The sequence below is a fragment of the Mytilus trossulus genome, chromosome 3 (assembly GCF_036588685.1).
Source record: "Mytilus trossulus isolate FHL-02 chromosome 3, PNRI_Mtr1.1.1.hap1, whole genome shotgun sequence".
NCBI classification, from domain to species: domain Eukaryota; kingdom Metazoa; phylum Mollusca; class Bivalvia; order Mytilida; family Mytilidae; genus Mytilus; species Mytilus trossulus.
The window spans coordinates 14,933,151-15,005,239 of NC_086375.1; the positions used below are offsets into that span (position 1 = coordinate 14,933,151).

At 30.8% G+C, this 72,089-nt stretch overlaps 2 protein-coding genes across 15 annotated transcripts; one reads left to right on the forward strand and one right to left on the reverse strand.

Moving 5' to 3' along the window:
- Positions 1-3,353: 3,353 nt before the first annotated feature.
- On the reverse strand, positions 3,354-13,914 carry LOC134710226 (eukaryotic translation initiation factor 5-like). The gene is made up of 12 exons (XM_063570479.1): positions 13,770-13,914; positions 13,526-13,659; positions 12,199-12,424; positions 11,408-11,489; positions 10,738-10,910; positions 9,254-9,370; positions 8,340-8,504; positions 7,330-7,494; positions 6,596-6,760; positions 5,843-6,007; positions 5,397-5,534; positions 3,354-4,713 (listed from the first exon to the last, which is right to left on the reverse strand). The coding sequence occupies exons 3-12, from the start codon at positions 12,271-12,273 to the stop codon at positions 4,621-4,623; spliced, it is 1,338 nt and encodes a 445-aa protein (XP_063426549.1). The 5' UTR covers positions 12,274-12,424; positions 13,526-13,659; positions 13,770-13,914; the 3' UTR covers positions 3,354-4,620.
- Positions 13,915-21,130: 7,216 nt separating this feature from the next.
- Positions 21,131-59,300, forward strand: LOC134710227 (kinesin light chain-like). 14 transcript variants are annotated; one of them, XM_063570485.1, is made up of 20 exons: positions 21,131-21,418; positions 24,179-24,243; positions 32,124-32,367; positions 34,097-34,330; positions 35,412-35,453; positions 36,537-36,627; positions 37,049-37,277; positions 38,570-38,657; positions 40,809-40,910; positions 41,810-41,893; positions 43,194-43,283; positions 44,780-44,879; positions 45,420-45,469; positions 46,532-46,599; positions 47,216-47,324; positions 49,664-49,813; positions 50,805-50,914; positions 52,496-52,537; positions 55,039-55,099; positions 55,823-59,300. In XM_063570485.1, exons 2-20 carry the CDS (start codon positions 24,197-24,199, stop codon positions 55,898-55,900), a joined length of 2,019 nt encoding a protein of 672 aa, XP_063426555.1. In that variant the 5' UTR covers positions 21,131-21,418; positions 24,179-24,196; the 3' UTR covers positions 55,901-59,300. The 14 variants fall into 14 exon arrangements, with proteins under 14 accessions (XP_063426555.1, XP_063426559.1, XP_063426553.1 ...); XM_063570489.1 differs by lacking the exon at positions 24,179-24,243; XM_063570483.1 differs by lacking the exons at positions 21,131-21,418; positions 24,179-24,243; positions 38,570-38,657; positions 43,194-43,283 and adding exons at positions 28,024-28,161; positions 38,190-38,277; positions 42,515-42,604.
- Positions 59,301-72,089: the final 12,789 nt, after the last annotated feature.

Here is a 72,089-nt window from a genome sequence, read left to right on the forward strand (position 1 = left end):
AAAGTCTCAATTTTCAATAGAAACATTCCAAGCAGATGTACACGAGTTACATATTTCAATTTTGGCTTTGTATGACAGATATTTTAAGTTCAACTACTTTGACTAAGTTAACAGATAAACATTACAATAACATACAGAAAAAGGGTCGCCGACACCATCTCGAAAACCTTGACAAGAAAGTGTTTGTCACGGTTTTTGTCAACGAACTGTACAGTGATTATTTCAAAACGCACAACGAACGCGACACATTTGGTGGAACGAACAATACAGTCAGAGAAAATTTATTTTGTATGATATTGCGTTTATTCTAAGTTGTAGGGCACATTTGAAGGCACGTAGTAATTCAATGTATTGTTATTTAGTATTGCTTAAGGTATTAATACTCAAAGGTGTATGCACGAAAAGATGTTCAGCATTGTTTACATCGTAAACCGTATGAAATTGCACCATGTCTGTGCGTTTTGCATCTAGCACGACTAGCAGTTTAATCAAACGTTTTATACAATATCTAAAACTTACAACAACTGTATAATTGAATAAAGATACTAGTAAACATGCTCATTGACATATTTATATATACTCAAATAAGTTCTAGAGAGGCATTCAAAGTTATTGTCATCCCAAATGTTGTTCTGATTATCGCTTCGAACGCGTCAACGTCCGGATTCATTTGTATCGGGGTTATAAGGGGTGGACTACGGCAGGTATATAATTAAATCTCTAATTCTATGGAAATTTATCCCTTTCCGAACCCATTGTATAAAAAAATTTAATCAACGTGTGGTTGCTGGTGATCTCAAAAGATCATTGGATGATTTTAAGGTTCATGACCTTTTTAGCTAACTGGATGAATCAAAATTTGATAACAGGTGTTAATGAAATTGACAACTTCGTGCAATGTGAAAGGCACTCGAAGGGGATTTTCGGTTAACAAAAAAAGAAAATGTCTTTTTAATCATTAGAGAAACAGATTCTTACATAGTTACTCGTGGATTATCGGATTTATCCAATCTCGATAGTTAAATTATAAATTTTAAAATTGATAATTTAACTATCTCGATTGGATAAATCCGATAATCCACTGGTATCAATGTAAGAATCTATATTTATCATAACAAAAAAAAGCATTTTTCAGTCTCATTAGAATATGTTAATTACAATTAATCCCAAACTTAAGAAGTAAGTATATAAAGTCAAAATGTGTCCGATCTGCCTATTTCTGTACATCAAAAGTCAATACGATCGTTTTAAAGTCAATTTCGTCTACCTCACAAAATCTTGTTAGGCACTTTAATAGTTATCAAAGGTACCAGGATTATAATTTAGTACGCCAGACGCGCGTTTCGTCTACATAAGACTCATCAGTGACGCTCATATCAAAATAGTTATAAACCAAACAAATACAAAGTTGAAGAACAGTGAGGATCCAAAATTCCAAAAAGTTGTGCCAAATACGGCTAAGGTAATCAATGCCTGGGATAAGAAAATCCTTAGTTTTTTCGAAAAATTAAGTTTTGTAAACAGGAAATTTATAAAAATGACCACATAATTGATATTCATGTCAACACCGAAGTGCTGACTACTGGGCTGGTGATACCCTCGGGGACGAAACGTCCACCAGTAGAGGCATCGACCCGTGTACAAAAAAAAATCTTAATTTCTGCTTGGAAAAAAAATCTGTTTTGTATTGAGGCCATACACAACATTCTGAAAGGTCATTTTGAAAATATTAAGCGGTCAAAAACAAGTTGAAGCAGTTTACTCCTTGCAGCCAGTTCTTATACAATACCATCAATGTACCCTTTTCACATAGTTTAGAAACCAAGTGACAATACAATTTTAAAGCCCCCTCCCCCACACACACTTTTATTGTGCTCCTCTTCTTGCCGACTTGTTTCTTTATTATTATGAGGCTGACTAAGTCACTTCATACTGGTACTTCTTAGGAAGTAAGATAAGAAGCTGGCAATATCATTTAACTCTACTTTTCGCTATATAGATGATGTTCTTTCACTAAATAATTCAAATTTTTTTGACTATGTCGGATGCATCTATCCCATTGAACTTGAGATAAAGGATACAACAGGTACAGTTAAGTCAACCTCATGTCTTGACTTACATCTAGAAATTGACATGAGGGTGGATTCAAAAAAAAACTTTACCACAAAAGAGATGATTTCAGCTTTCCTATTGTGAACTTTCCATTTTTAAGTAGCAACATTCCAGCAGCACCTGCATACAGTATATATATCTCCCAATTGATACGATTTCCCGTGCTGGCATTTCCTATCATGATTTTCTTGATAGAGGGTTGTTGCTCACAAGGAAGCTATTAAATCAAGAATTCCAAATGGTGAAGTTGAAATCATCTCTTCATAATTTTGCGCACGCCATAACGAGTTGGTCGACCGTTATGGAATAACCGTTTCTCAAAAATGATATCGGATAGGTTCCTTATGTCGGAACTACAGTTCCCTTCTATTTCATAAATGTGACCTTCTGAATTAGACTATTTACCGGATTTATTATCTCATAAGCAACACGACAGGTGCCACATGTGGAGTAGGATCTGCTTACCCTTCCCGAGCTACGGAGATCACCCCGAGTTTTTGGTGGGGTTCGTGCATTCTTTAGTTTTCTATGATGTGTTATGTGTACTATTGTTAGTCTGTTTTGTCCTTTTCATTTTTAGCCATGGCGTTATCAGTTTATTGTCAATTTATGAGTTTGACTGTCCCTCTGGTATCTACGCCCTTTTTTAGTATAACAAAAATTATTGGGTGCATTTATTATTGCGATTTGGTCATTTTACAATGGGATTTTAATTTTTGTGATATTGACAAATTCTTAATGATTCATGTAACAAATTTCAAAATGTGAGTTTAAATTATTGCGATTATAACCGTCGCATTTTCCCATTAATAGAAACATTAATAATTTCTGAATTTACAGTTAAAGGGATAAAATTTTGAAATTCATCCCCAAAATGATAATAGTGTCAAGTTTAAGTTTTTTAAACTGGCTATATAAATTGGTTTCAGACATTTTGGGGTAATAAGTTAAATAAAGGACACCAAGTTGTGAGAAAATCTAATGCTGTAATTAACTTAATTGTTTACATGTATGCAGAACTCCCTTCCATTGTAAATTGTAAATGCTAAGGCAAACATTATGGCTCGTTTCTTTTTAATGTACTCCTCTCGTTAAGGTATGAGTGTCTGGCTTTATGTATTGGATGTAGCTTTAGGCTCCAGTAAATTTATTCACTTTTTTGGCTTGAAATTTAATGTTGAAGACCACTTTGTAAAAGGCTTGTGTATCTGTTAATGGTATAATACAACACATGAGAAATATTCAATCAACAAGTTTATTTTGTTAGTACAACAGATCACAGACATTTAACAAATTATGTTTGAATCAATCTGTCCATTTACCAAATAATAACGGATATATCATGTAAACTGGAATGTACAAAATAACTATGTGATCAGATAAAATTTCTAATTAAATCAGTGAAAAAAAACTTTTATTAAATTTTGAAATTGATAGAAAATAAAGAAAGAACAGAAAAGAGAAGAGAAGCTAAAACCATGCAAGTGTTCATTCCAGTTTCTCAATTTTTGGTATCACCACTTTTTATGCAGATGTACAGTGGTTTTAATGTTGTTCAAATTCAAGCATAATTATATATTCCCACCATTAAAAATAACAATTTAAAACCATAACATCTTAGGTCTTAGTTGTTTCTATTTACAATAATGGATACACTGACAAAAAAACATCATCTCAGTAATGGTAATTTTGACATTTAAACCAGGTTTCAATATACCATTGAAAATTTATGATTTTAGTTAAATCTTTATTTAACTTGAACAAGTCATTCTTATATCAAGATTGAGAAATTTCTACTGCCTCAAATTAATTGTCATATGTTTTATTAAGCTTTGTAACCAAGCTAGATAAAACATGTAAATGAATTATGAACAATATCTTCTCAACTTGCTTGATGCAATCTTTTCAAGGGAATTAACAGCACAACAGTACAATCTATTGATCTGTATTGTTAATTTCAATGGTATTTAAAAACAAGTTGTATTTTGACATTGATGATGTATAAAATTGTCAAATGCTTTGTAATATACAGACATGAGCACACAGAACTGACAATCAGATTAAAAATATTCTGAAACATCCGATTATAAAAATTCATCATTAGCAATGCAGCACAAAAGCAAGATATGAGAAAAAGATCTAAAATAGTCAATCCTGGCATACTTGACTGTCAAAGTGTATGATTTTAGAATTGATTTTTTCAATGTTGATTTTTGTCTATTTTAAAAACTAAATCTGAAAAACATGCTTCAGACAAGAGACTAGTAAAGCAATGAAGAATTCAGCAACTGTAGCAACTATTTCGGCTGTACGAGACCTATTTAATGTAGCACTTAACAATAACAAAGAAATAATATATCTTTCAGGTTTATCAAGACCAATATACAATTTTTGATTTGTTGAATACATGTTTATCTACACAAGAAAATATCCTACAAGAGTTTGGGTTATAAGATATCTAAAGTTGTTTCCCTTTACAATTTGCAAGTCATCACACAGTTGTGTTCCTTAAATAGCATCAATATCAAAGTCGTCTTCTTCTTGTTCAACTTTCTTTTCTTCTTTCACTTCTCCAACTTTACCAGAATGAGAATACACAACCTGTAACATACAAGATTTAACATATTAACTCTTAATTTGAAATGTAATATTAACAATTAAATGCATTTTACAGTACATAATAAGGACAACAGGATTAACAATAATATTGGACAGTACAACCACCACAAACAATTGGTGCAATAAACAACTTTTCAAAATTTATTTTTCAGACTAACCAGTGCTGTTTAAAAAGATAGTCAAAGGTCTGCTTAGATTTTATTTTAAAATGTATACAGTCAAAGGTCTGCTTAGATTTTATTTTAAAATGTATACAGTCAAAGGTCTGCTTAGATTTTATTTTAAAATGTATACAGTCAAAGGTCTGCTTAGATTTTATTTTAAAATGTATACAGTCAAAGGTCTGCTTAGATTTTATTTTAAAATGTATACAGTCAAAGGTCTGCTTAGATTTTATTTTAAAATGTGTATACAATCTACATATATTGGTATCCTTTTTTTTATATTTTTGAATTTTGAATAGTAGTCACCTAATACAAGTTGGTATAAATGGTAAGGATAAGATTGTGGGGGTCCTCACATTTAGTGGCAATCCGCAGTGAATCATAACAGTAGTATTTTCAAAATTAATCAAATTATTATTTTTGCCTAACTGGATCTGATGGAGTACAAAAAATCACTTAATACTCCTAATCTTGTTTGTTTTTGCCTTTACTATTTTTTACCTCTACATTTTCATCATCCTCATCCTCTTCGTCACTATCACTTTCCTCTTCCTCTGCCTCTTTCAACCACCTGATGAATGGCTGAGACTTGTTGTGGATTTCTTCTGCTAACTTTTTGTCAACATATTTTTTAGAAACCTGAAACATTTACATTTTTCATTTAATACCGTTTGCATATATATCTTGTGTAAATCTAGAAACTGATTCCATTTTCCTATGCTATTGGTTGTAATTTCAACTCACATTGAAGGCTTAAAATCTTTCTTTGGAAAACATGTCTATCTTTTCAATATAAATTCAAATAATAATGTTAAATATTAATACAAAATAAAAAAGATGTGGTATGATTGCCAATGATAACTCTCAACAAGAGATCAAATTGACACAAAAATTATAGGTCACCGTACGGCCTTCAACAATAAGAAAATAAATGCAAAACAATATACCTTTTCACCCCAATCAATAAGGACCTTCTCATCAAGAATGTCAAAATCATACAATGTCTTCAGTATATGTGGCATCTTGGGTAACAAATCATCTTTGTGGACACCAACTAACTGTTCTAATCCTCCCAGCAGGTACTTCTGGGCTTTGTCATTCTCGTAACAAAACTGAAAAAATACACACAAATAACTATTTTAGTATTTAAATAGCAATGGATCATATTTTGTCATTTCTTGTCCTGGTTCTAATATAATCATTATATCTACCACTGAACATCATTTTTCCTTGAACAATTATTATTTAAATCAATATTAATATAGTCATAGTGTCTTCTATCCAGTACAGACTTGTTCATTTATCACATATCAAGATACTAACTCTGCATGGCTCTAACTTATATTTTGATAAGGAATGGCCTAGAGATTTGTACATGAAGGCAATATAAAAACTTTTACATATGAAAAGCATATACATTTAATGGCTTCTTTGCACTATCTAAATTTTTGTTCTGTTTTATTGTCTTAATCATTCAACGATTTTTTTCTCTCATGTTAATGTGACTAACCCAGTGATTCACTGAACCATCACTCAGCACAGTCCATGTTTAGTTTAAACATATTTATTTATAGTGGATTGTGAAACAAGTTTTACAACTTATATTAATCCCTTTCCACAGTCCATGGATATTAAAATAAAAGTTTCATTTAACAAAATTCTACAAGACTCCACTGTATATATTGAAACATTTTACATACCTTGAGAAACAAAAGTTTATACTGTTTCAGTTGAAGAATAATTTTGTTATTCAATAGAAGTTCAACAAGAACCATGGTACCCTTATCTTTAACTTCTAGTCTCTCTGCTTCACTGAAGATTTCCTTCATAGCTCCAACAACACCCTCACTGCTGTTAATTTTATTCTACAATACAAACAAATGATAATGTTTAGTTGATATTTAAATTAAAATATTTTCAATTGCTCAATATTTATGTTAGTTTGTATACATTTTCTTCCTTTTCTATCAGTACTTTGAATAAAAATAAGACTTTTTTTTCCATTTGTTAAATATGTTCCTAAATGAATACATTGCTCTCAGACGATTAATAGTACCAACCAATAACATAAATTAGTCTTATTCATCATGTTCATTGTATTCTTGTAAACTGAATTGGTTTCAGAAGGGTCAAACAAATGATTTTTCATATAAACCTCTTTAACCATTGATATGTTAAATTTATAGCCCACCCTAAAAACCTGAGAAGTGTGTTTTAGTTGTTTAAAGAGGCAAGATCAAATGGCAACTCTACTTACTAGTTACATTTGAAGGTGTATGATTAAAGCTCCAATATCTATTTTTTCAGAGTGAAACCAAATATTTCCTTTAGTGTCATGAAGTACATCACTATACGTGTATGTTATTTATACACACTCTGATAAACATTAACCTTGGTATTCTTTAGTATTTATATGTGTGTGTTTAACTCCTACCTTCACAAAATGATAAAAGATATTGAGTCTTTCCTCAATAGTTTTCTCCAGATCATCAGTAAATGCCATTTGCTTGGCAGCTTCACTGAGTTCCTCCATTCTCTGTTTGACAGCATCTTCACTAAAGTCTTCTCCCCAATCTTCATCATCCTCTTCCGCGGGATTCTGAAATAACCCAATTTTTTTTTCCATTCAAGTTATAACAGCCTATTTGCATTATAAACCCTACATGTACCCACAAAATAGTATGCAGTTATATAAATCTGTACATATATTGCTTTAATCTACATCTTTAGACTCCGGTTGATAGTCTCACAACAATTTTACCACGTCTTCTTACTTACATATGCAAGTATGTATTTTTTGTTATCTTTATATTTACATCAGAGTTGACATTTCAATCATCAGATTCATGTAGGGGAATCCAACATAAGTGTCTCATCATTTGTATAATTTGTATAATACTGTGGATTCATTTATATTCATTGCATACCAGTTTTTCTGGATTTCATAAAAACAGGGGAACCACGAATTTAAATGTTCAACAAATTACAAATATTCGTAAGAAAGAAATATATGGAGACATTGCCAAAACCACAAAATGTAATGTCCTCGAAAATGCAAGTTCTTCTTAATGAATGAAAATTGGTACCCACAAAAATACATGAATCCACAGTAGGAAGGAAGGTTATTTTTTTATTACATTAATTGACTATATATGTTTAATAAAGGTGTTTAATAAAGGTATATTTTAAACTTTTATCAGTACTTTACCAAAATTTCTTGAAATGACCTAATGTTATTATTTTAACAATCCCTTTCAAAGTTGAAACTTGTTTAGATATATGTCTATACTGCTACCAGCCTTGTTCAGTTATAATAAGGTCTTAAAGTCTTATAACAGCATTTGGAAAAGAAAGGATAGATAGTGAATGCACAAAAAGAGAAATTTCAGTTATACAGTTCATATTATTTTGGGCTGATTACATTGTCAAAAGCTTTCAATTTACCTTAATTACTGGAGCATCGATGATGCCACCACTAGCTCTTTGAGCAGCCATTTGTTCCTGAGTATTAACTTCTGGACTTGCTCTATCATCATCTTTATCCTTGTCAGATTTTTTACTCTTCTTCTTTTCTTTCTTACTTGCTTTAGTTGGAGTTGCTGCTGGATCCTATAAATAAAACATCATTTTAGCTACAGCAGTTTTTTCTTCGTATTTCAGTATATTGTTTCAAATGAGGACAAAAATATTATCCGCACATGAACATGTGGAGATTTTATCATCAGTAGGTAAAAACTTAATCAATATGTCAATGATAGAAAATGCTTGTGTGGTAGAAACATCATCCACTCATTAAAAAGGCACAATTGTAAAAAAAAATCCATTCAACACGTGAATATTTTTTAAACTATTTTTTTATTTGAAAGATTCTTTGTGATAAAAATCGGCAATATACAAGTCTCCATAAAATGAGTTGACAGTTAATTCTTTCTATCCTATTTCCTATCTTGAGGATTATTTCCATAGCAGGTGATAATTAATGTCAGAAACAAACGTGTAAACAGTTTTCCAATTGTAGTTTAACTATGTTTCAGGGATTCTTGTTGATAAAAAGGTGTGAAATTCTCTCAAAATTACATGTGTAAACAGTATGCAGTGTGAAGTCTTGCTATATCTGGAATATTTCTATGATAACGGTGTGATTTTTTTTGGTCAAACTAAACGTGCAAATAGTATTCCTGTTGTAGTGTTACTATATCTGTTACATTTATTGTAAGAAAGGTGTGATTTTTTGTCAAACTGACTGTTTTGTACTGATGGTGCTATCTAAAGATATTTTGTAATAGAATCTAATATAGGTGGTACTCTTTTTGAACCCATGATGGTGAATGAAAACACATGAGAGATTCCTTGCTTACCATATCTGGAGGATTCTTGATGATAAATGGTGTTAGTTTATGTCTCATATCAACCATTCCATTGTAACCACAGGCAATACATCTTTGACCTATTGTCTGTTTCTTCTGGGACACACTCTAGAAAGGTACAAGAAAAACACAAATATATTTAACGGTGATTGCATCATGATACAAGGTCAAAATTAGAATATGTCATATTTTCAGCCCCAACTCTTTTCCTAACAAAAAGAAAAAGATCCTGCAACAAACTAAATAAATTTATTATTTTACCATTTTGCATGTTTTTATGGGATAGCTGTAGTCTGTGTTATAATCTCTGGCTGTTAATTTCAAGTATTGAATTGGTTGATCAGAAATAACCATAATTTTACTTTTGATATTTTTCCAAACAGACTTAAATTTCTAGAGTTAAACAGACTATGACAGAGAGCGGTTTTCAGAATGAACAAAAATTTGTTACTAAAGCTGGAGTAATATTTCTCAAAGAGAGGTCAGTTGGATCATGGAATCCGCCAACTGTGACTGGATAGTATATTTCCCTAATGAATATTGATAGTTTGCATTTGTATACTTTTCAAATATAAGAAATTTCTTAGAAAACAATTTTTTGTAAGTGTTCTTAAGGATGTATTCTTCTGACTTTTCAGTCTCGTTCAGTCTCATTGAAATCTCGTTCTTGAATTATTTCCAAAACATGTGATAGAAGTGGAAAATATCAATGAATTTTAAAAATATTATAATCAAACATAAATCTGTGAAATTTTTTTGTATTTACAATGAATGGTTTTTGAGTAATCCAGTGTTCAAATTTTGGGTCCAATCAAGACAGTATTTTTAGCCAAAATTTTGAGAAAATGGGTGAGGGATACAAAAAATGATTTTACAAGAATCATGTACATAATATATCATTTTGGTCTTTTCTAGTTTCTTAGATATGTATTTTTTCAATCATTTACAACAAAAAAGTTGAAATTATATGCATTTTGTTCTTTAAATTGAGAAAAATTACAAAAATCCATAATTGACGGCAAGGTAAATTTTACACAAAAAAGCGTCAAAATATGATAAAACTTTCTTATATTAACACTTACCTATAGTTTTTGTTGTAAGTAAAAATTATTCAGATTGGTCCACTTCATCTTTATAGAAAGTATGAAAAAAAGTTTAATTGTGGAACTGTGATTTTTTTCACGATAATAGCCCAAAAATAGGTAAAAATCAATGAAAAATGGGAAAATCATAAAAATTGGGCATTTTCAAAGGGCTGTAGCAAAAAAAGAAGTGCACCACCATATGATTTGTTCTTCACCAATTATTTTGTTACAGTCTTATAAACCCAAAAATCAGGCTTAGAAAAAAAGTTTAATTCTAGAAATTTTTGGCTCCTCAGAGGTGTACATCCTTAATATTTTATTTTTCAGATTCGTTTTACATGTTTTACAGGGAGTTATTATGCATTATAAGAAATATCTACTGATACATACCAATACAGTTTCTGGATTATGACATTCTGGACACAAGACAAACTTCTTAATAAAGATATCCAATAGTTGTTGAAGTCTAGGAGAATCATGTGAGCCATTAACAATGAATCGGTCATTTTTCAAATCAACTTGAGTTTGAGCGCCAAGTTCACATCCAAAAAATTTGGTTGTATCTGAAATACAAATTTGAAACTGACATAAATAACACATTTTTAAATGGAGTTTTTAATTTAATAAATTCAAAATTCAACATCATGAATGCCAAACATTTTAAATTATTTTATGAGAAACTTATCAAGTAACTAGCAGAAAATATCTTCTCCACCAAATTCAAGTGCTTAATTATTTAATACAACGTATATTAAGATTCTCTATGAAAATAATAAAATGTAACTTTCCTATATTGACTCTTTCAGTTGTTATCATGGTTATTTTCACATCAATTTCTAAGCCGTAAAAAAAGCCAATATTTCTCCCAGTCTGCACAGAAAACTTTTTCATCTACTAGTCCGGAAACTAAATATCAAACTTTGTCCCTATATGACTATAGAAAATTTTGAAAAATTTCACCAGTCCGAATCAATATTTACTAGTCTGGGGCTTTGGACTAGTGGCTAACCATGCAGACTGCTCCCATACTTTTATCAAATGAAAATTATGTTGTACTTACATGTTGGTGGTCTTGATAAAGCCTTTGCAACTTCAGGCATGTTGACAATAACTGTTTTAATTCCATTCCCTTTCCCTTCGACCTTTAAAATAAAAAATGTACATGAATAATTTAATACACAATATATTGAACAAAAAAATAATTATCAATTATATCCTTAGACATTCAGAATTACTGACTACCAGTTCATTCAATGGTACATACATGTCTATAGAATACAAGGTTTTAACTGAGATATTTTAATTGGTTCTTTAAATTCATAAAAAACATTTTTCTGTCTGGACATTTACATCTGCAATATGCTGTTTATTCAGAAACAAACAAGACCCTTATTTATAATAATACAAAGAAAATGTGACTGAATTCTGATTATAAATATAAATACTTATATTTTCCTTCTTTTTCTGTAGAGTAATTAACATGTTTAAGGAAAATACAGTTACAACACGGATAAGTTTGATAAGAATTTTCACACTAAAAAAATGGGTTGAAACTTTTATTTTCTTTATTATCTAAATTGAAAATGGCAGGGTTTGAAATTAGCAGGCGCACTCACCAATGGCCCCTAAAATTTAGTGTTGGCAACTTAAATTTCTGCTTTTCATGTACAGGGCTATAAATGTGGGCTACAATTGCCAGTCTTATATTCAATCTCTGATTGGTCTCTGATTTTTCAAGAGGATTTTTTTTTGTTGTTGCACATATCATGCATATGGCGGAACAATCCTAATTGATAAGTTTTGGTCACAAAAAAAGCTTAGAAAAAGTTTCGTATGTCAGTGTTTCTTTACCTTGGCTATGATCCTAGGCATCTTATAACGGTAGAACGGGTCATTAATGTCGCTGTTGATGTTGATACTAGCCATAATGATATTAAATCTTTTATACTGTTTTTACCACTCCCCGTATAATATAAATGACAACAAAATCTTTGGAAATTCATAAAACTCAATAAGTGACTAATAGTCCGATTGTGTTCTTGTGGTTCAATTCTTCTCGAGTGCCACGGCAATGGCCCTGCAAAAAAGATAAGAAAAGGTCAAAAATCAATCAAAGCAGAAATGAGAGAGGTTTGATACAGGAATTAATAGTATTTCATAATCAAGCTTTTAAAATTGCCAATATTGTAACAAGACAAGTCGATATTGATTGTCTGAATATTTTAAAGTGCTTTTCTCTTTGCCTAAAAGGGCAATTGACTTATAACTCTGCCATGTCAAAGGAATGAAATTTCACACTGGCTCAGGATAATAATATAAAACCTTGATACAATAAAGAACTGTTCTTGGTAACTAACCTACAATAAAATAAAACTTACTCTTTGATATCAATAAGGTGTTTTTTAATTGAAATAATTATGAGGCAATTAGTACTAGATCAAGTCACCAAATTTGACAATTAAAGCAATTAAGCTAGCTCAAAAAGACAACCAAAGGATGTACATTTTTGACTTTGAAACATGGATCCTTGTTCAAGACACCCCAACTTATACTAGAAAAGCAATTTGTTGGTAGGAGACATGGTGTATAGCAATCCCACTCCATGAAATATTTACAAATGTACCTTTTACTTTATTCTATGTTTCCCATATGTTTATTCTATGTTTATCATAACCATATGGACACATAATTTAAGTCATGGTTGTGTTGCCAATCAAAATTGTTTGAACTTTACTTATAGTATTATAAAATAATAATTAAATTAATGGAATGTGAATCAAATTGGTGACATTTCCCATGTTACACACTCAATATTTTATAACTACCATTAGGTGAAAAACATGTTTCAAGTAAACAACTCAATTATAATATTAAAATTCCAAACATCTCAACCAGTCTGGACAGTGTTGAAAAAGTAATTAATCAAACAAAATGTTTAATAACACAATAAGGTGAGTTGGAAATAAATATTTGAAACTCTGTATTATTCCACAAGGTAAGATAATGTTTTCACAAGGTCTTGCTGTCTGCTACGTGTCAGCCAATCCCATTCCATAATCTGCCCACGTGTTACACGACTGTCCAGTATGGCGCAATATTGTGACATTTCACCAACTTTCTGTTTCAATAATATATTTAAACACATAATACACTTCAAAATTATTTAAAATAAACTTACTGTCTAGGCGCAAAAACTTCATACGACTAATGATTGCTGAGGTAATGAAAATCTGGCGTTTTGCCTGGGAACTAGCAACTCCCAAATATGTCAGCAAAAATTCCGTTAATCTGCTTCCCGTGGAATACCAGAATCTGAAAAACAAAAGAAAACAATGTAAAGTTTGTGTTGAACAATTGTGAGTATCAAAGAATAACATATTCCAAAGTTTTAGACGAAAATTTGTTCGTAGACCACAACCGACCTTCAGTGAGTTCTGGTTGCGCTGATAATGAAAATACCCGGATGACGTTGATGTAATGTGTTCGACTGGTATTTATTGTATTATCTATAGAGCTGACAACACAGTTTTACAGTTGTGGGTACCAGACATTAAGTCGAAAGAATGTGGTATGATTAAACGAAAGATTTTTTGTATCATGTAAGAGGGGGAGGGATGTACGTCACATATCAGGATGCTTTAATGCAAAACTTCTATGATACAACAATTTAGAAGTTAATTATTTTTTATATCGATTCAGGAACCGCTAGTGGGATTCTGCGTTATTAATCGTCGCTAATAAAAACCAAGGATTTGTATACCTAAAAATCCTCACTCACGGTAAAACTGAACCCTTAAAATGAATTACAAGTTTGAGTATAATTATGCTGCAGTAGCTATATATTTTTCATGCACTAAAGTATTATTTCAAAATCAACTTTGATTCTAACTTTGTATATTTTAAAGCTATGTGATTGATTTTGTTAGATTGCATCATGTTTTATCAAAATGACTATAGATGATACTGATCATGATATTCTCAACTTTTATTTTTACATTTCCTCGTCTCATGAGTTTTCGTTGTCATTTAGAATGCATTGTGACGTTTCAATTTCCGACAGAGACCGTGATATATTATATATGTCGCTGATACAGTTAAATATATAAATGAGATTTTATTCTTAATGCATACATGTACCATATTATGTGACTGATTTTGAACTATGTATTGATTTTATTTTATTGCTACAAATGAATGGCTCGGTTCTTTATTTTCATTTTTGCAAATTCTTGTCAAAGTTTTCACTATAGTTTGACTCATAACTGATGAGAAATGTTTTAAATGCTTATTGACTTGAAAGCTTACTTAAGATTTGATATTATACAAATACAGCCTTTGTATGAGGTCGATACAAGGATATATTGACCTGAAAGAAGTATATTGACTGAGGACGAAGTCCGAGGTCGATATACTTCTTTGGGTCGATATATCCTGTATTGACCTCATACAAAGGCTATATCTGTTATATTATTAATTTCCGACCATATTTGTATCAAAATCGTCATTTAGGATTATTGGAATTTTTATAGATATTACATTGTCTCCTTGACAGTAACAACATATTAGTTGTTATTTTATTTTATTTACTTTTTTTTTTTTTTTTTATATATATATCTTATGTATTTAAAGATTTTTTGTCAAATAATCGATGACAGATATCATGTGTTATAAAACGTTAAACAATATCTTGAAATTCATTACATGACGTCACAAAGTATATCGGTTTTTAGATATTCTAAAAATAACCGTGCGATATGCTTTTTGCCGGTCTATATGCTTTTTGCTATCCGCCGTTTTCTCTCTACCTTCGAAAATATAGTTTAACATGTGACTTCCTCTAAACGAATCAAATTTGTTAAAATATACGAATTATTAATATTAAAAAATATGATAGGTCACTGCTTACAAAAATTAGAATAAGTGCACATTCACTTGCAATTGAAACTGGGAGGTATAGCAAACCAAAAATTTTAGCAAGTGAAAGATACTGCAAACTTTGTAAAGATAAAGTGGAAGATGAAGTTCATTTTCTTTTACATTGTCCTCTATATAAAGACCTTCGAGAGAAGTTTGATATTTTCAAAAACCTTAATAATGATGATGATATTCAATCAACGATCTATTTACTTAATCCAGTAAATCTAGTTAACACCAGACAAATATGTAGTTATTTAAGTCAAGCTTTTGAAGCTCGTAATAATAATCTAATGTCAGTTGGTCTACCATAAGTATAATACTATGTAATACTGTGATATTATATATATAATTGGTACTTCAAATGTTTTCTTTATGTTGTATTTGCATAAATTGTCATGTTTAATGTGTTTATATCTTGGAATACGCATTGTATCATATGTGCTTTGTCCAATAAAATATTTGAATTTGAATTGCAAAATGTCTCTCAAATATTGTAAAGTTCTGTTAATTATCTAATTTAACTATATGAGTAATAATTTGATCCTTTTATGTTAACAATTACCATGCACTTCTTTATACTTTTCAGAGTAAATACCAAAATCCACTCTTAAAAAACAACCGACAAACTATCAAATTCACCGTAATGCGTTTATTGCCGACGCTGGCTAAATAGCTATTGTCTATAAAAAAAAATAGTTTTGTTTTAATTTGCCGACTTCCAATCAATTGCGATATTTTAATCAGAGCCGGTAAACTGGCATTCCATATATTTTTATATTTTGCTGGTGCCGCGGGAAAATAGCCATGCACTCAGGCCGCCTAATATTTATATTTGACTGTTGTGTCACGGTGTCTAGTTTATTTCAAATTCAAGCAAAACTCGGAGGCAGAAGAAATGTGAGATGAGATGTGATGTGATTGCCAATTGTTGTCATTAAATGACGAACATAATCAAATCAAATAAAAAAAAATATTGGTGTAAATTCCTATACAGAAAAGAGACCAGCCGACATTTACAAAATACAAATACAAATACAAAAATAAACAAACAAACAAACAAACAAAACCCAACATATTTTCTCAATGATAAGAGTATCAGATACATATTTTATATTTACATTGCGTGGAGGTGTTATTCATACAATATCATTAGTTCAAGCTATTACAATCAGCTTTAATACTATAAAAGCTCTTAACAACATTATGTTTGCTTTAAATGAATGTTCAAATCATACATATCGCTTATTCCAGCTTCACTTACAGTACTAATGTCCGACGTCGTAATGCTCCATGCTTACCATGTACTTGAGAAGCTGCAAACACCCAGAATTTCAAAGTCAGGCTTTGGTTCGTCCCGACCTAGCCTCGTTAGAACCGACGATCTCCCACACTAGAGGTGAACATGCAACCACGAGACCCACCGATTACCGTGTGTCTGTTTCTTCTGAACAATTCAAGGGTTTGGCTTGGTTTTAATTTGTTGCATGCATAATCTGGCGATTGAACTTGCATACAAATTGAACATGATTACAAGTGATATTTTTCAAAAAATACTTTATTTGTTTTCCCGGTATTTTTGGCATATAATACCCCTTGTAAGCATGATGCCTTTGTATGATTGTTTAATTCCACCGAATGCTCTTTGTATCCATCTTAATTAACAAGTCAGAATTATAATTGTAATTAGGTATCATACGGAGTTTCTGATTGACTGTATGATTTTCGAATGTGTAATGGGTTAAGCTATATATATAGCTGCTGTTGTACATACTGTCCAATAATCCTGTTTGTAAACTAAACTGTAAATAGCATAGAAGCAAACTTGTATTGCATGATAGGATGGTTTTTTTTAATCCGTGACAGGAAACAACCAATGACAAAGCCGGACCACGTACATTTATTACTTCATCTGGCCAAACAGTTATCCGTATGACAAACTCAAATGCATGACACGAAATTCTAGCACAATCTGATTTCCAGATGACTAACAATACCAATAGTACGCTTTTAAAATTATTATAAATTAACAAAAATAACCTTTAATATACTTGTATATATGCTAGAACAAAAATAAATATTTAAAGTTAAAATTCTTTGTTATATGTACTTCCTATCATAATTTCCTTGGCTGTCAGAGGGTTGCTGCTCACAAGGAAGCTATATAAAACCAAGAGTTCTAAATGGTGAAGTTGAAGTCATCTCTTCGTAAATTTTACGGACAAGTTGGTTGGCCGTTACACAGATGATCGGATGATAATCCTTACGTATATATATATATAAATAGTAACTAGTAACTATACACTCCCTTTCCCTTTTCACGAAGGTATCCCACGGAATTAGACTATTAACCGGATGTGTAATAACATGAGCAACACAACTGGTGCGACATGTGTGCATGATCTTACAAAACATTTGAATAGACTTATTAAGAAGGGATATAATTACGATACTGTTGTCAAGTCATTAAAGATTGCATATTTTGGCGTTAATATTGAGTCACTGATAAGGTTTTTGCGTTGGAACTAAACACATTTATTCTGCCTGTCCCAAGTCAGGAGCCTCTGGCCTTTGTTAGTCTTGTATTATTTTAATTTTAGTTTCTTGTGTGCAATTTGGAAATTAGTATGGCGTTCATTATCACTGAACCAGTATATATATTTGTTTAGGGGCCAGCTGAAGGACGCCTCCGTGTGCGGGAATTTCTTGCTACATTGAAGACCTGTTGGTGACCTTCTGCTGTTGTTTTTTTATTTGGTCGGGTTGTTGTCTCTTTGACACATTCCCCATTTCCATTCTCAATTTTATGATCTGCATGCTAAAACTTCCAAAGCATCCGCATGAGATCACCACCAGTACTATTATAGTACTAATATTTAGATTTAGGAAGATGTGGTATGAGTGCCAATGAGACAACAGCTCCAAGTACAATACAATACAATACAAATATGTTTATTATAGTGACATTGTGTATAACAAATTATGTACAATATTAAAATATTTCAATTAAATTACACCCGGCCCAATGGACCTATAAGTCACTTCAAATAGATACATTATTAATTCAGATTGTCATCAGGAATTTTATATACATGTTGATTATTTAAATATAAGTGTTGTCTGCGTTTTGTAAATGATTGTTCTAAGTATCGAGCTGTTTTTCGAGGATATTCTGACAAAAAATAAATTTAACTTTTAACAATTTATAAAAATTAACCATTATATATAGACAGTCAAGATATGGCCTTCAACACGGAGCTATGGCTCACACCGAACAGCAAGCTATAAAAGGATGAAATATTAATAGTGTAAAACCATTTAAACGGGAAAAATAACGGTCTAATCTATAATTTTTTTTATAGAAATCTAAAAAAAAAATATTTGCCTGTTTGTCTTTTTCTTTCTTCGCCATGACGTTTACAGATTATTTTCGATATAGATATTACATCGAATTCGCTGGATACATTTGGCCAGTCATAAAAATAATTAACAGGGTGTTTAGTTTTATGTTAAAATGAGACTACAAACAAGCAATGCAAAAAGAAAAGAACAACAACAACAAAAAGAAGCAAATTAAAAAAGGACATATATATAGAAAAATTTTCACTGAGGAAAGCATACGATCTTGAGCAATGTATAAATGAATAAGTGTCGAAATCATGTTGGACCATAACTTTGAGTGTCTATAACGGTACAACAATACATTTCAGAAGTTTACAGCTAATTTCATTGAGTGTGTAGCTACAGTGAATAAGTTTGGTTAGCATGCTTGTTAGCTGAACCGTGAAGTCATTGTTAGGTTAGGTATACAACCCTCCCGGCTTTCGGAGTAGTCTAGTCCTACATACAGATAGGTTGGTTATCTGTCTCTGTCGAACTCGGTAGTCTTCTCTTAAAGGTACTGAGTTTACTGTGACCTAAAGATATTACTTTTACCTATATATATATATATATACACTCAATGAAATGGGCTGTTAAATGTTATTACAGATATAGACAATAATCAAATATATTTCCACAGTAGTATGTCTTGTGTTGATAGCCGCTTGTTGAAGGCCGTACGGTGGCCAATAGTTGACAATTTCTGTGTCATTTTGGTCTTTTGTTTTGGAGAGTTGTCTCATTGGCAATTATAACACATTTTTTCTTTTTTATATTAAAGTTTATATACAAAGGATAAATACGTGAACATGGCAAGTTGAATTAATCTATAATATATAAGTTCATGAGCTCTAAAACCAAACACGGAATTTTATATTTTTCTGCAATTAAGGCAAAAATTCACACAAGGACAGAATTTGTGTAACAACATTTTATGTATGGCGACGAAAGCGCTGACTTGATATTCAGTACATGATACATATGTGCTTTCATTTAAAATTCTTCTTTTAAATTGTACAATTTTGTTCATACCTCGCAGCAACAGCACGATCACTAACTATACTTGATGCCAAAAAATGTAAAAGAGCTGTTAACACTTGCATTATGCACCAATGTGTACCATCCGGGGACAGTTCCGGCTGGGTTCGTGATGCTTTTAGATCTCTATGAAGTGTTCTTGTGAGTGCTATGTGCTATACAATTGAATCAGAAAATATAAATTAGACCTATTTTTTTGTTCGAAAGATCCGTACGGTTTTTAATTTTTTTCTGACTTAATTTATGGATAACAAGTCAATAGAAAAAAAGGATTATTTCTTAATTATTGGCATACCTTAGTAAAAGTGAATACACATAAAATAATAAATAAATCAAGTCCAGAATTCCTACATAATTTAGTAAATATTAAAGAAAATTCATATAACTTCAGGTACAAAGGCATAGCAGATATACCACGGCCAAAAACAACAAGGTATGGTAAGAAAAACTTTAGTTATGAGGCAGCAAAACTCTGGAACTCCTTGCCAAATGAGGCAAGGAGCTTATCAACTTTTGGCCAGTTCAAAAATTTTATCTCCACCTGGTGTTTTTCAGAAAAATGTACATGCAGTTCTTGTAAATAATGTACTTACTTGCTGCCCCATAACTTGATCTCGAAGCCTGCTGTTTGTTTGGTTTTTTTTTTTTTTTTTTAATGTTTTATTTTTTTTTGCAGTTATTTTTATTTTTTATTTAGCCATTTATTTCTTTTGCTTATGCATTACCTTTGCTATAGCTGCATGCAGTCTTTTGTTTGTGCTTAAAGTGTTTAAGTTTGCATGTGCTACTGTTATATAAATACTATGTGCTACTGTATATGTGCTGATATTAGACATTTGTTTTAATCTATCTTGCTTAGCTTTTATTCTGCATGTGCTATCTATGTATTAATATATATATGTGCTGTCTGTTTGCATGTTTGTGTTGTATGTGTGTCTGATGTTATTACATGTATGTTTTGTTTATTAATATCAGTCGGTTAAAGAGCTCTTAAGAGCTCATGTTCATTGTTATTATGTATATATATGCAACCCGACTTTAAATAAAGATTACTTTACTTTACTTTTACTTTATTTAAACAATGGCTAGTTAATTCGGTTTTGGACAATCACAAAAATCATAGACGACCCTCGAAGACATACAATTCTAGTAATGTATTACTTTTTACAATTATAACTGTAAACATGTTGCAAGGATGTGTATTTACTATACAAATCATTGGTCTTTTCAAGTTTCGATCGAGGATTTTACAATAAATGTTCAACGGCTTTAATTACTACGTTAAATCTTACTGTATTTTTTCTTCCAATAACGTCAATTAAGATCTTTTACTTATTTCGTATTCTTGGGACTGAACATTCTACGATGTTTATAAATATAACCAGAGAAATGTGATTCTAGTCCTGAGTGATTTTTTGATAAATTTCAGAATAAAATCTGTCTTTTATCAAAACCAGTTATTCATGAAAACGGCCATGTTACTTGTGTGGGGAGTGATGTTGTACACATAAACACTTTATTTTGTTGTTATAGCTCTTCTAAAATTTAAATACACAGACAGACATTATAAATTTAAGCTTTACTAAAACACCACTGCACATGGCCGTAAACATTGGTGCCGACGTTGATTTGCAACTTAGAATACCCACCAACTGTCAAGTCTGACAGGAAAGTCCAGCTCAACGAGATGTATAGATTTTGTAATTTTTAATAGTAATACATATCTGAAAATTTTAAGGTAATTAACATATTTCAGGACAATATTCTCAATAAGTATTTATTTCTATATCCACTTAGCTTAGACGTTAACTTGAGCACATTAAGTTGACATGTTATGCCTCTATGTACACATTTATCGGCTCTAGCCTCTACTATGAAACCTGTTTTTTTTTGTGGGCAATGTAGACTTGTGCGAACCACCCCGCCCTTGCAGGTCATGCAGAACAGTAGCTGTGGAACTAGCTCTAAGGGTCTTTCTTATTCTTTTTGACAAGTTGCAGGTGTCTAAAATACCTGAGAGTTAGGGAATCCGGTCAATGAATCTATTCTAGATACCAAGGAAAATCTGCATCATAACAATTTGGCCTCTGTGAAAGATATTTAAGCACATGTAAAAGACAGTTGAAATAAGACTTATCATTTTTATCGATACCTTGTAATGGTACTTTTTGTACTTTTATATTCCACTGGCACAGTTAATCTTTCAGACCTTATCGCCACGGTGGCCTGATACTGATGTGGGTTTTCTTTGATTTAATTCATGTGTTCCATCAGGAAGTCTTATATGATTATTTTAGTCAATATTTGGATGAATGAAATCTAGTATGTTAGTATGATCAGGAGTACACTATGAGTTAGTAAGCAGTTTTTTTTTTTATCATAACTTGGAGATGAAGGTGTTTATGGCAAATTCTTTTATCAAATATCATCATAGATGCAATATTTTGTATTTTAATGTATATATACTATTAAATCATGATATTTGTGCATCTTGAAATAATGATAAAATACATGACTTTGCACATTTATTATAATATATTAACTTTATCTAACTATCTAACAGTTCAATTCAATAAAAATAGTACTTGTAGTAATAAGACATAAACAATATACAAAATTTAAATTAATCTTATAATTAATTGCTTAGAAGAAGCTTACTTGAGAAAAACACATTTTAAAATTATTGTCAAATGTTCAAAGTATACATCATGTGTACATTGCTTGTATACAAATAATTGCAACAAATGCTAATTTATCTCTTATCTTTATTTCCTAACCCTGAATATATATGAAACTATTGTTTAATTTGACTAATCCCTATCTATTGCCTTTACATTTATGTAATAGGTGCCCTAATTTAAAACTTAAAAGTGTAGTTTCCACACAGATCTTTCTAAGAGTGCCCCTTTTAAAAGCTGCAGGTAACATTACTTTTGCCTCTGTCTATTCAGTTGAATTCAATCATTAAAGTTTGATGCATAGTGCCAATACTGTCCAACAAGCATGCTCACAAATAAATGTATCATATGTATGTTGACATAATTTTTTTTTTTTCTCTTAATTTTATAACATGTAGAATGGGCCTGATAATGCATAGTACATGTACATTTTTTGGCATTTATCTGATTTATTTATGAATCATCACTGCATTGCAATTTAGGCAATTATATACACAAATGATATAAACAGGTTACTGGTATATCCAGAAATGTTTAGTATACTGCGAAAATTTGCAACAGGTTACACTGTGCATGTAGGTTTTGCAAATAAGAAAAGCTTGTATTTCATTAAATTTTGGACAATACATATGCAGCATTTCTTGAAATTCTAATTTATGATATTTGTTCAACAATCAGAATAATAATTGAACACAAGCATTTCTGAATTTACAATATTTGAATGGTATTTGCATGTTACTTTGTTCAGCATATACATGTATGTATATCATAAATGATGTTTAGATTCTGATATTACAACAAGTAGTAGCTATATATAGTAGTAAAAGTATACAGAATTCTGTTCATTTTATTTCTCATAATCCAACCTAAACATCTCTCTGTCTATGGGAAAAGCATCAATGAATTATGATCATTGATGATTTGTGATCTGAATAAGGGAAATTTACACAGAGTACTAACTAAAACATGATTGAGTTTTGGCCATGGTGAGTCCAACAGTGATACTCAGATAGGAAGAAACTTTATTGCTGTATAATTAAATAATTTATTATTTTAGACTCCAAAACATAACAGACCAACAAAATGTCATTTAATTAAAATTACTCTGAAACTTTTGATATAATATGGAGTTACATGATGTATATGTACATGCATGTAGTCACGGTTTAAACAATATTATAAAATCTGAATTTATGCCTCTTTAGACTCACAGTATTAATGAAAATGATTAGTCAAGGCTAATTTTCTTGAGTAAAGGACAGTCTCATGGACTCTGCGCCTTATTCAGACCTCTGCATGCAGGTAAATCTGATTATTCTCAAAGATTTTAGAATCTAAATTTACAGAAGTGATGTGTGAGCCATCAAGTTTGACATATTGGTTAATCATTGTTAATGGGTAGATTTCTGTTTTCTAAAAGTATCTTGTTTTTGATTTCTTTCAAATCTTATTTCTCGGTTGGTTCGAATTCAAATACAAAGAATTTCAAGGATTGTCGTGATTTTTTTTTATTTTCTTAGACATTAGAGAGTTAAATAAAAACATCCATATTTATTACAAATTTACTGTGAACTTAAGGGGGGTCTAAGTTTAAATTTTCTGATTTGAATTGAAATTTTCAAGTGTAAGACTGAAAAAAAGTAAGAAGGATTATATTTTTTTTAAATTTGTGAAATATTTAGATAAAATTCATATCTTAAAGCATGTTAGCACTGTTTATAGATACATTTTATGTTATTATAGAATGATTATGTTGTTAAATGATTTGTTCTGTTTGAATGTATCAATGCATGGTTTTAAGTGATTTTGTTAATTTTCAGATTTTAATTGCATGTAGCATGGAGTCATCAAAAGGTTCACCAGAAGCTGTTACAGAAGACAGGGGGTAAATAACTTTATGTATTTTATTTAAGAATTGAATGCTCTCTGTAAATTTATTGGGGTGTTAAAGTGTTGACCGAAGTACATTTTCCCGCGCTTCATTCTAAAAATGTGTGCACGGTCAACACTTTTACAACCCTATGAAGTTACAAAAAGAAGAATTCAATACTTATAATTACATCTTTTAGCTAGGACCATGAAAAAACAATTTACATCAAGTTTTTATTAGCTCACCTGGCCCGAAGGGCCAAGTGAGCTTTTCTCATCACTTGGCGTCCGGTGTCGTCGTCGTCGTTAACTTTTACAAAAATCTTCTCCTCAAAAACTACTGGGCCAAATTAAATTAAACTTGGACACAATCATCATTGGGGTATCTAGTTTAAAAAATGTGTGGCGTGACCCGGTCAACCAACCAAGATGGCTGCCATGGCTAAAAATAGAACATAAGGGTAAAATGCAGTTTTTGGCTTATAACTCAAAAACCAAACCAAAAATTGTTTATCAGGTCAAGATCTATTTGCTCTTAAATTTTCAGATGAATCAGACAACCCATTGTTGGGTTGCTGCCCCTGAATTGGTCATTTTAGGGAAATTTTGCTGTTTTTGGTTATTATCTTGAATATTATTATAGATAGAGATAAACTGTAAACAGCAATAATGTTCAGCAAAGTAAGATCTACAAATAAGTCAGCATGACCAAAATGGTCAGTTTTCCCCTTTAGGAGTTAATGCCCTTTATAGTAAATTTTTAACAATTTTCATGAAATTTGTAAATTTTAACTAACATTTTCCACTGAAACTACTGGGCCAAGTTCAATATAGATAGAAATTATTGTAAGCAGCAAGAATGTTCAGTAAAATAAGATTTACAAACAATTTACCATCACAAAAAACACAATTTTGTCATGAATCCATCTGCGTCCTTTGTTTAATATTCACATAGACCAAGGTGAGCGACACAGGCTCTTTAGAGCCTCTAGTTTAATTTACCTGTATACTTTATTATGGGACCTCGTGTCATCATGAATTATAAGTTTTATTGTGTAATGCAATTGCTTATGGAATAACATGTGATGTGCAGTTAGCCAATCAGAATATTGTATTATAATGAAACATACATCTTTATTTTAATGCAATTATTTAAGATCAGCACTACGACAACAGTCTTCATGCTGAACCACAGGCCAAGCTGCCCAGGCTTGTAAAATTTCTCTAGGGCCTGTAAAAATCATCTCTATCATGTCTATAGGCCAACAGAAGTTAATTATAAAATTAAAGTTTCGAGCCTGTAGATTTCAGAATGTTCATTGTGAAGACTTACAGCATGAAGAAAAATACCAAAGAATAATGAACAAATTGATAATCATATGATTGTTTTAATCAACTATCACAAAATCTGATATGATAAAGTAGTTGCAGCAACAGGTTTTGAATAAATCCTCTTTATTTGTTTGGAACAATCGTTATAAGAATCACTCACCTTTCTGGAGATTAAGGGATGAGAGGGCTAGATTTATTACCCATACCTAATTAGTTTGTTACAGTATGTCTATAAAAGCATGCAAAGAAAACCTTTTATCAACTTGTTTGTTTGGATGTTCGTAAACAACAGGTAGGTATTCTATTTGCTATATACTTGAATAACTGGACTTTGATTGGACAATATTACCATAGATCAGTGGTTGGTAAAGTTTTGAGGTTGAGTATTCTACTGACTATTACGCAAAGTACATGTACATTTTTTGTAAGTCAACAATATTTATATGTCGATAATCGATTGTTTTTATGAGGACTACACACTTCATGTTACACTTTTACCATGACAGCAGCAGTTCTGCTCAGGCAAGACGCAGGTTTCTGTGGTATCCTTTATGCAAATTCATTCCTTATAGCCCCACCTACTATAGGAGAGGGCATAATATTTTCTGGTCTGTGGTTCCGTTTGTTTATCCTTCTGGCCCGCTTCAGCTTAAAGTTTTGGTTGAAGTAATTTTTGATTAAGTTGTAGTCCGATCAACTAGAAACTTTGTGCACATGTTCCCTAAGATATGATCTTTTTTTATTTAAATGCCAAATTAAAATTTGATCGCAATTTCATAGTCCACTGAACATAGAAATGATAGTGCCCACTTCAGCTTAAATTAGATTTTTTACCCTGATATAGACAATAATAGTGCATTGACTTACCAAAACAAAATCAACGATATAAAACAGGGATATGCGAGACTATGCCTAGCTTTTCCCTATTTCGGGCCCAATCCTGATATCGTTGATATGTCAAGTCAATGCACTATTATTGTCTTTATACTGCAATCTAAAAGAGTACATTTTCAATTGTTATTATAAAGTGTGTATATATACACGATACATTTGTATATGTTATTATTTTAACTATTGGGGAAACTTCCCCCTTTTATAAAAGGCCTCACATCATGCAGGTGGAGAATTGTACAGCACAATGAAATGTACATCTACCTGTTGAAACCTGCAATCTATGATGAACAAGTTTGTTTGAGAATGAACTAAAATATCAACAATAAGCATAAAACATAATGATATATAGCTTGAAAACCAAAAATATTAACAAGTCAATGCAAGTGAAATATGTTTTTTTCTTCTTAAAATTGCAAAGTAATAAGTTTGATTCGTTGTATACATTAATATTGGAAACAAGAACCGGCTGAAAACATGTAGGTCGTTTGAATAATTAAATATAATTTTGGCAATTTCTATTTAAATATTCATGCGAAAAAGTGATATCAGGTCAGTGACTGTGTATGACACAAAAATGGTCAACGCATTTTGACGGCTCAAATAGAGCGAGTGCAGAATAAAACATGATATATTGAACATAGAAAATTATAGTGCGCGTGGGCCATCTGCAGAGGCGGATTTAAATGGTTTTTAAGGGGACACACTCCCCCTTTTCTGCGAAAAATTTGGTTGCTTATATAGGGAAACACTGATCATGATTGGATCATGCCCCCTTTTAGGCAGTCAGTGGGCCCCCAAGCTATTAGTCTGAAAGCATTAGAAATAGTTTGCCCTTTGTTTTTATTTGGAAATGTCATAGATACTTTTCAACTTGACTCTTTTTGATTTCTTATCATTGCTAATGTTAATTGAGTTATTTCCCATTAATTTGAATCTGTTATAATTAGTTACAAAATCCATGTCAAATCTTACAACATATTTTGAAAAAATCTTTTTCATGTATATTTCAATGTTTATTTATGTCTTGTCCATAGCAACATTTCCTCGTAGGATGAATGTTGTGTTTGCCCATGACAACAATTCATGTTAACAAATTACATGTATGTTGACAAATGCCCTTTGGTCGAAGTGATTATGGGATGTTTTGATGATGGGGTGTTATACAGTTTTATGCCTGTAAAGGAAGTGGACACAATGGTTATAATAATTGACCCTCTGACCTTGAATACATAAAGATATACATACAAAAGATTTATAGAATAAATTATTCAATGGATGACATCATTGATGTTTGGAATCAATATGATTCTTGTAGAAAATCAATACTCTTCTGTATATTCTTGTTTGGCTCCATATTGGTAGAGTCTATTTATAAAGTAGGGGAGTCGGGTACTTCATTTCAAGATAATTAATAAATTTTAATCATTAATGGTGATAATTTGATGATTAGTTGTCTTTTAAATTGACAAGTTATACATTATTTCATGTCTTTAAGTTGGCCTTAGTGTTATATTTGTCTTTTGACTAGGACTTGTTGATTCGAACAACGCATGAATCCCCAGATATCCAAAATCAATACAACATTCCAAATTTTCCTAGAATATCTTCTTATTATGGATGCTGTTTGTGTAAAAAAGTAGTAGGTCCTAAAATTACAAATGTCTACGGAAATTATTATGGCGACCGAGACTATGAAGGCATATAGAATGTAAGTGTTCCATTTTTTCATCATTTTTTACTTTTTACAAAGATTTAATCAGTTCTGTGTTTCATAATCATATTTATATATTTTGTCTCATTATGAAGATCATCTCCGAGAGTACAAGGGTACATTTGATTCGTACACCAGAGCAGAAAGTCGATACAATATATAATAATGAAGACTATTCAGTAAGGTACAACAAATGTAGATTAAAAATCTGCAACAGATGAAAATAAAACACGGATCAATAAATAAAACTTGTGGCGTCATCTTTTTATGGATGCCGATGTTGACTCATATTGTTGCTGTTAAAATCTCAGGTAAAAATTATATACCGACACTTTTTGTTAAATATTTACTTGATTGAGGTTTTTAATTGAGTGACTTTTTCGTCTATTTTTTTTCACCTGAGGTGTAAATGATGAGATGGTTAAAGGATAGATTTCAAGTAATTTACAAGGTATAAATGATGAAGTATTCTTGACGGGATTAAGAAACAGCTGTCTCCATATTGTTGTCACGGTCATGGTTTGTTGATTTTCACATGAACAGTAAAGGTGTTTAAATGGAATATATGTGGAAGAAAGTTATAAATAGTCTTTCTGAAATTGACTGAATACTTGTGTTACAAGACCAGAATAGTAAGATACTTTTGAGAAATATGCTTTTTTTTTAACGTTTTTTGCAAACCGTTTGCTGTGCAATAATTAATTATTGAGAGCATTGACCATTAGGTCTGAAAACTTGCAATTATTTTAAAATGATTGCTTGTTATATATTCTGAGCGTATAATAACGGTACCGTATTCAAAAGATCTTAATCTATCAGATGCTTAATTTTTTACTATTAAAGTATAAATTCTCCGTTCTCATTTGAAAAGTCATGGTAAATGTATGACCAATAATTAATTTCGCCTGCTTTGGGTAAATCAATTGTATCCCAAAACTTGACTTTTTTCACTTAAGTTGCTTTTGTGTGTATGTCAGCTGGTCCTAGTTTGCACTGATGAAAATGTCTGTTACCAAATGATAGACTGGGAATCAGTCTGAAAATTATGCAACACCTGTCACCATTGAGGACTTTTAGAAATATAAGTTGCACGGAAAAATGCTTTGAAAATTTGAGAATGTCTGTATGCTTTGGTTGTCAAGTTCATGTATGACCAATACAATAATTCTAATAAAATTATTAATTCAATATTTTTGGTAGATTTGCGGTCAACATTGCATTTACAATTATATATATTTGCAAAAATTTCATGAGGACATTGGATTTATCAAACTACATCTTAATATTCTTTTGAGTATAAATTACACTTTAGGTTTTTTTCGTGAGTGGGGAGGGAATGGTAGTTTAGTTTTTGAGGGTTTGATGACATTTTATAAAGGTCAAAGGACCGATATTACTGGTAATATTTTTGTGTGCAATTTTCATTGGAAAACTACATGTACATGAATTTATGTTAACCTGATAAAAGATACATGGCTCTTAAACTCAAGCACATAATGTGGATTTATTTATTTTCTTGGATATGCATTTCGTTTATTGAAGTAAATTTGGTTTTGATGGGGGACTTTATTTTGCCTTTTTTTTTTATCAAAGTTCTGTAAAAAAATTGATATATGAAATTAAGGACAACACAGTGATAATTGATCCACACCTATGTGCTTTGGTTTTCTTCTACCCTCCATATTTAGCAAGTTTTATCTTTTTGAGGTAAATTTATGTTGTTTTGTATAATATGTACACATGTAAGTTGAGTTGTAACATGTTTTGATGTACATTTGACAGAGTTGTGTAAAAATTCAAGTTCCAATTTATACCTTTAAGGCTTATAACAGATTGAAGGCAATGCTGGATTGAAATCAACAAAATCATTTTCAAAAATAACAAAATTATATAATTGCTTGCAAAGAATTGATGAAAAAATACAATTATCAAATGAAAGGGAGGAAAATGACAATATTCATTGATTGGACCATTAAACTTGTTTTATAGTTTGCATGTAATTAAGCTGGGACATTCTAATCAATACCTGAGTCAGGTGTGGAATGTTTGTCTACATTCCTCTACAAACTGTTCATTGATTGGTAGGTATAATCTATGATGGAGGAAAACTTGATGGTAGAAATTGGAAAATTGGACGATTATGACAATAGTCGAAATTCAGGGGTTTAATGTTGATTTGTATTTCGTATTGCATTTTTTTGAATGATAATGACATAAGTAGAAATTCAGGGGTTAAATGAAATTGAGAAAGGAAATAGGGAATGTGTCAAAGCGACAACAACCGGACCATAGAGCAGACAACATGTTGATTTGTATTTCAGTATTGTATTTTCGCACTGTGTTCTTGAAGTTTGTTTAACATGTTGATATAACATTTGTATAAGGTTGAATGATGCTGTATTTAGATAGAAGATAAATTGAAGCCATTTATTGATCAAGGATTTGTGCAGTTATACAAATCCTTGGTTTGATGATTGAGGAATTTATAATGATTTTTGCTGATGAAATTTTGAATATACTTTTCATCAAGGTTAACATTTTTTGTTTGTTAATTACAGCCATTTGAAAATTATAGAAATTATTGGTAATAGGTCAACTACACGAAATTATATGTTAATATCCATCTTGACAGAAATAATCATTTTGTTGACCTTATTTTAGTAGTTCATTGAATTTATGGATTCTGTCAGTTTCTTTAAAACTTTGACAAATATATGGAATCATAATAATATTAATTTATAGCTAGTGTCGTGAACAATTTATAACATTACAAGAATTTATAAATATAATATTATGCTGGGAGTGTATTCACGTTATTTGAGATATTATGTTTAATATAAAAGATAGAAATAGTTGGGTTACTGGGCTAAAAGTTTTCATGCATAACCTTCGAAATGGGCAGAAGAGCTACTATGTATGAAAAACAGGATAACTTTTAAAAAAAGTATGTTTATGGATGATAGATATTTTTTTTTATTATCTCCCCTTATTTACCAAAACAGTTCTGACAACTTTCAGGATGTATTTTATTGCTGTCTATAGTTTGATATATTCCTTATTTCTTGGATTTTGTATTTTATATAAATTTGCTTGCATACATGTTAACTTTATTCTTTCTGATCCATTTACAAGCAATTTAAATATTTCATTGAAAGTTTTCCATCTGGTAAAAGATGACATGAACTTTATGTTATTTGCCTACGTTTTTTCAAAGGTTGAAAATGAAATAAGAAATATTACAAAATATTGTAATGCATTTTGATTTTTGCAAAAGTTAAAATTTTGAAACTCTTCAATTTAGTGTACAATTTAAAAGAATGAAATGATGAACTTTTAAAGATATGAGAAAACTTGTAAGGCAGGTCTGATAATTTAAACTTTTATATATATCACAAGAACTAAAAATTTCTATGAGTATCACTATCTTAAACTAGATCTTTGATTATAAGGGTGTTTCATTTGAACTTATTTACAATGTAGATAACAAGTTGTAAAAATTAATCAAGGGTAGTTCTTAGTAATTCATGAAGGAGGAGATTGACTTATAAATCAGCCATGAGGATCTCATGTACTGTACCTACTTTTCGTAGGAAATAACAGAATAAAGTGACTACAACATCGAAGAACTTGGTTTACATTTGCTACTGTGGATTCCTTTATATTTATGGATAACTATTTTCATGGATTTAGGAAAACTTGCATTTTCATGGATATTTGAATTTGTGGTTTTACCTACATCTACATACAAAGCCTTTGTAAAATTTGTGATTCGTTAAACATTTGAATTCATAATTCACCCTCAAAACCCACAAAAAACAGTATCTTATGAATAATTATGAAACCACAGTGTAGAGTTTTGTGTAAAGAAAGTGTCAACAGTTTGTCTTTGAATTTTGCATTGAGTAAGATGTCGTTGTTTACAAAATCATAAGTTATCATATCATGTTTTCTACTTTCAGTAAGAAGATAGAAGAAATCGCCAAAATGACGACTGTCACACAAGAAGATATAACCTCTAATACAAAAACAATTATACAAGGTTTAGAAACTCTTAAAAATGAGCACCATCAGATTCTTAATGGATTACTTACCTCCATGAAATCTATAAAACGGGAAAATGGCGACACAAACCTTACTGAAGAAAAAACCAACCGGCTGAAAAAGTCTCTAGAAACAATAGAACTAGGACTTAGTGAAGCACAGGTTAGTGTCCATTTGATATTACTTGGTTATTTTACATGTAGTTATGAAAAGATGTGGGGTGTACCTCAATGAAACAGCAACCTGACAAAAACAAAAATTAAGTCAAAACACATGGCATTATGGTGAAAGCAATCTGAAGCTAAAGAAACTAGCTTTATCACTAAAGAAAATCCAGGAATTTTATCAAAGTTTAAAAAAAGTGCTTTAAAGAAAATTCAAGATACACATCGTTCAGTTGTATATAATAAAATAGGGTTTTTGACCATCTCCTTCTTACATTTAATCATTGTATGTTATAATTCTGATGGTTAGACATGTCTTATTTGCCCTCTATCTGTGTATACCATATTTTCCTCAACAGCTATTGGGTTTGTGCCTTTTACTGTCCTCTTTATAATTTTGATACCGAAAGACTCTATTGTCGTGGTTACGTGATACATTGTAGCTATAGGTTGAAAATTAAGGTTGTAAAGTAGAAAAACACTTGAAAAGGTTATTGGTAAAAAAGAAAAATATGATAGGTTGAAACATAACAATTATTGGTTTTTGAAACAAAAGAAGAATACAATCAAAATAATTGGATATATAGTATTGATCAGTTATTAACTCCTGACTATCATCTCTCGAGTTAATCAATGAGATTTTACTTTATACTTTCTTTTTATGGCCTTTAATCCTACATTAGGAAATTACAGCTATAAATTGAAGTATAATGTAGATTTTGTATTGTGAAATGAAATCAATCAGATTGTGTTGTAATAAGATCCTTTGATATTGAACAAGAAATTTTACTTTGTTGGTAACATGCAGAATGATACCTGATAAGAAATCTGTAGTCTTTACTATTAATCAACAAGCAAACTTTTTTCTGCCCTGAAAGTGAAAACAAATGAGGAATATATATGAGCTGCGTCTGCTAGAAATCGACTTTATGCAATGAATATAAATACATCATAAACATGTTTAACCCTGCCGCATGTTTACGCCTGTCCCAAGCCAGGAGCCTCTGGTCTTTGTTAGTCTTGTATTATTTTAATTTTAGTTTCTTGTGTACAATTTTGTAATTAGTATGGCATTCATTATCACTGAACTAGTATATATTTGTTATGGGGCCAGCCGAAGGACGCTCCGGGTGCGGGAATTTCTCGTTACATTGAAGACCTGTTGGTGACCTTCTGCTGTTGTTTTTTCTATGGTCGGGATGTTGTCTCTTTGATACATTCCCCATTTCCATTTTCAATTTTATCTGTTCAAAATATTTCAAGTTGAAAGGACCTTAATGGACAGTATTGTAACTGTTTGAAAATTGAGTAGAATTACGAACACTACAAAACAGACCAATATTTCATTTGGTATTTGAATGATCTCAAATCAATCATAGTCTTGTACATGTACATCCACTTGCATAAGGTCTACTTCCATCATTCAAGACTCAATTAACTGATTAATCTATATCAGCTTGTTTTTACTAGCACATTAATTTTCACAGTGCTCACAGCTTGTCTGTTTTTGTGATATATTTTGATTTTTTTATAAATTCCTTGTAAATTAGCGTATGTACAAACCGAAGTTTGACCAAACTTGGCAGAATAATCAGAAATGATGGCGGCCACAAAACAGCAGAAGCATTGTTCATTTATCATGAAGACATAATTGTATTTCTCTGTTAATTATGAAGCAGTTCATTCTTTTCTCAAATATCTGAAATAAATGCTTGTTTTGTTTTCAGGTGATGATGGCATTAGCCAACCATTTACAACATGTAGAGGCAGAAAAACAAAAGTTACGGGCACAAGTGAGAAGACTTTGTCAAGAAAACGCTTGGTTAAGAGACGAATTAGCGAATACACAACAAAAATTACAATTCAGTGAACAAAAAGTAGCGACATTAGAAGAAGAGAAAAAACATTTAGAATTCATGAATGAAATTAAAAAATATGATGGTAATGATCCACAAACACAGGTAAATTATGATTTATTTATTTATGGCTGTAAATATATATTGTGTATCACTTGGGCAGATTAGAAATAGAATGTGTTTTCAAAACAACATGACAAGCCCCACCCAATTAGGTCATTATTAAGATTTATGAACAAAATCAATACATTTATTAAGAAGATTCACTGATTTAATCTAAAAAAAATCTTTAACTAGTTTGGTATTTTAACTGATAAAAAAATTGGTTCACATTGATTTGTGCCAGTTCTGAGGGCTTTTACTTTCAGACATACATGTACCCTATAAATGTATTTCAAAGAGGGATACATACTAGTATTCAATTTTACTTTTATCCTACCACACATTTATTAGGAAATTTCATTGAAAACCAACAACTACCAGATTTTACTATGAATGGTGTCTAACACTTCCCCTCTTTGTAAGAACAATTCTGATAATTACTGGCATGCTTGGTGTATACCATATCCAACTCTTGTAGAAATGTAAATTATCATATACACTTGATTTATTTAATCTAATTCAGTAATTGAAAATTGTCAAAACAACAACACAAAGTCTATTTATAGCATAGCTTGTGCAGGACCTGTTGATTTTGTAACAGCAGACGACAATTTTATTAATTGTAAGCATCATGTAAAAGCAGCTACATGTATCAGAAATTCTTAATGGAATTGTTTTGTTTATGAGACTGGTTGAATAATTTATGAACTTTTACATAGACAACACAATTAGGAAAATTATATATATAAACTGGGGAAATAGATAAAGTATCAAAAGGAAGATTTTGAAGCTATATACAACATGTATCAGAACATTTAACACTTGATTTATTTATTTCATGGATACCAATTTTGATTCGTTCTGACATTGAGAAATAATTGTCTTTGGGTAAATATTTGTTGAAGGTTTTGCCAAAGTCTTTATGCAAGACTATAGAATATATTTGTAATTCATTTATTTAAATTTGACATTTACCTAGCATACCCTCAAAAGTCACAAAAATTGTATCCCTTTAGTAATATTGAAACTGGATCCATAGTAGGCTTTTTGGTCAGGTAATAAAGTAACTATTTATTTTAAACAGGACGTAGAGACTTTAATCAAACAAATGAAACAAACGCAGCAGGTATTGTCTCCCTTCCCTGAATCTCTTATCCTTTCAAAACCATTAATGAAAAATATTTAACACATGGCTTACAATGCCAAGATATGAGAAAAAGTATTGACTTAATGAATATTAATGCCATTCAAACTTAATGTCAATAAATTAAAAGAAGTTGTTACTTCATGCTTTGATATATTTTGAAATAAATATGGGAAATTTGATTCATATTTTATTTTTGAATGGCTTCATTCTAGAGGGGTAGTGGACATTTATGATGGTGAAAAATATATTAACAACAGGCAAATTTAAAATGCTACTAACACATGAAGTTTGAGGTTTTTTGTGCATGTCAGAAAAATAAAGAATTATTCTAATCAAGAGAAAAATAAAAAAAAAATATAATATTGTTGTTATTTTGGGTAAGATCCAAATTTTATTTTAATGTGAAAGTTTTGTTAAACTTGCAGTCTCTTGTTACTAATATTAATTGAATATAATGATTAAATAGTATAGTTTACAATTATATATCTATAGGTTGATTCTCTCAGTTCACTATTTGCTTTCCTATGAGCCTTTGATGATAATATGCTGTCACAAACTGAAATTGATTGTAAAATACTGTATTTTTTTCGAAAAAAAGTTTTAATGAAAATGACAAGTTGTATCTACATGAAGTTCTAAGTTTAATATGCATATTATTATTATTAAAGGGTCTAGTACCTTTGACCTTTGATAAATATACTTCACTCTCTGTCTCTTCTCCTCAATGCATAAATCCAACAAATAAGCCTTTATTGAAAATATGGCACAAGCCTCAAAGAGAACACTTCCCTTTATGATAAATAGCTAGGTACTGCACATCTGCCAATACAACAAAAAGTGAACATAATTGATTGACGTTTAAACTTGCAAATCATGTTGATACACACTAGATAAAATCATTTTGTTAACAAATCAGTTTTATTACTTTACTTCATGAACAGTCTGCCAGCCAATTTCGAAATGCTTACAGTTTTCAATGTCACCCATTTGCATTCTTTTTACAGACAATGACAGATGATATGGAATTTCTTTGTTGTTTACATATATTTGTTAACATTGCAGTCTGGTACTGAAGAAAAAGAACAGGACCAGTCTACCCAATCTTTAGATTTAGGTTTCCCTGATGATGATGAAGATGGTCCACAACCAGAAGGTATGAAATTCAACCAAAAAGATATAAAAAAAAACCAGTCTGGAAATTAGAGTAGGACCAACAGGACACGTCCTGTGACATTTTGTTGGTCCTGTTGATTTTTGTGAACTTGGGAATACATTCTTAAGAAAAAACTAATAGATCAGCAATTGTGGTCTGTTTATTCAAAACACCAATCAATGCATTACATCAATCCTACAGTTTAAAATTTATATTCTTACATTTTAAACTGCAGGTTTGTTTCAATGACAAAGGATTTTAAAAGCTCAATGCAAACAAAATGTGTATAAATCTGAACTATAAAAAAGAAAATATTGCATAAAAAAGGTAGTTTCTCATTTGTCCTGTCATACAAAAAATATTGAGCAAGAGTCAACTAATGATACAAAATGTCCAGTTAACATTTATCATTACATTTCAGTTCTATCTCCATCTCAACCAAGTGCAATGGCCCAAGCTGCTAGTGGTGGTTATGAAATCCCAGCTCGGCTACGTACCCTTCACAACCTAGTCATCCAGTATGCCTCACAAGGACGATACGAAGTAGCAGTACCCCTATGTAAACAAGCATTAGAAGATTTAGAAAAGACCAGCGGCCATGATCATCCTGATGTAGCTACCATGTTAAACATTTTGGCTCTTGTATACAGGTAAAATTGATGTATAAGATTGCAGAAAGTGGTACAATGTATGTAAGCCATTTTGAAAATATTTAGGTCATACAACAAATTCTATGTCAATGATGAAGAAACAGCAATTTCAATTCTTGAAAACTACATGAGATGCATTGAAAAAAATATTTTATTAAATCACCCTAATAAGATTCAGAAAAGAGCAATTTCAGTATTTGAAAAGTACATAAGAGGCATTGAATAAAATCTTAGTTCAAATCACCCTAATGTTCTTTTATGTACTGTTCATTCACACCAGCAAGGAATTTGTGAAAATCGACCAGTGATTATCCTGTAGGCAGACTGATATAAATATAATCATGATAATGCTATTGAATCAGTGTTATTGATTATACAACAGATCACAAGGTTATTACAGCTGGTGCTTTATACTTCAATTCATCAATAAATATATATGTAAAAAATCTTATAAATTTATATATTAAAAATAGGTGTGTGTTTGCTGTTGCAGTAGTATTAAAACAAGGGTGTTTGATTTAGAACCCAAAATAATTTTTGATGTACTCATGTGTTATGTGGGGATATTCCTGATAAACTGTGCCATCTTGAAATTTGATGGAAACGATAAGGGTTGATGTAAAAACAAATGTCTGACACAAAAAAGGTTGTCATAAAATTAGGGTTGACACAAAAATCAGGGTTGAAACAGAAATTACTTTTTTGGTAACAAGAAACACATATTTTTCATTGATCCTTGTATAATAAAAATGCTTTGATTTCTTTTCCAAATCTTGTCAGATGATAGGGACAGTAATCATGGTAATAAAACCTTGATTTTCTCACTCAATTTCTAGTACAGTGCCGTTTAAAAACGATGTCATTAATCTCTTTTTATTTGATTGATTTTGTTTGCTGCTGCTATTTTTGTAGAGATCAAGGAAAATATAAAGAGGCTGGTAATCTCCTTCACGATGCCTTAAAAATACGGGAAAAAACATTAGGATATGATCATCCTGCAGTGAGTCCATTATTGATATATGAATCTCAGGGAGATAGTTTGATATATGTAGCCAGCAAGAAGGTAAAATATTCAGAGAAATTCGTAAAAATTAGACCTGAATGCTTAAGAATTATAAATTCACAAAAGTTTTGAGCGAAATTTGTGAAGATTTAAAAAAAAATTGAATCTCAACCAATTCCAAATTGAATTTTCTCTGTTTGCTGCACTGTTATTATACATCAAACTTTCTCCCATCTGTTGAACATCAAATTGATATTAATGTATACAATGTGTGATTTGAAATTTGCAGAGACCAAGGAAAATATAAAGAAGCTGCAAACCTGTTGAACGATGCTTTAGGCATTCGTGAGAAAACGTTAGGAAATGATCACCCAGCAGTGAGTTCTTGTACTGCATGTATAACCCATGGTGGCTCATGTTGTACCCAGTAACAAACATCACCTGTGCATTGTCATTCTCACAAACTCATTAAATTCTTTTCATCTCACAAAGACAGACATTTTCCTCTGCAAATTCCTATCATTTCAAGATGCAATGCTCTGCAAATCTTTTCATTCAAGAGGCAAACAATTTCTGCTTTCTCACAAAGCTAAGCAAGTTTTTCCTTTCAAGAATTTGTTATTTATAACCTTTAAATTTGTTCTCTTTATAAAACATTCATTGATCTATGCACTTCTTATTTCTGCTAATTACAGAGCTATAATGTATTAGTAGTATGCATTCATTAACACTTGCAAGTAATCCACAAATTTCACAGAAAATGTGAATTAACTGTTAAAGAATGAAAATGTTCCTCAACTGCAAATTTGCATTCACTTCTTTGAAATATTTTGTTTTCATAAATAGTCATTTAATATAAACAATGGAAACCCATTTTAGGTAAAAAGTAAGAATGTTTCAAAGACGTTAAAAGACCTTATCCTGTAATTTAAAACAATGTACAGGTGGTGTTAAGCGGAATACCTGTTTATTTTGGTGTTTATAGTTACCTGTTTATAATTTTCTAGTCAATTTTATACGGAGAAAGATTGGAAATTAGAGGATATGACGGTTTTATAGTTAATTCTAAAAAAAATATATGAAATTAAAATGTGTGCATGAATTCATAACTAATTACAGCTGATTGCATTGAGTGTGTAGGTAAAGGTAATATCTTTGGTTAGCTTGCTTGCTAGCTATACTGTGAAGTCATTATCAGGTTAGGTATTCTACTGTCCTTTTGATGTAGCCTAGTCCTACAGATTGGTTATCTGTCGGACTAGTATACTTTTAATGGAGGGTAGTTTACTTAACCTTATGACTTCACAATTCAGCTAGCAAGCAAGCTAACCAAAGATATAACCTTGACCTACACACTCAATACAATCGGTTGTAATGTTTAATATTTAGCTAATTTGGTTCTTTGTTTAACTCTGAGGGAGTGGGCTAAAGTAAAAAAAAAGGAAATGAAAAATTGTTTTTTGATTTGTTTTATTTTTAAAGGTGTGAAAAGGTTTTCATTTGTGCAAAAACTGTTTATTGTACTGTAAATTTGTTCTTTTTAATATATTGTCAAAGCATGAATTATTGTGTTACATGTTTCAGTTTCATGAAAAAAGTTCTAAAAGCATTCCAAAATGTTTGCTGAATTTCTAACTAATATAGCTTTAGTTGTTTTGTTGGTTAGATAAATCATTTTTGCTAGTCCTTATTTAGATTTATCTTTCTGATTCACTAAAAGATAAAAGCATGGAAAAAAGCTTTCAACCTTAAGATCATAGTAGTTTTTTTGAACAACAATAAATAGTATAAAAATATCTTTGCATTGTGGTGAAAAGGAATGACTAATATTTAATTGTTTTAATTTGTGACTGTACTTTGTTAAGAGTTTTAAACCCTATTTAGTTTCAAAGGGATTAAATATTGTCATAAATTACACACTATTATTCATAATATTAATATACATGTATATTATAATGGAACAAATACATGCACTTGTATACACCTGTATATCTTAACATATAATACTACATAATTTGCAAGTGTATATTTTTACCTGAAATTTGTATTGGCCCTTGTCAAATAACAATTCCACAATCTCCAGTTGTCAGTGATACTTTTCAATGTCTTTGTTCCTTTTATTATTATGTAATCACCTTTCAAAAATAATGTTTTTCTTTTCTCCTAATTTGATGCGGTGACATTTCATTTAACTGTGTCCTCACCAGAAAATTGGAAGGTGCAAAATACTTACTTTATTAAAAAATTTACAAAAGTATGTATAATTTCTTAAACTTAAAGGCAAAAACAAACTAGTAAACCAAAAAAATAGTCATGACTGAATAGTGCTATATGTAATGCAGTATTTGGGCCTAGGTAATGTTTTTGATCTCAAAATACATTTTCTATCTAAAAATAGCTGACTGGCTTTACTGGGATTAAAGAGGTTTGAAGATTTTCAAATATCTATATTTTTCCAGCAAAAAATCATATCATATACATTGTTTAATTTCAAAGTTGTAATCTTTAATCATTTGTTACATTGACAGGTAGCTGCAACATTAAATAATTTGGCTGTGTTATATGGCAAGAGAGGGAAATATAAAGAAGCAGAACCTTTATGTAAACGTGCTTTAGAAATAAGAGAAAAGGTGAGTATTACCATATTGGGGATATTAAGTATAGAAAAATGTATTTTCTGTTTGCATGGAGCTTTCCAATTCATTTAAATGCAGATTTAACATTTTATATAAATGATCATCATTTTTCTGTCAGATTGTATTTAAAATCAAAAGATGATTTTGCAAAACATTTTATTTCAGTTCCTATTCCTTCCCATATTGTCTTTATTTAATTTATTTACTAAAATAAGCTTAATTGACAGACCTTTGGCTATCAGCAAAGTTTAATATATAAAGACCATTGTTGATGCAGTTAAAGCTATTTTTTCATCAAATATGCCTTTGCAATTCATCTTTTATATAAAAAAAAAAAAAAAAAAAAAAACCTAGTGCAATGCAATATATTGAACCTAGCTCCTCTTTGTTGAAAAAATGTCATTAAAAGTTATTATTTGATTTTAGAATTTTTAGCTTCTTTTTTTTCAAAATATAATTTAACTGTCTTTTGTTCATAATTGTTCAATCCAGATTTTATTTGAAACATCTTTTTATTAGTGTTGGACAATTCAGAATTAGAAGCCTGTTCAACTTATCCTTTTAGATTGACTCCTAAATTGACCATTCCAATGCAACATTAATTATTATGTTCATTTGATCAGATAACACAACAAATTTCAGGAAATCAATTTCATGATTGACATTCGTGTGACCAATTTCATAACTTGATCTAGGTGTTTTCTCTTTCAATGGCATACAAATGAAATTAACAGTTTTTGTATTTGAAGATTCAAAACCATTAAATAATGAATTGATGTCCTCAAATATTCAGAAAATACTATAAACTCTTATATTGATATTAAGTCAGACAATGAACTTTCTATGGTATATTTAAATTCTTTGTATTTATATTTTTAACATTATTTTAACAGGTACTTGGTAAAGATCATCCAGATGTTGCCAAACAGCTTAATAACTTGGCTCTTTTATGTCAAAATCAAGGAAAATATGAAGAGGTAAACATTCCTCAAATAGTTAACATTAGAGCATCAAAATAACTTGGGATTATATTCGTTTAACGTGAATAACAAAAGATTAAAGACAAACATATTAGTGATTGATAGATGTCAATGATTGATGTTTAATTTGAGACTTCTGTCTTGTCAACTCCCAAGTAATTCATGACATCTTGTGTTGCATAAGTTTATTTAACTAAGATGTGAGGTATACATCAATGAGATGGCACCCAGTGACGTAAAATCTGGAAAAAACCCAACTAAAAGACATAATTTCAAAATTCAGTCATATTTTTTTGGAATAAAACCTGAAAACTATTGGATCATAATAATTTTAGACAATAGAATGTAAATGTTTTATAAATCGGACAAACAATTACTGTAAACCAACTTATTAGATTAGATAAATAACGCAAATTTAAATCGTCGCGAATATGTATTCCTTGGATCTTTTCTTATTTAAACACCTGAAATAAATTAGAAAATCACAAAATTAAATAGCGTCGAAGTGGCCTAGATAGGACTAAACGCGAAATTAAGTATCCGCGAAAATAAGTTGGTTTACAGTATTTTGGGTTAAATTCATTTATGATGTAAAGGTATTTATTGTGATTTCTCCAGGTAGAACAGTACTATCAAAGAGCTTTAGAAATATATGAAAGTAAATTAGGTCCAGACGATCCAAATGTTGCTAAAACCAAGAATAATTTGGTAAGGATGACAATGTTGTCTTGTGCCTTACCCAAGAAGAACATGTATTTGGATGTTGTAAATTGCATGTGGCTAAATTTTATTTTGTTTTGAAATATATTATGTTTTCACACAGAGGGGTTTCAAGTGATGGGTAATTTCAGGGGTGATTTATGGGGTTTAGGATAATGTTTATAGCACAAGTTTGGTCTTATATTTTGGGGAAATATTCCTGCTTTAAAAAAGGGAAATGTTTGGGGATTTTATGCACAGAAAGCACATTTTGGCATAGATTTAAGCAGATTTTAGTTTGCTGTAGGTATGTCATAAAAGAGGATCATATTCTTTATAGAGAAAATTGAATAATCTCTTTTAACAATCATTAACTCTTAGCTGAAAAATAATATGTTTAGAGAAGCAATCAGCATATGAAATAATTTGGTTTCTGTTAAAATTTCCTTGTTGACTTTGGTACTCTTGGATTCCCATAGTAGCAAACCCCATCTCTTGAAAAGTTCCACCTGTGTGAAGACATAAACCTGTTTATATGGAATTTTTTTTTTGCTTGGTTTATATGTTGTGTTTTGCATGATTTTGGTTGATTTTACAGGTTGAGCATTATTATAGAAGAGCTTTAGAAATTTATTTGAAACGTTTAGGTACAGACGATCCTAATGTTTCTAAAACAAAAAATAATTTGGTAAGGTTTTATTTTAGTTATTTACTCTTTTTGCCTTTGTTTACTTTCTTTATGTTTTAATTTTATATTTTGTTGTTGGTAAAATACAACCATTCATATATCTGTACTATAATTAAAAGTTTGCAAAAAAAACAAATTTCTAAAATTCTCCCAAATAAAAAAATGAAAAAACTTTTTATTTGAAATTTCTGTAAGAGAAATACAAAATTAGAATTAAATTTCAATTTCAATTTCGTAGAGCTAGCTTGCAGTTTAGATTTGTGTTACAGAAAAATTTACCCATCCTTTTAAAAAATGTTTAAAAGACTTTGGAAATAGTTGAGAAAATTGGAGAAGATTCTTTGTTGTTCGAGTTTTTCATCTGTCCAAAAGCTAGGATAAGTTGACATTAATTTAGTGCAAAAACACTAAGCTAGTATCTATTAGTGGGCTGTTTTTAATGCATAAGTGATGAAACATACAAGAAATCTATCCTTGTTTTATTTTGACCTCATTATCATCAATATCAATCCTATTTATAGATCATTCCAATAACATACATACACATATAGTAATGCAGCTTTTATAGAGCTTATTATTTGGGAATTTTGTGTATATAGTGCTTATAATATAAGGATTTCGTGTAAGGAGAGAAAGCATACATTAGCAACTAAAAAAAAATCTATCATGTTTCACAATTTTAAATTGCAAGTTTAGTATTCTGTGTAAAGGTTTAATTATCCATGTACAATTCTCTATGTTTTGTTTTGTTTTTATTTTTATTATTTTTATGTGATCAGTCAAAATTAAATAGCCCCTCCCATGCTAGTTAATATTTACCCCTTACCAGCATGAAAAAAACAAAAGACTTGATAATCAAAAGTTAGTACAATGTGATTAAAATACATATGCAGATCTATATAGAGATTATGATGGTATTTTACATTATTAAATGCATGATTGATGATTAAAAAATCTTTAGAATTCTATAAACACTGGAGCAATACATAAATATATGCAGATCTGTATAACCATGATAACAGAGATTAGGATATTATTTCATAATAATTAATATAAATATTACTGGAAATCTAAAAATAACCCACAAAATACTGAAAATGTTCTTTGCTTGTTTCCCCCCCCTGTAGCTTGAAAACTTTATTGTTGAAAAAAAATGTTTTTAAGTTGTGTAATGACCAAATTGATTCTTACTTGATACCTTTTAGACAACATTAAAAAAATTGTGTGTGATAAGTTTAGAGATATTTTATACAAAAATTAGTTATTTGAATTAAAATGATTCAACATTATTTGTCCAAACTTTTTCTGTGAAATAATTATTTCTGATTTTGAGTAAAGAACTGTCAAATTTGAGATAAAGAATTGTTAAATTTGAGATAAAGAATTGTTAAATTTGAGATAAAGAATTTTGAAATAATTGAAATAACTAAGTTGGAGTACTCCATGAATGAAAGTTAAATTATATGATATTTTTACACACACTTATACTATTCCAGGCATCAGCTTATTTAAAACAAGGAAAATATAAGTTAGCTGAAGCTTTATATAAAGAAGTACTTACCAGAGCACATGAAAAAGAATTTGGAAAAGTGGACGGTAAGCTTTATAATGAACTGATACATGATATTTAGTATATTTCAGATAGAGTTACCCTTATCAAATAGTTTCATGTACAGGCAGTACATTATTAACTTGCTTTAAAAGGTATCATAAAGAAGATAAGATTTTATAATTTCCATTTATATCACTAACATAGGTTGGGGCACAGTATTAAATGTTGCAAATATGTTCAGAGTGCAATGAAAAAACATATTTCTGTAAACGCTCCTATCTTAAGAATATGTATTAACAATTGGTAGTAAAATCTTTTGGAATTTTAAATCTCAAAGTTATAGATAAATTTATGTTAAGTATTTGGTACCAATTAATGTAAGATTGAGAAAGGAAATGGGAGAATCTGTCAAAGAGAGAACTACCCGACTAAATGGCAGAAAACAGCCTAAAGCCATCAATAGGTCCTTTACACAGTGAGAAAATCCTGCACCTAGAGGCGGGCTTCAGCTGGCCCCTTAGCCAAAAATGTGTACTAGTTCAGTAAAAAAAGATGTCTCTTATTTCAACTTTTCTTTGTTTCAGGTGATAATAAACCTATATGGATGCAAGCTGAGGAAAGGGAAGAAAATAAGGTAAGCAGACGTACAACTTTAGATGACGGGTCAACTGTTGATACAAGTCTTCTAATACCGTATAGCGGGTTATTTTCGCGGGGTGTAAATATTCGCTTATTTTCGCGGATAGAAGAAAATCGCCAAAATATATTCCGCCAAATTAAAGGTGTACATGCAAAGGTATTAATAAAAGTTTTCATCCGCCAAAATAATAACCGCTAAAATATTTCGTATACCTTGTTCAATGAAAATCGCGAAATTTTACACCCGCGAAAATAACCCGCTATACGGTAGTTTTGATTGCAGATTTACCAATGTTATGTAGAGAATGTTTTGTTTTAAATGAAATATATTGTGTGCAATAAAAACACTTTACAAATATAATGCAACTGGATTTACCTTCATTAGGGATGCTCAAAACCTAAACATTTGAAAGTTACTGAATGCATTAATGTCCTCAAACGTGAAGAACTATATGACCAAAAAGGACCTAACCAGATTGCAAATTTGCCTGAGGGAGTCCGTTCTAAATTTTCTAAACAATTTCCTAATTAATGAAAAGGGTCATCTATGTAAGGCCAGAGATACTGGCCAAGGCCATTGAATACCTTTGTAATTATATGTTTGAACGTAGTTGAGTTAATCGTATATAGTTCCGAAAAAGATAGCTCATTTTAGTTTTATAGGTGATAAATATCATAGAGAGAAATATATAAGCTTTTCTAAATAAAAAAACATTATGTTTGTAGCGATAAACAGCTAATGATTTGATATCAATTCCTCAATGGCCAAAAAAACACTATTAAAAAGTAAAATAACAACCAAACTGAGGAAAATTCAAAACGGAAAGTCCCTAATCAAATAGCAAAATCAAAAACTCAGATACATCAAACAGATGGATAAAAACTGTCATACTCCTGACTTGGTACAGGCATTTTCTTATTTAGATACAAACAGCATGTAGCTTTCGACATGCTGAAAGTCTTATGTATAAACTACACAACTGAATATGGCGTTTATTATTGTAGATAAGATTTAGTAAGGTAATATCTTTCTAAATTTATTTATGTTATATTACAGGGAAAATTGAAAGATGGTACACCAATGCCTGAGTATGGGGGTTGGCATAAAACTGCAAAAATAGACAGGTTGGTTTAAATTGTTTTCTATGGTCCTTGTTTGCTATTCATCAAGTTCATCTCTCTTATTGTATACACTACAAAAAGTTAAAGGCAACTTCAATAAATGTTTGAACATTTTGCTGAAAAACTCTTTATCCCTGTTGTTTTTTTACTTTTCATTGATCTTTCTATTTTCAATTTAGGCTGCTATTTCAAGCCCAAAGTTATAACCTAAATTTGAAAAGTTGGATAACATAAATATGTCAGTTTTGATCTGTATGTTGTATCGTCTCAGGGTTCTCACTAAGGCGAGTCCATGAGTCCTGGACTCAAAATCTGTCTGGACCAAAGCTCTACTGCATCTAGGAAAACAGCCACTGCCAATTATTATTTAAAGAGTCCCCAATCCAATTGCAATTATTTATTTAACAGTGGTTAGCAGATAAAAAATAATATAGAGCTTTCATTGCATTTTTTTCCCCACCCATTATTAACCCTTTCTGTTTGTCATATTATGCTTAAATAATTAGTGGTCGATGGCATCATTCTGCTGTTTACAAGTCACCAATAAATAAAGTATAAGTACTTCGTTATAAAATCTAAATACCAACATTATAATCATTATGTCTTTATTTTTTTACAGTCCCACAGTTTCCACAACATTAAAAAATTTGGGCGCTTTATACCGTCGTCAGGGAAAATATGAAGCTGCCGAAACATTAGAGGAGTGTGCAATGCGGTCCAAGAAAAATGTAAGTAGCTTGGAATGATTGTGAATGTTGATATTTATATAATATGAAAACTTTTTGTATATCTGTGTTGGGTTTGTTTCTTTGATATGTTCAGTTTGATTTTCTTACTTTTAGAAATCATTTAGAGTTAGGGATCATTTTGAAGAGAAAGATTGAAGATTGGATATTTAAGCTACTTTTGGTCATAAACTTAATGCTCTTTTAAAACACAAAAATCTAAATATGACAGGTCCTATAGCTGTTGAAAAGCAATGAAATAAGTCTTTGAATTGAAACCAACTGGTTAAAACCACAATGTTCAACTTATACAAAGAAAACTTTACTGTCTTGATTTATAGTTATGAATTCCAAAAGTCATATATGCTATGAAGAAAAATCAGATGAAAATGTGCAAAAATTAAATCAGATAAGACTTATATAACAAAATAGTTAAAATGTTTACTTTGTAAAACAGATTCTTGCTATTAACTATAAGGGCTATTCCAGAAAAAATGTATTGGTGTGAGGCGTTTGGAGGCACTTATATTATTGTTGTATTGGTGGGGTCAGGTCACAAAGTTCAAATTATGTCTGGGCAATAGCCATTATTAAAGTGTCTTCAAGCACCCCACATAGTTTTTTTTCTGGATTAGCACTAATAGCAATTAAAACTTATTGTAAGTTTATTTAGGATTGTATGTTTTGGTACAAAGACTGATAAAAATGTAGAAAAGTCAATTTTCATATATACACGTGTATTTGAAAAATAAAAAAGATTTTACAGACTTTACCCAAGCTAAATGAAAAGCAAATAAAAATTTTCTATGATATCTGTGTTTACATTTGACTGAACAGGCATGACATGTCTTTTATTGAATGCGTTTAAGAGTTGTATGATTTAGACATAAAGCACAGTATAGAGACAATACTTTATAAATCAAAATGGTCACCATCATTTGTACTTAGAGGCACATATTTCAGATGACAATACTCATACAAAGAAATAGAAGAATTCTTTTGATGCACTTATTAAAAATGAAAGATTATACTGATTTTTATATCGGTGTAAAATATTTAAGTTTAAATGAGATTAAAGGTTAATTATTTTAATGCCTAACCAAAATGCTGTTTTATTTTCACTGGAAAAAATGAAGTGAAAAAATATGCAAGAAATCAAGCATTGTGGTTTCACAGTAAATATATATCAGTGCTGAACTTGGGCTGATACAATGTTACTTTTTAGCACGCTGTTTCTTAGTACTGTTTTGATTTAGGCCATGAGAAAGAAATAAAGACATCTAGATTTGTAACTCTCAAATTGTCTCCCTTTGAAAACTAAGCTAGATTAGGTTTGCTTTTAAGATATGAACTTGACCAGCTAAAGTAATAATGAAAAGGAAAAGTTGTTGGCAAAATGAAGATTATATAAAATTTATGTTACATATTAAAAAAAAAACTTATTGAAATTTAGAGTTTGAAATATTGGAAAGACACATCTAGAAATGTAGATTTTATTTCTGCTGATTTATTTACTACATGTTCATTACATTTTGTGATTGAATTGTAAATGATTTCTTTTATAAACATTTGTGTGTATTAATTCGTATGTTCTATTCATAAATGTGTTTTTTTTTAGTAACTGTGGATTCATATATAGTGGGGTACACATTTTTTGTGACAAATTACCTATCAGATGGTATCTGATATGTTAAAAAACCCTGAAATCAAATTTGCACAAATATATAATTTTCCGCTTCTCCTTCTCCTTAAAAAATAATGCCCAGGAAAATAAATGAATCCACAGTATTAAAATTGATTTAGTAGTTTATATATATTGATTGTCAATATTTAGCAAGTGTGATATACTCTTTGAAATTTTGTATGTAAGATTTCTTTAGTTAGTTAGGTCGTCCCAGCATATGTATCTTGCATTTACTACCACAAAAATTCCTCTTTACATGAGATGCTCACATTATTTTCTTGTCAGTGAAAAACTTTTTAGGTATTAAAACTATTTTAAGTTTACTATACCACATAACAATTTAACACAAGCATGAGAAGGAGGCTGATTTTGGCATGTGTTTGTTTCTTATTGTATATCTAGATTATTCCAGTGAGCTGTTTCTTGGCAGAAAAGACGACAAAAATTTGTCTTAACTGAATCCAGATGATGTTCTAATTGTAATGTTTTGTTAACTAATAAATATCTTCTAAGATGCTTTCTCTGTCTATAAAATGCAAGGCAAGATTAACATTTGGGGTACTTGAGAAAGGCAAGGTATCGTAACATTGGGGTAGTTTTGAAAGGCAAGGCAAGACATTCGTTTTTATTTCCCTGACACATTTTGGTTTTCTGATAGGCCTTAGATGTTGTCAAACAACAGACCAACTTAACCGACATAGGCAGTGAATATACAAACAACAACCGACGGAGATCGGCCAGCCGAGATAGAGTTCTCAAAGGCTCTATGGAAAACATATCTCACAATAATTCTACGGAATACGATGACGTAAGTATCATTTGTTTCCGGTAAGTATAAGTATTGCACAGCCAAAATCTTTTAGATTTAGAAACCCCGTCATTTTTCCACATCCTCCTGCTGTTCATTTTGTTTGCTATTTATAATTTCATTTAGTTCATGCTTTCCTGGAATGGTTATTTCCCCTTATTTTTTATTTATTTGGAGGATAGTATTTTTTCACCATTTTTGTTATAATTTTATTTTGTAAAGTTAAATACTATTTTTTCTTAAATTCTGATTGGTGATTGCTATATAACAGTGATCTGTTTGCATGCCCTAACCCTGCATGTCTTAAAATTTCTTGGAATTAAAAGACCTTAAGTTTAAATATAGAATTGAACATTTTATTCAAATTATTTTGTACCATAAAAAGTTTTGTACTAAAAAAAAGGTAACAGCATCTAATTTCAAACTTGTCCCTGGAATGAAGAGAATGCAATAACAAATTATCGTGCTTTTAACTGCGGCTTCAATGAATGAATAAGAAAAGGGTTGTTGCTAGGTTTTTCAAAGCTTGGTTATTTTTGCATGAGTGCAAAGTCTTTACTTCAGCGTGCATGCATCCTGCTAATTTTTCACTTCGATGGTTTTTCTTTCACATTAATAAAGTAAATGCATTGTATTAAGTAGTATTGTGACAAGCTGTTAAATTCGACCTGAACTATATATGTATATGCACGTGTGATATTCCCGAAATGTAGCTTGCTATTTATTAACAGTGACGTAACTTAATTTATGGCTGTGTTGTACTTATACTACCTTAAAGTCTACCTTGTCACAATATTTTTACAAATATTTGGCAGAAAATTTTCACAAAAAATTGTTTTAAATGTTCAGAGAAAAAAAGCTTTGAAAATTGATAATTGCAGACTTTGAGTTTCCTTGGTTTATTTTAAGTTCAAACATCTCGGTTGTTTTTTGCATTTTTTGTCCAAACTTTTGTTTCCATCATTTAAATTATTACATTCAAATTACGTAGGGCAAATTAAAGAGAAGTGGGTCTTTTTCCAAACTACGAGCCTCGATACGACGTAGCAGTGCAAAACTGGTGCAGAAATTAAAAGGAAAAGGTGACGAGAATTCTGGGAGGTAAGTTGCTATGGTGATGGAGGAATTGTGGGTAACCTACATTGGAAGTCCTTCATCTGTTGCTTTAATCTTGCCTTGCATTTATATATTGTAAACAGTATAAAGTGTTGTAAACACAAATTTGGTAAGCGGATATCAGTGTGTAACGTTCCCATTCTTTTTTAATTTGGTGGTTACTTTTTTTATGAACCCTACTCACTTTTAAAGCTTGCAGCTTTATAGAGCAGTTTGTTATTTGTAAAAGATGTTAACAATTGTATTACTGCATATTATAATTGCCTACATTTTACTAAAAATTACTTGTACATGTACTTTTATAATTGCAATGGTAAGGTTATTTTTAGATGTGAAAAACGTGTAATTTAACAAAACATCTTTTAGAACTAGAAAAATATATATGAAAAATTAGATAATCTTAAATAATGATGAAAAAATGTAGAAAATGTCACCAGTTACTTTAGGTCAAGTTGAAGTAATTTTACAGTAGAAATGTCCCACTAATTTGATTCTATGGACAGTTGTACAACTTGTTGGGAATATTCAAAATTTTAAAGGGGTTTATTATAAAAGGTGTTTTAAATGTTGTGTGGAATGCTTTTTTAACTTGAGAGCAACCTTTACATATACAGATAAAATTTTCGTAGATGATTTAATTTTATTTTAATGAACCTAAGATCTGATAGCAAGTTTTATTTTGTGTGTCAAATAGATTAAATTGTATCAAAGTTTCTGCATACTAGTGCAAAGCCCTGTTATTTGTATGCCCCACCTACAATAGAAGAGGGACATTATGTTCTCTGGGCTGTGCGGCCGTCCATTTATTTGTTTATTAGTCATCCGTCTATCCTGCTTTAGGTTAAGGCAGTCTTATTAACTTGAAACTTTAGTACACATGTTCCCTATGATATGATCTTTCTAATTAAAATGCCAAATCAGGATTTTGAGTTTTGCAGTAAAATCTCCAATCTTATAATATTTTTAATTCACAACTCTTTTTCTTTATTTAGCATAAAAAGTTAAGATAATTTAGGGCCACAAAGACTTTTCAAAATTGATTCATTGTTGATTGTTAAATTGAATTGCATTCACTTATAGTAAAGGCTATCAGGGACAGCTTAAGACATTTTTACAGGGTCCTTATTTTAGGTTGGTTAGTGGCTGTCATACAGGTAGAAACTGTTGTGGGTTCAGGAGTTACTGTTCCTGATGGATTCTAGAAAAAATATCTTCTTTCTACATCTTAATTGTTATTCCTTTCAATCAGCCATTTTCAAGTAATGTTGGTTTCCAATTTCAAACACATGGGGATTCCAACCATATGTCCCCAAAAGCATTGATCAGTGAAAAAAACGAGGGTTCCATCCACAGGCTATCTTGCATACTCTTCGGACATTTCAAAAGTAAGAAAAATGCTGGATAAAAGCTATGGAATAGAGTTTTACGAGGCATTAAATTACTGCAACTTGACCTTAATTGTTTTGGCCATTCTGTCAGTTTTGACACATATTTGGTTTTGAATTTTTGTACATTTAAAAATATCTTTTTACCAAAGATTTGTTAAAGAAAGTTGTGTTTTTGTAGTGAGCCTGTTTTGGTCTTCACGCTCTCTGATTGCAATAGCAGGTATTACTTTCTATAGACAATATAACACATGCTAATAACTTGCTAGTCGTGTATAACATTAGAACGTCTTGTTTTTCTGGCCTTTAAAAAGTCACCTCAAAATAATTTTCTTCTCTTCTCCTTCATATATCCTTTCTCTAGGTTTAGGATTTGAAATTTTTCACAAAAGTAGAAATGGTGTGTTATTTTATTTTTGTTTTGGCACTGTTTCTTTGCATAATGCCATTTTTTTTCTTAAAAGTGATTACAGTTCTATTATAAGAAAATTTGTATATGAGTTTGACTGGTATTGCAAATGAGTATGTCTTTTTCAATCTCAATATTTAATTTGGCCTTGATGACTTTTTTAAGGCATTTTGACAATTTTTTAAAGATTCTGTGGGAATTTTTACTAGCCTGACAAGTTGTTTATTGGTCTTGGAGTAGGGGGCTTGTAGTTAATGCTGCAGATCGCACACAAACTTAAGATACCGATTTGTTGAAATCCATTTTATTCAATTTAAGTAACACTGATAAGGTTTTTTTTGTGGATTTTCAGATTTTTTTTATAGGAATATATTAATATTTATTTGGAAATGGTAGGTGGTTTGTATTTAGATAAGGATTTTGCTATATCATCTTCACTTAAAAGATTTTTTTTCCCAATTGAAAAGATTTATTTTTTCTCCATGGGCTATATGGACTTACCTAACCTCTACTAAAATTAACTCTTGGTGGGTTGAGGTTTCATTAAATGGGGGACAAATCCTTACCAGACTTATAAATGTAATTTCTTTTGGAAACTTGAAAGTGGAATTATAAAGCCCAGATGTTAGATGAAAATCTTATAATTTAAATCACACAAAAGGGAAAATGAAAATTATAAGTCCAAATAAATACTGTAAATTCATAAATTATTGCCTGCACATGTTACTGAGATTGCTAAACAATTAACAGAAATACTAGATTAATTCTTTGGAATTCAGAAAATGCTATATTCAAATAATCCTTTGAAAATATAAAATTCAAGTTTTATTAACATTCACCTATCCCATTGCAATTTTGAAATAAAAATAAAACAACATCTCAATAATTTCTGAATTTACAGTAGATACAAAAACCATGAAGGAAAAAATTATTCCTTGAGATAAAAAAAGTAATATTTTGACCCGCATGAAATTAATAAACAAGAAAGACACTTTTTTTCGGTTAGGTTTATCTTGACTATTGATAGAGCAAACATAACAAGGATCTGGTTTAACATATAGACCTCTTATAGATATAGACTTGCATGATGTGATTCCATATTAATATTCTGATTTATTATAACAGTTGGTATTACTATGAACAAAATACCCCTCTACCTCGTTATTGGGGTACAAATGATGGGGATACTAACGATATGTCGGGAAGGAGGTTTGTAATATTGGTTTGTCCCTTGTATCACTAATCCTAAATATACATTTGTATATCTGCACTTGACATTCAGCTTTTCAGACCGCTAGACCATCTACATGTGGATTTTATCAAGCATTGAAATATTTTAGATAATTGGAATTTATTTCCAAATTCCATTTTAAATTCCAATTACAAAATTGAATATGACTTTCCACTTGTTCCATATTTGATTGATAAAAGGAACATTTTTGGAAATTCAGATTTAAATTTTTTTTAAATCTGAAAAAAAAGTTTGGATGTTCAAATTTATATATCATGTATATTGAAAATTAAACTTTTGATATTTTTGATTTAAATTTTGAAATAACAAATTCTTCTTTTAAAAAGTTTTATAATACACACTTTGTTGTAGAACTATTTATTTTATGCTTGATAAAATCCAAGATCATGTTTTTTCCAGCTTATATAGATCTCGGATAGACAAAATATTTGGTTATAATGTGTATTTCAGATATTTTGTCTAGACTACTTATGCAGATTATAGAAATATTAATTAATGATATGGTTAATTACAGGGTTATTACTTAAGAATTTAATCTATGAACATGTCAAAATCAGCCTCATAAATCTAGCTTGTGTTGTATTATCTTATTATAAATTGATATATAATATATAAGTATAAATGTATTCATTAGGAAGTATATGGATTGAGTATGTTAAAAATAAATATGTTTTTAGATTAGATATATGTATATTTTTTTAGAATAATTTTTTGAAAGATGCACACCTAAACATGAACAGTTTTCAACACAAAATGCCTGCACTAAATGCGTTCCTTATATATAGAGCAGATTTCATCACAGCATCAACCTGTATAGAATTACCGAGAAAATAACATTTAAAAATAATTGCTTAAATAGAAAGTTTTGGTTAAAATGAGTCAAGATTTAAGAAAAACATTTGTTCCATGGTTAATTGGTCTGGGTACAGTGTACCTGATTGATGAAGAGAAATGTAAATTCAGAAATTCACATTCTTGCTGTATGGCAGTAGAAAGGCATTTTCAATTGTTTATGTTTTTATTGATTTAATGATAACTTTGATGTTGACCTTTGTATTTTCAGTATGAAAAGAGCAAGCTCCATGTCGGTGCTCAACACAAATAGTAAAGAGGAAAAATTAAGTGTAAGTATCAAATCATTATTATTAACATGTTGATTTCTATGTTATTTGGTGTCTGTGAAGAGTATCTTGTGAAGTGGTATTATTGGCAATCATACCACATCTTCTTTTTTCTATGAGGTTGTTTCTGTTTCTTCCTGTGACAAAAATTTTCATTTCAACTTGACCTTATATAACAACCAGCATCCTATGTATCATTGTTGTATGAATTAAGAACTTCATTCATACAAATAGTAAATAATTTTTGAAAGATGGTAATAAGCATGAAAGTGCTAGTTTTATGGTATTGATAAACCAAAAAAAAAAAAGATGTGGTATGAATTCCAACAAGGCACCACAAGAGACCAAATGACACAGAAATTAACAACTATAGATCACCATACGCCCTTCAACAAAAAACAAAATTGTGATCATGCTTATATTTTTTTTACTTGATTTAAACATAAAAATATATGAAAAATAAAAAAAATATATACTTGAAAAGTATATTTCTGCAAATCAAGAATTACATAATTAACAACATGGGGTATTTAGAAATAAAGATATATGATCAGACTGAATATAGATATGACCATGGATTTCAAACCTTTCAACTCATATAAGTCCATGTATAACCAAATAACAATGGTGGCCTTCTGATGTGTACAGCTCTGCCAGATTGTTGTATATTTTACACATTCACCGTTTCCATTCTCAATTTTATTAGATTTTTTTTTTTAATTTCAGGAAAGTAGGCGTTCTTATGGTGATTTACGACAAGGACGGACTGCCAGTTCAGATCAACTCATTAATCGACCATTTTGACAACAGCTATAGTTTTAGACTACATGTACAATAATGCAATATTTGACAAGCTTTTTTTGAGATTTTAATTTGTGGGCATCGTCAGATTTCGTCTTGCCGCTTTCAGATTCAGTTCTTGTAAATATGGCATTTTACGCCATTAATCCAATGTAATTTATTTATTCCATATTTTAACATTATATCTCAGTAATGGTGTCTTATCATAACAAATTTAGATGGGGCAAGGGTAGGCAACTCCGTATTGACAAGAGTTCATTCCAAATGTATCATACAGCGCTTCCATCAATCACTCATTAGAATGCATCATAGTGTGAAAATGTGTTTAATCTCAATTTAGTAGATACAAACAGAAGATAACTCAAGCATGATTGGAAATTTAAAAAAAAATCAAGTTGAAAAGATTCCATCCATTTTGAGCACTTTGGATAAAAACATCATTTGCTTTATAAAAGATCGACAGGATGTAAATTGAATGACAATATTATAATTATTTAAATTGAGTCATAATTAGCTGCGTTCATGTCAGTAAACGTAGTTTGTTTTAGGAAACAATGTTGCAGAATTTTTCCAAGTTTCTTCCAACTTGCTGTAAAAAACAAAATGTATCAAATGTGAAATCATCAATATTTATGAATGTTGTGGTTTTCAGAATTCTTTTTCAGTCTTTCAAATTTTGTGCAAATTCTTTTAAAACGATTGAGTGGTCAAATAGTTCACTGTTACAGAAGAATAAACAGTGATTGCTTACTTAGATATAAATGATTTCTCCATATAGTGTATTAGCCTTGAATATTTCATGAGGTGTATAAATTGAATAAAAGACTGGTGTGTTTATTATGTAATAATTAATCATAACACAATTAGACTGGAAATATTATAGGCACAGATCAGTTTAAAACTGGATTTTCTTTGACAAATAGTTATAACTCATTTTATTTTGTTGTATGTTCCACATGTTAAATTCTCCAAGGATATATTCCACAATTCAGAATCACGTTATTATGTACATACAAAAGATACAGCGTTTGAATGAATCATTATCAAGTATTCCATATTAAGCTTCATTAAAATGAAATATTTGAGAGCCAGTTATAACTAGTGTCCACCATTTCAGAACCTAAATTATTGTGGGTAATTTATTTGTTCATACCTCAAAATAAAAATAACATGTCATTGGTTGAATTCCAATTGTTTATGATGTTGTTAGCCAATCACAACCTTTTGGTGTAGAATATTACCCAGAATTCAATAGATTCTAAATAGGCAAATTGTTCATTCCTTTCTCTGTAAATATTGGAAAAATTAAGGATGTTGACATTTTTATTAAGATTTTTCCAAAAGGAACAAAAAAGATAAAAATAAAACCGTTGTTAGGCTGTATATGTAGGCTTAGATACTCAATTCATAAGGATGATCTCATCATAAAATGTAGTCTTACATCATATCTAAAAATAAACCAAGAAGTTAATAATGATACCCAGGATTCAAGATCTCAAACTCAGAAAAGATCTTACTACAATAGAAAGTTCAAAAGTTCAAAATATATGTATATATGCTGGTAGTAGTAAATTGGTTATATTTAGAGAAATAACACTTTAATGGTGATAAACCACATTCATTTGAGTTATTGTGGGTTATATTATTAATTTCTACAGGTCTCTTTCCCATGCTATTTGCTATTTTTGGTTAATGGTAAAAGCTTTGTGTAATAAGGTATTAAGAAATGCGTTATGATACTTTGCTATTTGACTTCATTCCATGACAAAGTGCTAAATAGGCCAGATAAGATAAGTTTCTTGATTCTCATCCTTCTACCTTTCTTTTGTCCAGACACATATATCATTTTGTTCCATCTTTTGACAGAGAATTGCTAGTTTTAGTATGAAAAAGAATCCCCATCCATCATTTTTAGGGTGGGAGTAGTGAAGTCCATCAGAGCTGAACTTTTGAGAATCTCATCAGGACATGGTTGGGGGTATTTTTAATACGTATGAATTTAGATTTTTTTAAGAACTATAACTTCAGTGCCCAATAGAATAAGTTTCAACAATACTTACTAAAAATTGATGAGAATCTAGGAATTAGTTTTTTATTTGGCCTTAATGAAATGTACTATATGTTGAGCATGCTGTAATGTACTACCCATTTTAATTCCTAAATCAACACAGTTTTGACTTATCAACTTTAAAGCATTGGAGGTTGAGCCACTGCTGGTAGTACATTAAGTATGGACCGTTAAAAGATAAGATGATACAAATTTGTTTTTATTTTATATTAGAGATGTAATCTCAATGCCACAATGAAGAGAACCCCAATTTTTGTCACAAAGATACTTATTTTTTCCCCTTGACATATCAGAAATATTGTTTCACTGAGCTGACAAATATCATAGAATTTCTCTAAAGAAAATTTCTTTATCAGATAATCAGATAAGCTTGCATCTATATGGTTCATAACTTCATCTAACTTTTCATTTCTTGTTTTAATGGCAAGCCAATATTTTCACAAATGACTTGTAAGGCATATCCAAATAAAAGTCACCCTGTTTTGACAAATAGTATTGAAAATATAGATTCTGTTGGCTATGGTTTACTGACAGATATTACTTTGAGCTCACATTGTTAAATAGGGCTCTGTCAATGAATTACTTAATACTGTCAAAATAAGTGGGTATTAGTGTAATCTAGGTATTTTGACCTTCAATGTTAAAATTATATTTCAGTGGTATTTTTAAACACATTGTATTTGTAGAATAATTTTATTAAGCAAAATGATAAACTTGATGATTGTTGAAGTTTTGTTTGCTGAATTTATGTGATAAAAGTAAGATTGTATAAGGTGCCAATATCTATCTTTTCATTTGTAGACATGAAACTTTCTTATTTTTAATTTTTAAGGTTTAGTCATCTTCATTATAAATTGATTGATATTTAGTGAGATTTTTAGGGTAAATTGATAAATTTATTATGTAGAAAATAATTTCATGGAACTATATGTTCTATTCATTAGAATTTTTAGTCAATTCAAATTGAAAGAAAATATATATAAACACATTGTAAATGGCAAAAATAGGTCAGAACTGATATTTGTTTATATCAATTGATAAGAAAAATTATCTATTCATGAATTTTCATATGCAGCATCAGAAATCATTTCAAAACAATTGGCTGCAAGCTTGAAAAAGTGGCACTGTACAAATTTATAGAGGAGTTTGCCTTTATTATACGTATGTTAGGTTGATTAAAGTGCTATAGGTTTTATTTGATGGTTTTATGCCTTGTTTGACTGTATGAATGTGTATGAATGCACTGCCTGGTGATAGTATAATTTGTGTCAAGCTTATTGTGTACAAATATGAACAACTTTCCATTGTTAATTTATTAAACAATATGTAAGATGATTTAGACTTGTCTTCCTTTGTGCCTTTTAAGTATACGCATATCACTTCACTTGGTTATCATAAAAAAAATAGACAATTAAGAGCCTAACATAATAACAAGGGATTATTTCAGTTTTCTATTTCTATTTCTTTAATGCAACCATTGCGACATGGGGAGAAATAAGACTTAAGTATTACCCTGTACATTGGAACATCCCTAAAAAAAGTTTCATTGAGATTTTTGAATGCCTCTATTGCATCTTCTATTGTCTCTATTGTTGGTTTACTGTCTGAAATTTCTGAAGCACTACTACTTTCGTAGACGTACAGCTGTGATTTGACTTTTTCCCATTTGATCTTAGGATTGATTATGTTATTATTTTGATTTGTATGTTTCAATGGATGATGATGCTGAAGAACTAGTTTTATTGTGTCATGATCAGATACATTGGATATTATTTCCAATTTCAAGGACTGTATTTTTAAATAAATCTTGATATAAGAAATAGTCGATGGCAGTTGTATCACAGCCATTTGAATGAATAAAGAGGCTACCAGTATACTTTGTATTGAAATCATGTTCGTTTATGAAGTCTGACACAGGTCTTTCTTTGTGATGTTGGACTGTTTACAATATCCTCATTAAAGTCCTACAATGAGTATTTGATGGGTATGTTTAAACGTACTGACTATTTCATGTAACTGAGCAATACAGACTTGCAAATCCTTCATCCTATAAGAGGCAAGTATACTGAAAGAATAATTACATTAGGATCACTACTGACTTCTATTCTTTGGATTTTTCGTTACCTTTTGTTAATGGTGAAATTATAGAGTCCAAAGCTTTTTTCCATAATATAGCTGTGCCCCATAATCTAGGCATCTGTATTGCAGGGATGGAATCTGATGAGACAACTGCTTTGCCAATTCCAGTAAGCTTGTTACTTATTTCAGTTAGAAGGGATACCAGTCATTAAGCCAATGTTCTTGTGAAAGAAAAATATCAATATTTTCTTAAATATTGGATCACATGTTAAAACATTTTTGTCTAGCCTTGTTTGCATAAATCTCAACATATGGATAGTAAAAGCTTTATAGTTTAGAGGGTGGAAGACCTTGATACTTCATACTATGTCTACAGATTTTTAGCTCACCTGACCTGAAAGGTCAAGTGAGCTTTTCTTATCACTTGACGTCCGTCGTCCGTAAACTTTTACAAAAATCTTCTCATCTGAAACTACTGGGCCAAATTCTACCAAACTTGGCCACAATCATCCTTGGGGTATCTAGTTTAAAAAATGTGTCCGGTGACCCGGCCAACCAACCAAGATGGCCACCATGGCTAAAAATAGAACAGGGGTAAAATGTATATTTTGACTTATATCTTTGTAACCAAAGCATTTAGAGCAAATCTGACATGAGGTAAAATTGTTGATCAGGTCAAGATCTATCTGCCCTGAAATTTTCAGACGGATCGGACAACCTGTTGTTGGGTTGCTGCCCCTGAAATGGTTATTTTAAGGAAATTTTGCAGTTTTTGGTTATTATCTTGAATACTGTTATAGATAGAGATAAACTGTAAACAGCAATAATATTCAGCAAAGTAAGACCTACAAATAAGTCAACATGACCAAAATTGTCAGTCGACCCCTTAAGGAGTTATTGCCCTTTATAGTCAATTTTTAACAACTTTTCGTTATTTTTTGTAACTTTTCTAAAAATCTTCTTCTCTAAAACTACTTTGCCAAATTTAACCAAACTTGGCCACAATTATCATTGAGGTTTATAGTTTAAAAAATGTGTCCGGTGACCCGGCCAACCAACCAAGATGGCCGCCATGGCTAAAAATAGAACACAGGGGTAAAATGTATATTTTGACTTATATCTTTGTAACCAAAGCATTTAGAGCAAATCTGACATGAGGTAAAATTGTTGATCAGGTCAAGATCTATCTGCCCTGAAATTTTCAGACGAATCGGACAACCTGTTGTTGGGTTGCTGCCCCTGAAATGGTTATTTTAAGGAAATTTTGCAGTTTTTGGTTATTATCTTGAATACTGTTATAGATAGAGATAAACTGTAAACAGCAATAATATTCAGCAAAGTAAGACCTACAAATAAGTCAACATGACCAAAATTGTCAGTCGACCCCTTAAGGAGTTATTGCCCTTTATAGTCAATTTTTAACAACTTTTCGTTATTTTTTGTAACTTTTCTAAAAATCTTCTTCTCTAAAACTACTTTGCCAAATTTAACCAAACTTGGCCACAAGTATCATTGAGGTTTATAGTTTAAAAAATGTGTCCGGTGACCCGGCCAACCAACCAAGATGGCCGCCATGGCTAAAAATAGAACACAGGGGTAAAATGTATATTTTGACTTATATCTTTGTAACCAAAGCATTTAGAGCAAATCTGACATGGGCTAAAATTGTTGATCCGGTCAAGATCTATCTGCCCTGAAATTTTCAGACGAATCGGACAACCTGTTGTTGGGTTGCTGCCCCTGAAATGGTTATTTTAAGGAAATTTTGCAGTTTTTGGTTATTATCTTGAATACTGTTATAGATAGAGATAAACTGTAAACAGCAATAATATTCAGCAAAGTAAGACCTACAAATAAGTCAACATGACCAAAATTGTCAGTCGACCCCTTAAGGAGTTATTGCCCTTTATAGTCAATTTTTAACAACTTTTCGTTATTTTTTGTAACTTTTCTAAAAATCTTCTTCTCTAAAACTACTTTGCCAAATTTAACCAAACTTGGCCACAATTATCATTGAGGTTTATAGTTTAAAAAATGTGTCCGATGACCCAGCCTACCAAACAAAATGGCCGACATGGCTAAAATTAGAACATAGTGGTAAAATGCAGTTTTTGATTTATATCTTTAAAACTAAGACATTAAGGGCAAATCTTTCAAGATTTAAATGTCCATTTGAATAAGATATATCCCCTCACAAATTTTCAGATGAATCCGACAACCTGTTGTTGGGTTGCTGCCCTAAAATTGGTAATTTTAAGGAAATTTTGCAGTTTTTGGTTATTATCTTGAATACTATTATAGATAGAGATAAACTGTAAACAGCAATAATGTTCAGCAAAGTAAGATCTACTAATAAGTCAGCATGATCAAAATTGTAAGAGGACCCCTTAACGAGTTATTGCCCTTTATAGTAAATATTGAACAACTTTTCGTCATTTTTGTAACTTGTATAAAAATCTTTTCTAAAACTTCTTGGCCAAATTTAACCAAACTTGGCCACAATCATAATACTAGGGTATCTATTTAAAAAAAAGTGTCTAATCACCCCGCCTACCAACGAAGATGGTCGGCATCAGTAAACACAGTAACAGGTGAGCGACACAGGCTCTTGAGAGCCTCTAGTTTATGTTGCGAGGTTTCCATTTATCACTTGTCCTAGGTCCTTGACCTATTTTCATGGTTCAGTGACTTCTTGAAAAAAATGTAATGTTTATTTCTCTCTTATTATTAGTAATAAGATAACTATGTTTGGTGTGTGAAAGGATTGTAAGGTATACATGTCAAGCTGTCAAGTGTCATCTGACCTTGAACTCATTTTCATAGTTCAGTGGTTATAGTTTTCTGTTTTGGTCTTTTTTTCTTATACTGTATATAATACGTCTACTATATATGCTATATGGAATGAATGTAAGGTGTACATGTCCAACTGGTAGGTGTCATCTGGCCTTGACCTCATTTTCATGGTTCAGTTGTCAAAGTTAAGATTCACATCACTCGCAATTTACAAATTCATCTAAATGTGTCCAAGATTTTGTGTAAACAAAATTGTTTGTTGTGTAGATGGTTTATAGTACATCGGTTGTCTTACTTTGAGTTGAGAGAGATTCAGAGCTAGGTTGTAATGATTGGGAAATTTTGGAGCACTAGTTGATTTTGTTTGCAGCATATTGTCATTACATGTATATTTCATTGAGATTTCTGATTTTGGCTTTGATTCAGTAGGTTGGCTAGTGGTTGAATTTTAATAAGATTATCCATGCAAATATTTTGTTCAGACTTGTTTAAGTTTCTGCACGAAGTATAATATTGTTCATAGCTGTGAATACCAGTTTCCGTGTGCCTGTATTGTGGGTGTATTTCAATAAGTTGTTGAGGATGAATCTGGTTGTTGTTTCAATGTTGTTGGGAATCGGCATGGTCGAAGTTCCAATAATTATGTGAGTTATTAATTTGGGGTTTCTACAATGCTTTGTTGGTACATGTTTGTCCTAGTTTAATCGTTTTTAGAGCATGTGTTATTAGAGTTCGATTCTCATTTATTGAGCTCATTTTCAATTCTCTCCAAAACACATTTTGTTACACACTTTCTCAGTTTAAGTGTATTAGCAAATTCAGATTGACCGTAGTTTCATGGGTTTGTATTACAAAATTGGGCACTTTTTAATATTCGAAAAGATCAGCTATATATCCATAACGTTGAAAGGTGACCACTTGCCTAAATAATTGGGGTAAGTGGTCACATTTTTTTTTTATGTCATCAACAATATCCAAATACTGGTATTACCAAAGTCCTACAATTAACCACCAAAATGTAGAAAAACAGAAGATTGGTCCATAAGCATAATGTCTGTAAAATACTTTACTTACTGACCAACACTTACTCCAATCCCGTAAAAAGTCTGGTGTGATGCAAGTCTTCTTTGAAATTCAATTTCGAAATTTTATAAAAATCTTCACGTGAGTTAAAGGGGCACTAGCTGACAAATTCATGTTCGCCGATGATTTAATTCAAAATCTCATATTTTATTTATAACAATATAAAACATTTATCCAAACTATTAAAAGTCTAAAATAAACCATAAACAGGGCACGAGTAGCTTCGTTTCCTGTGTATTTTAGTCCAGACGCCAGCTAATTAGTTATCGAGTTGACCTCTAATGTCATGCGATGACCATAAAAGCGATGTAAACATAAATATAGATATATATATAGATTAAGCAAACTCGTGCTGTTGGATTATTCTATATCTATTTAATTTCATTTTATAGATGAAATATAAATGTTTAACATCGTTTTTAACCGAAAAGAACGAATTTTTGTGGATCGAATCAGTCAATCAAATGATTTACCTTTGTTTCACTCTCAATGTTTACCTTTACATAACTTAACACATTCTTCTTTTCACTTAATACATCTAAACTCAACTATTCAAAGAAAAAACAACACAAACTTATGTTATTGACTAGCTCGAGTACTGCATAGAGCAACAAAGATACAAACAATAAGAAAATAAACAAACTACAAGCCTAAAGTCTTTGATACGGCTAACCTACTTTCTACGGAGTCGGTACAAACTACTCTTGCTTAATTCCTTTGCAAAAGAAATACTACAATAAAAATCTGATTTTAAAAGCAATCATTACAAAATTCAAAGTATATACTAAAAAAATACCATTATTACCTCTACCTCTTACAATTAAACTTTTATTTGTAAGATGCATCTTACTCTCAACAAAAGTGCAATTCGAATTTTGTAATAATGCTCAGAAGGTGTAGTACCACCAAATCATGGTACGTCACATCCGGTTGCGAAAGTAGGTCTAAAAAAATATTCCCTTGAATTTGACCGTTGTAGGTAATTAATCCTACATTTTATTGCAGTAAAACTATTTCTGTGTCATAAACACATGTCTTGGGTATTTCAAAACACCATTATTTTTTATTTGTGATTTCTATAGAAAATTTTGTAATCTTGAGGTTACATGGTGACTAAACCTTGTACGCAGATAGAATAAGGGGAGAAATTTGATTGGTTAACTTCCAATGATGGTTATTTTCTTATATGCAATGAAATGTTATGTGAAACTTTTTCTATAGAACTGGACAGGATACAACTTTACTCATGCCAAGTATTTCTTTATTTGAAACAAAGATAAATTCTGCACAATTTTTTGAAAAGTGCAAATTTAACAAAGACTAATAGGGGAAAATCAATGGTGGTATTACACCAGAAAGGAGCTTATTTTCAAAATGGAACGACAAGAGTACTGTTCGCGCTATCTTCGCATACTTTTCTAATGACCTTGGTTATCAAATTTGTTGGTGGCGCCAACCAGTTTTTTTTTATCCTTGCCAATTTTGCGTGAATTCGTCAATACATTCAGTACCTTTGAACCAACACTTTGAATTAAACCTAAACATATACTGTTATAGTCAGAAGCAAATATATCTATAGAATGTTTTCCCCAAAGCTCACCAAGCACGTCAAACACCTCAAAATGAATATCTTAATCATCACAATCTGAATATCTACTTAAAACATCAGCTTTTGTGTTTTGTGCCCGAGGAACCCATTGTGTCTTAATACTTATATTGTTTTCTGTGCACAATTCATTCAAATCGCAAGCAATCTCTTGAAGCTCAACTTTCTATTACCGTTCTTAATTATGCTTGTAACGTTTTTATTATCAGTATTCAGTTGAACTGTGTGATTTTTCAGCATTGTAACAGAACTTTTGATTACTCTATTTTCTGCTTTAAGCTCTCTCCATGTAGAGCTTTTAACACTTGCAGATACCGACCAGTTAGTAGTCACAGTTATCAAACTGTTATAAGGAACTTCTAGACCACAATCAGTTATTTTCATAATACAATCAGAGTCACAGATAGACACATTATCTGGTGGGACTACATTTACACCAAAGCCGACATCTGAAGCGTCAGTATACGCCACAAAATCACAAAAATCTGACTCATGTAGATTAAAACCCTTTCTATTTAACTTTCTTAAGTTCTCAAACCAAAAATATAGCTATTCGATAGCTACAGAATTCAATACTCGTACCACAAGTGAGTTCCAACTTGCTCTCATTATAAGAAAATTGTACAGTTCTCGAGTTCTAAGTCTACAAACGTTTCCCATTACAACCATTATTAATATTATCTGTCCAATAATACCAGCCACAAATCTAGCATTATACAAAAGCTTGCCTTTACCTACACTCTTTTATGTTTTGTCAATAACTGAAAGAAGTCTTTCGACTCTCTCCTCAGTAATACTCAATTTTCCAAATTGCATCTCCCAAAATAACCCTATGCAAGTCATATTCTGTACAGACAACCATAAACATTTCTCTTCTGCTATTAAAAAACCAAACCCTGTCAAACTTTGTCTTATAAAAGTGCTAACACGGTGTGCGCAATCGAAATTACCGTCTCCGCCCAAACCATCATCTAAGAACATTATGATTCCCAAACCATAATGACTCCCCCAGGACTTAACCACTCCTCTGTAAGTTTGGTAAATACTAGTATATGACCAACGCTAGCTATTCCAAAAGGAAGAACATTAAATACATAATATCTGGCTGTCCCTTTAAATTGCCAACTAAACCCTAAATACTTTCTGTGGTCTGGTAATATTTCTATGTGATGATAAACACTTTTAAATCAAAGCGAAACAGTTAATTTTCTTTATTAAATAGTTGCTTGGCAACTGAACCATCTTCGAACTTAAATTTAAAAATGATATATGCAGTCGTTGATGTGTCTGCAATCAAGAACCAATCTAGGTTTTGCTGATCTTTTATATGCTACCGTTAGTGGATTTACTACATACGGTATTTCGTGTTCTTCTGAAATACACTTCTTATCTAATAATTTCGAAATTTCACCATTTACAAAAACAGAATTACCTAAAGATGATTTATTATTTCCGAGAACACAACAGTCTGGAAGCCTTTTAAATGCCTTGCTCTATTACTTTTAAAATGTACTCACTTGTTCCCGTATCCTTCCATTTATGTATTGCCTGATCTTATTTACCTTCTGGTGTCAAAGCGTTCACCTGTAAATTTAAATGACCAGACGTCTGATCATTACTTTCGTCATACCTGATTGAACCATTAACATAATTGATCATTGTTTCATTTACCTCTTTGTGAGCAGAATTCAATAAACGACTCCCCCTTCTAACTAAAAGTTTTATTTGTAACTGAAATCCCAAGCTAAATTACAACATTTATCAAAAATTTTACTTTGGTCGTTTCTTTTCAGGACACTCATTCTGCCAATGACCAGGCTTGTAACAATTATAACAAATACCAGGCTTCCTTGATACCGTCTGCCTATCTCTGCTTCCACTGGAACTCGATGGTTTTACATAAGGGTCAGCGCGGGATCTCCTCTTTACTCTGTCGGCTTTGATCTTCCTTTCCGCTCTGTTTTGTTCTCGAAGTAACTTTCTGTCATCTTCTGAATCGTCCGCCAAAGGATTTGCGGTATACAAGTACTCCTGAACCAATTTCCACCCACATTCTGAGGAATCTGCCATTCTTACTAGTTTTTGCCGATAATTTAAAAGTTCAATACCGTCAGATATCTTCTGTTTTGACCTCGCGGCAGATAGGTATTTTGGCTCGATAACAGCTTCTGCTTCTTTCAACGCGACAGACACCTTCTGGTTGAACTTATATTGATCTTCACAACTTTTCCTCTGCAATTTGTAACTGTCTGTTGATAAAAGATCATTGTGAATACGGTTTAACTGTGCGTCCGAATGTTCCTTCTGTTGTTGGTCATACACGTTAGATTTAGTAGTAAATAAAATGTCAAACTTTGATAAAATTTCATTCTGCGATATATTTACTTCTTCACTAACGATACGCTTCACATTATTTTCCAAGTCATCCATAGCGTGACGGTGAACGAAACTCACTTAATATGATGTTCACACTACGAAGTACAGGCTAGAATAAACTATATAAAACTTTACAAACCTATTTTTTTGGCGCCAAAAATTCCTACGCCTACACGTACACATGGTACATGTATTACACATGCGCAAGAAGACAATCAATTATCGTTATACTTATGAGCAATTTATACAATTCACGTTTTATCCATCTCAAGCCATGGGTTTAAATTGAAGTTCACATGAATACGGATTCAATGAGGTCGAATTATTTACTTGCAGGTGAGTAATTCAAAATCTATGATTTTAAGCTTATTTGGCAAAATTGAACCATTCTAGCTTCTCAAAGCTAATTATCATTCCACTATTTGCATTTTATTATTGAGTAATTAAAAAAAAAGATATTAAATTTTTATACATACCGTAGCTCTAAGTGTCCCTTTAAAGGAGGTTTTAAAAATGTAAACACATTATTGAAACGTTTTGTTAATATTCAATATCCAATACACAATTATAGAATTTAAAAGCACTTGCGTAGATATCCAGAGCCCATACTAAATTATATTCAACGAACATGTCATTCTTGTTCTACTGAAATAAATACAATGTTCTCTTCGGTAGATTATCAACTAATTCACAAATATTTTCAATTGAAATTTCATCCGCAGTAATCAAAGAAATCATCATCGTTAATCATCTTATCTGAGATTTCTGGAATACGGCACTTTCAGAATACTTTTTTTTTGTTTTGTGACAATTGATCATAAAAAACCACCATTTTCATCGCTTTTAAAATGCAATTGGGAAAAGATGTGACCAGAAGTTTTCAGAGTATATCGAAATATATCTCATGGGCTTAGATTTCATCTTAATATTTTAATATTACAACGATTATCATTACAATGTGGCCCAAAGAAAAAGTGGCAAAACTGGTTTGATTTGCCGCGTGAACTCCCCTTTTTTCTCGCCGCTGCACGAATGTTGCATCCGTTCTTAGTACAATTAAAATGGTTGACAGCACATCATAATACAAACATAAGACTCAATGATTTTTACAAAAGAGGGGCGAAAGATACCATAACTTTGCCAATTTATACAATAAAAGATAGACAAACAATCTGGATTGTAGCCACAAACATATATTTTAATACGATGGAACAACGATACATTTGATAACTTAACAATAGTTCTTTACATAGTCTCAAAGTATAAAACCGTAACCTACAACCTTTAACTGGAGAATATTTTAAATAAATTGTAGTCAGTAATTTATATTGAATATGTAATGCTATAAAATAAAAATGCAAACTAAATCTTAAACCGGATACAAAGGTGAGTTGTTTACTTTGAATAATTGATTATTTTGGTTTGTTTATGAATTGTTTACTTTAAAAGTGCACGTCTTTCATAATCCATTTCTCTTGTTTTAGGGGTGTTCATCAGAGGCACTTGTGTAAGACTTTTTATCTAATATTACCATAATATTATGAATATAATTTTAAATTTTTTGAGACAAGTGCCTGTGTGGATTACACCAAAGACATGTATCTGACCAAGGGTGGATCCAGGATTTTTGGATAAGTGGGAAGGGGCGCAAAGTTAAATTGGAGGTGAAGTTATCGAAATATTCTGAAGACAACCCATGCTTCGCGCAAATTTTAGGGATGGGTGGGCTAAATCCGTCCCTTTTGACAAAAATAACCAACATTTTTGTATCTTACGCTGTCATACCCAATCTGTATTGTTTAATGTTTTGAGGATAGAAGAAGAGAGTAAACTGGGATTGCTGTATTTGGCAAAACTTTTAGGAATTTTAGTCCTCAATACTCTTCAACTTCGTAATTTATTTGGCCTTTTAAACATTTTTTGATTCGAGCGTCAATGAAGAGTCTTTTGTAGACGAAACGCGCGTCTGGAGTAAGTGTAAAATTTTGTTCCTGGTATATATGTTGAGTTTATTTACAACCACTGGGTCGATTCCACTGTTGGTGGTGATTTATTTCCCAGAGGGTATCACCAGCCCAGTGATAAGCACATCTGTGTTGACTTGAGTTATCATTGATATATTCATAATGATAAATTAACTGTTTACCAAACTTTGATTATTTGAAATACTAAGGCTTTTCTACCTCAGGAATAGTTTACCTGGCAAAACTGTTAGGATTTTTTGGTCCTCAACGCTCTTCAACTTTTAAATTTATTATTTGGCCTTTTGAATATATTTTTTTCGAGCGTCACTGATGAATAAAGACAATAGTAGTATACTGCTGTTCAAAACGCATAAATCGATAAAAAAAATCCGTGTTACAAACTAAAACTGAGCGAAACTCATTAAATATAAGAAGAGAACAACGACACAACATTTAAATGTAACACACACAGAAACGAACTAAGCATTATACAAAATCCGATGAGAATAATAAATATAACATATAAATTAAAAACATGAATTTGGGATAGAAAAGTACCGTGACACATCTTATAATAATGTGAACTCACATTCAAATATAAGAGGAAACAAACGACAAAAAAGAAACACAACGTTAAAAGGTAACACACACAGAAACGAACTATAATATGACAATGGCCACATACCTGCCTTGGTACAGAACAATTCGAAAGACAATGATGGTGGTTCGAACCTGGTTTTGTGGCATGCCAAAACTCCCGCTTTAATGGCAAAGTCAAATATAACATTAAAATGACAACAAAACATTACAGGGCTACAATACAAATAAATAGGAGAACATATTGGACGAAGAAACACATGAATAATGAGCCTTTTGTAGACAAAACGCGCGTCGTGCGTTAGTGTAAAATTGTAGTCCTGGTATCGATGAGTTTATTGATAGTAAATATCATTTTTTATTTATATCATACAGAAAAACAGAAAACCAAAAAATAACGTTCTTTGGGAAAAAAGGGGGAGGGCTAAAACAAATTGTCTTGTCACCAAGTACCTATTACTTTTGATACCTTTCCTGAAATACTCCAGTCATACAATATTTTACAAAAATTAATCCTACAACAGTTTACATACTATTAATCACGCTCTTAGCATGCCGGTGATTTCGCAGGTGTGTTCTTGTTTTAACTAAAACTAATAACCGATACACAATTATAGAATTTAAAAGCGCATGCGTAGATATCCAGAGCCCATACTTAATTATATTCAACGAAAATGTCATTCTTGTTCTACTGAAATAAATACAATGTTCTCTTCGGTAGATTATCAAGTAATTCATAAAATTTTAAAAGGAAATTTCATCTCCAGTAAAAATCATCATCATCTTAAATTGTATTATCTGAGATTTCTGGAATACAGCACTTTCAGAATACTTTTTTTTTGTGACAATTCATTATAGAAAAAACATTTTCATCACTTAATGCAATTGGGAAAAGATGTGACTAAAAGTTTTTAGAGTATATCGAAAAATATCTTATGATCTTACAAAAGAGGGGCGAAAGATACCATAACTTTGCCAATTTATACAATAAAAGATAGACAAACAATCTGGATAGTAGCCATCAACATATATCTTAATACGATGGAACAACGATACATTTGATAACTTAACAATAGTTCTTAACATAGTCACAAAGTATAAAACCGTAACCTAAAACCTTTAACTGAAGAATATTTTAAATAATAATGTAGTCAGTAATTAATATTGAATATGTAATGCTATAAAATGATAATGCAAACAAGATCTAAATCCATATACAAAGGTGAGTTGTTTAACTTTAGATATAATTGACTATTTTAATGTCTTTATAAATTGTTTACCGTTAAAAGAAACACCAAAGACATGTATCTAACAAGGGGTGGATCCAGGATTTAAGGATAAGGGGAAGGGTTGAAAAGTTAAATTTGAAGTGAAATTATCGAAATATTCTTTATTAAACTGAGGACAACTCGTGCTTCACAAATTTTAGGGGTGGGTAGGCACACGCCTGAATTCGCCCCTCAGTGCTGATAAAAATAACCAACATTTCTGTATCCCTCGCTGTCAATATACATTTCTGTATTCATTAATGTTTTGGGGATATTTATAATCTTTTAAAATTACCCTGATCCTGGAAAACTATATGAACTTTATTTTACAACCAGATTAATCTAAAATTACACAATT

What these genes read in the sequence shown, in the direction of transcription:
- LOC134710226 (XM_063570479.1), bottom strand. Translation starts at nt 12,273, where the DNA reads ATGGCTAGTATCAACATCAACAGCGACATTAATGACCCGTTCTACCGT. An exon ending in TTTATCAAGACCACCAACAT is followed by an intron (nt 10,911 to 11,407) that starts GTAAGTACAACA and finishes TTTGTATTTCAG; the next exon opens with ATACAACCAAATTTTTTGGA. An exon ending in TCGATGCTCCAGTAATTAAG is followed by an intron (nt 7,495 to 8,339) that starts GTAAATTGAAAG and finishes GGGTTATTTCAG; the next exon opens with AATCCCGCGGAAGAGGATGA.
- LOC134710227 (XM_063570483.1), top strand. Translation starts at nt 28,112, where the DNA reads ATGTCTACGGAAATTATTATGGCGACCGAGACTATGAAGGCATATAGA. An exon ending in AAATGAAACAAACGCAGCAG is followed by an intron (nt 35,454 to 36,536) that starts GTATTGTCTCCC and finishes TTAACATTGCAG; the next exon opens with TCTGGTACTGAAGAAAAAGA. An exon ending in AAAACTGCAAAAATAGACAG is followed by an intron (nt 46,600 to 47,215) that starts GTTGGTTTAAAT and finishes ATTTTTTTACAG; the next exon opens with TCCCACAGTTTCCACAACAT.